Raw genomic sequence first — 72,089 nt, 5'->3', positions numbered from 1 at the left:
ATTGAAGTTACAAAAGCTACACACTGATTCTTCCTCCCCCTGAGAAACATACAGCCATTGGAGGGCTACATCAGCTACATTTCAAGTCTGGGTCTCATTCTGTCTCTCTGTACTGACCTACATCCAAAGCACATCCACAGTTATTGCAGGAAGTTCCATTCCTATCTTTCTGAGTAGCCCTGTACAAGATGGTGACAGTGCTTTATATCACACTAACACAGGCCAGTTAGCAGGATGAGAATGCTAACCAGGCCAGATAATGCTGATGTCTGTGACTCACCTAATGATCACTGCAACATCCATACCTTACAGTGTGAATTGTGCACATATTGTTTAACACTACACTTATAGGTTCATAGGTTCATACTAGGCTATCTGCCCAAGGGCATTTATAAGCCTAGCCCATAGTTATGTGGCTTTCGCCACCCCTTTAGTTTGAATAAAAACTATGCCTATCATTTTGCTGTGCCTCTGTCAAGCAGTGACACTGAAGTAATCCCTGGGGTATATCTGCGATCTCCCATCCATTGGTCAAGATTCCTCTTGAACAAGGCCAGCGAGGTGCTCTGCCTCACATGTACCGGGATTTTGTTCCACAGCACAGGGAGTCTCTGGGTGATGAATCTGTCCCTCCAGCACGTTCTATTTATAACCGTGTCAAGGTTTAAGTCTCCGCCCTTGTGGTTCTGAGGGATCTAGATTTTTGAGGTGAAGCATATTCATCAAATCTGGGTTTGACATGGCCTTATATGTCAGGCACAGGTCACCTCTGAGCAAGCGGTATGAGACTGAATAGAGCTGGAGTTCTTTCAGTCGGGCAGCATAAGACATATTTTTGAGACCCTTTATCCTTTTGGTGAGGAACTTTTGGGGCCTTTCAAGCTGCAGCAGGTGTCTGGTCAGATACATTCGAACGGGCATTGTACTCAATCATAGGTCTAATGAGTGATGAGTACAGGGGGACGATGACCTCCCTTGATCTAGATGTGAATCCCTTCATGATCAGGTGGGCGATATAGAAGGTTTTCCTAACTCCTTTAGCAACATGAGTGTCAAACGAAAGGCTACTGTCAACCTGGGTCCCCAGATCCCTGATGACTTTTTCTGTGCTCAGTGGATTGCCACCTATATGGTAGCTAGGGGTAACCTTGTTTTTCCCGAAGGGTATGACTATGCATTGTTTGGCGTTTAACTTCAGGCCATGGCTCTGGCACCAGTTATCCATTTCTGTGAGGCCCTTCTGGAGGATATCTGTGTCAGATGTGTTTTCGACTATGGCCCAGTTTGCAGTCATCTGCAAACTTTGTCAGCCATAACCCTCCTGTGTTTGCTTGTACTTCAGAAAAGTAGATGCCGAACAAGAGTGGACCCAGGACTGAGCCCTGTGGGACACCACTTGTGACAGGCTTTGAGTCTGACATGGCTCCAGCATCTCTGACCCTGTGGGTTCTGTCACTTAGCCAGTTTGCAACCCATCTTGTGATGTATGGGTTTACATTCAAGCTGATGAGTTTTTCGATGATACCTGAGTGGGGTATTGTGTCGAAGGCCTTTGCCAGGTCGAGGTAGGCTGTATGGACTGCCTTTCCCTCATCAATGGCCTTGGTGACTGTCTCGAAAAAGTCAACCAAGTTTAAGAGGCAGGATCTGCCTTTGACAAAGCCAAACTGGGTTGGATCCAAAGTCTGCAAGTTCCCTATGTCTTTATTTATGAGTTCCATTATGATCCTCTCCATGGCTTTGCAGATAAGGCTTGTCAAGCTAATGGGGCGGTAATTTCCAGGGTCTGTGGAGGCACCGCCCTTATGAAGTGGGACCACAGTCGCTGTGCACCACTCCTTGGGTACGTATCCTGAGGTGAGGCTAAGATTAAACAGCTGTCCTAACTGTGGGTTTAATTCCTCGTTGAGTTCGTGAAGCACACAGCCGGGACACCATCCGGTCCCATGGATGCTGTGTTTTTTGCCTTAGTGAGGGCAGTTCTCACCTGGGCGTTGGAGATGTTTGGGGGGCTACAATCCTCTGGAATAGATATCTCTCCTTTTGGGGGGGGAGGGGAGAAGTTTGCACTGAATCTGTCAGCCAGTATGTTGGCAATGTGTGTAGGTTCAGTAATTTTCACATCATTTTGAACTAATTCTGAGCATATCTGGGAGTTTCCTCCTAGGTTTCTAACATAGCTAAAGAAGGCCTTATGATTGTCTTTAGAGTCCTTGGCGATTTTTCTCTCAAAATTTGCCTTGGATGATTTTATGAGAGCTCTTAGTTTTTTACTTATAATGATCAAAGGTGTCTTACCTTTCAAGGATTTTGCTCTATCTTGTAGTAGCTTCCTCCTTTTGTTGTAGAGCTTGTTTATGGCTGGGGTCCACCAGACTGGATGCTTGCCTTTGGTACAGAGAGTCTTAGTTTTGTTTGGGATTGCCTGATCCATGCAGTCCTGTAGGTGCTGGTAGAAGGCATTTGTAAGTGATTCAGCGGTTTGAGTAATGTTTACCACTGGCTCAGGGGCCTTAAAGGAGACCACACTAGTTTTTAGAAGTGTGAAATCGGCTTTTGAGAAGTTTTTCACTGTGGTCTTTTTGTTTCAGGTGGGGGCAGGATGAGGACCTCCAGCGAGATTAGTTTATGATCTGATCTCACCAGTGAGGGGTATACTTCCGGTGTTAAACATTTTGATCCCATGTTCGTGATGATGAGATCAAGTATGTTTTCTCCTCTTGTGGGGATGGTGACTAGTTGTTCCATGGCATTTGAGTTTATGAACTCCAGGAATCTTTGGGTTAGAGTGTTCGGGCTTGAGTAGTGTTCCCAGTCTATATTAGAGTAGTTGAAGTCACCTAGTATGATGGTGTTTGGAGATACATTTATCCCTCCAATGTTTTCAGGAAGGCCATGTGAGGTTCCTGAGTTTGAGAGGGTGGCCTGTAACATGCTACAAATTGCAGAGCAGTCTTGCCTATGGTTAATTGCACCTGGATGGTCTCCGATGCATCGTCGTTGCCACCAACCTTGAGGTGTGGGTGTCCTTTATGAATATGGACACCCCCTCCTTTCTTGGTGTTGTCCGGATTTTGGGGCGGAGCATGATATGAGGTGAAACCTGTTAGTGCTGGGGTGCTCTCAGAAGCCTTGAACCAGGTTTCTGTCACAGCACAGACATCGATGTTCTCCATATTGAGAAGGGCCTCGAGTGCGTGCATCTTGAGATTGAGACTTCTGGCATTGAGCAGCATTACCCTTAGTTTTTTCCTTTTTGGTGTTCTAGGGTGGTAGGTTTAGAATTTGAGCCTTGCCTAAAAAGGCACTATGGGGGTGGCAAGAGCCTTTGCCAATATCCGAAGCCCAGGGTGACAGGTGCAAGCCATCCCTTGAAGCAGCGTGGCTTGTCCAGCATGTCATCCCAGGCAGACAGACATTGGATCCCCTTTGAATGACACCAGAATTTAAGCCAATTATTAAAGCTGATCATCTTATCACTGTATTGTGGCATCATTCTAGGTGAAGGTAGGATACTGCTCAAGGTCAGGGTCATACCTGCCTGGGCTACATAATCAGAGAGCTCCTCGATGTCCCTTTTCATGTAGTCCAAGGAGGTACGTCTCAGGTCGTTGACACCAGCGTGGACAATGACAGAGTCGTACTTGTACCTGCTGTTGAGAGACCTGATGGCATATATTCAGGTCCATCATCCCAGTGAGTCCATTAACGCTGCACTGCAGTGCAGTGCAGAGCTCCCTGACATGTCATGTGATACAGCAACATGTATTCATGTGCACAGGTCTGACATATTGCTTAAGTACATCTATTAAGTGATCATGACTGCTTCCTTCAGTGACAATCGTGGGGCTACTACAAGATTTGCCTGGGAGAGCAGAATTTTCCTGTTCTTACTGCACATAGATTTTAAGGGGTGCCTGCCAGAGTGGTATGATGGCTCCTTAAAAAAAGATTGATGCCTAGTTTGACCTGGCATGGGTATACCTGATGTCACATGCATAGCCCCTTTAGGGGACCAATGCATGTGGTGCCACCTTGATTTGCTTTGCCAGTGGAAAGCAGATATTCAGGAGTTGCAGTCTAAGCTGTATTATATGCATGCTTTTCATGCTATTTATATTCCATTGTGTTCTGTGTTGACCAACTATGTTGGATGGTGCTTCCATTGTTTTTTCTGCTGCTAAGGAGCATCAGTTGAATATAGCTAGTTATTGCAAAATACAAGAGTTCCACTTCAGGTGGTGAGGCATTTATGTATTGCATAGCCTTCCAGTGTATAACTTCAATGCAGTTCATGTCCTCTCTGTGTTCTATCATCTTCTTCCTATTGTGTCTCCCATGTACAGGTCCAGTTGTAGGGGATGTGGTGTGGTTGCATTTATCTTGGTCTCCATCAGCCACTGTGGCCACTGCTGCATCAACATAAACCTCTGTGTATACCTCTCAAAGGACTGAACATTCCTCTTTGAATGCTGGACAGGAGGCGTGAACATTCCTCTTTGAATGCTGGACAGGAGGCGGCACCTGTGAGGACGATGGCAGGTGCTGCGGCTGGTGACTGCTAGGGTGCACTAACAAAATGGAACACATTCTGCAGCAGCTTGATAAGTCACTCTGCTGGAGGGTACTGGCTATCAAGCCACAGGAAGAAAGGCTGTCTCATGATATAAGCCACCCAGCAGAGTGATGCCTAATATTATTATCCTCCTCTGACAGAGTCTGTCAGGCAACCATATCAACAGCCTCCTATAACCTTTCTGTTTTTACCTCACCCTTAAATGTTATTGCCACACATTGTTTGTTGACTGACACTCCTCTTGGCCACTTGTCTACCCTCTGTCTGTGTCATGTGATTGCCTGTCCACACCCACTACCTGCACTTGTCTCTCTACCCCACCCAAAGCCATCTCATTATCTTTTCCTTCTGCTCTTCTGTTTTCATCATAAAAATGGACAATCCCACAAAAAAAATACCCATTCATTCCCTAACCTCTGTTCCTAATTACTGACTCTGCTGTTTTACCCTCTGCTTGCTCTACTCTTCTTTCCTACTTACATGTCTACCCCCTTTTCCTCCCCCCACTTCAAGACCACAATGAAACATGTCAACTAGAATTTTAAGAACATTATTCGAAACTATAAGACAGAGTATGAGCTTACGGTCACCACAGATACCAAAGCTAACTACAGATCTTTCTTCAGTTATGTTGGGAAATTAAGCAATAATTTTCCAGAATGTGTTGAATTCATCCATAATAATAATGATACCACACTTTCAATCCCAAGGATATAGCCAGTATATTACCACACACATTTGGTGGTAACTTTACCCCACTTACCCACATTGTTGAGCCCACTATCTCTGAAAATGTATTTCCCTTGTGATCACCTTGGTACAAGTCTTATAACAGCTATGGAACCAGATAACATTCTACTCAGTTTGGTTTTGTGAAGGGCAGTTCTTCTTCTGAACTTAACTTCTTTGAAAAGGTTACAGAGGCTGTGGACAGTGGTCTCTCTGTGTACAGTGTTTATATTGACCTCATCAAAGATTTTGTTACTTCCCCCATGCTGGTTTTACTGAAAAATTATGCAAATATAAAGTAAACTTTTACATTGTCCAATGGATTGCAAACTGGCAATCCAACAGATCCCATATTATGAAAAAAACGTTACTGGTACTCTCACTTGAGAATAAAATTGTAACTAGTGGGCTTCTGCAGAGATCAGTGTTGGGCCTTCTCCTGTTTGGAATTCATTTTGCAGACAACCAAGCTAATATACCTGAAATGTGGTTGACCAAGCCTGCAGATGATTGCAAGCTGACCACTGATATCTACTCATCTACTGACAATAAACTGCTCCAAAAAGGGCTGGAATGTGCACATACCTTGTGCACTGAAAACAATCTCAAGCTAAACGCAAAAAAAGTGCAGCACAGTAGCATTTAGCAAAAAAGGTATTCCCACATCATTTGTTATAACTACTACTCCTCGTCAAATAGATACAAGGATTACAGAACTGTGTATATATATATATATATATATATATATATATATATATATATATATATATATATATGGTTCTAGGTTATAACATCGACAGCACATAACATCGACAACGACATCACCGACACCACATCATCGACAGTTCACAAACACGACACCGCACACACTCAACACATCATCACAACAACCAATAAACAAAACAAATTCCCTGACCAAAAACCACACAAACAACACAAGCACACCTAAATCCTAACAAACAAACAAACACTAAACCTTACATACACAACTATCCACAACCCTAACGGAAACCCTAACCCTAAGGTCCATCAGTATCACACACTAACCTAACCCGCGCCCTAACCCTAACTCACTTAAACCGCCCCTAACCCAAAAAAATTCACTACTGCACCCTTACCTAACCCGCGCCCTAACCCTAACTCACTTAACCCGCCCCTAACCCAAAAAAATTCACTACTGCACCCGTACCTAACCCGCGCCCTAACCCTAACTCACTTAACCCACCCCTACCCCTACAGAACGTCAACATCGCACACTTACCTTACTCACACCCTAACGTCCGTTACTACCACATACTTACACATCCTTTCCCCATGTCGGTGTTCTCCGCGTCGGTGTTTTCATCCGTCGATCCTCTGGCGTCTGTGATTTCGCTGTCGGTCTTGTCATCTGTCGATGTTGCAACCCAGACCCATATATATATATATATATATATATATATATATATATATATATATATATATATATATATATATGGGCAACTCTCCCTCTCTTTCAATGTCATTCAATCATCATATTTCCACCATAACCAGGAAATCCTTGTATCTGGCCCAGTTAATATTCAAGAAAATATCTTCAAGTTCCAAATAAGTCATCTTACTCTTTTACTAAGCCCTTATGAGACCCATCATCAAATTCATAGCCTCATATGTTATATAGGAATCCAAGCATATTGCTCAACTGAAAAGGCCCCAACACTTTTTAACAAAACAAATAAATAAAGGTTGTGGCCTGTTCCAACAGTTTCACACAGCTGTCCTCATACTAAGCAGTCTACTTAGGATTTTATTTTTGAGTCAGGGAAGATCCAATCCCATTTTATTTATTTTACATTTATTTTACATGTTTATATTTCTTCACAAAACTTGAAGCTCTACAAACTCTCATACTCGGAACCTAAATTTATTTCAACAAATAAACAAGACTTGCTGGAGGGACAGGTGCCTAACTCAGTGTGTTCTCATCCTATGGAATTGCCACTACAGGTCAAGCAAAATGCAACTCTTGTCTACCTTTAAGGCTAGTCTTGATGACTGGATGGGTAGACATAAAGTTACACCAGGGTTATCATGTATGGCCCTGTTTGATTTGAGATGTTTGCACTCATAAAGAGTCGCAGTAAACTTTTTAGGTGTGTCTGCTTAAATGTGCATATGGCTAGGCCTCTTATGGTCCCATTGATCACTTTTCCTAGTATTGTTCCTATGTTGCCATATTCCTATTTATGTGAACAGCTTCAGCACTTTGCTGTGTACAACAATACTGCTGTTCCTGTAGACTGCCTGTGGCTGTGTGCTAAGGAGTAATGTTTGTGACTCTGGCCTTGCACGTTGCTGCACTTACTGCCTCGGGTTAGAAGGGATGGATTATTTATGACATTGTTTCCAACACTAGTGGTGAATACCTCTAAACTGTTCAGAATTTGGCAGAATGTCCAGATATTTTCCTCATATTTTTGGTCTGTTAGTCATCAAATTTGTGTTTTTCTGGAAAATCATTGAAGACTGAAGTCACTATATAATGACAGACATCTGGGTTTCAGACTTGATATTCTTCAGAAAATGCATGCTTAAGAAACACCTGTTATTCTAGCAACATTCTAAGTTTATAACACTAATATTTAAAATATGTCCATGATTTTGGTCTTTTGTCCCCCATTATTTGTTCCCCATTATTTTTTGGCTTTGCCTAGAATTCTTGCACTAAGAAGTTGAGAGATATGTTCTAGGTGCTCAGAGTTTATTTAGTGGCTTAGACACTTGAAGATGATGACAGTGGAGTATGGAGATGCCAATTCTGGGGTTGGAGGACAGAGCAGGAACACAAGCTGCCTAATCCATCAGTGGAGGGGCAACATTGCAAAGAGCATCCCAGGAGTGGGCTTTTAGCTCACCAAGCTAATTCTTGGTGGTAGCTTTTATTAACAAGTGTGCCATGGCATCCACAAATAAACAGGAAGGAGTAGTGAGTCTACAGTGATGCATGTAGCTCATTCCCTGACCCTGGGGACAATGCTATAACTGTACAAAATGCCTTCAGTTGTTAGGATGCCAGTGTGGGCACAGGGAACCCCTGTGGATACTTACATGACAGCTTCCCTGGATGGCTCTCATCCTACATGTTACTGAGGTATAGTCCCTCATACAGAGAAGAAAAGTGGGATGTCTAATTGGGAATGACTTTATGGCTCACAGGCACAAGGTTAAAAATTACTTAGAAAAAAATGTATGATATCATACACTTTGTCTGTGTGCACTATGATGTTGTTGCTGTTCCAGTACCCTGGTGCAGAGGTGCTCGACACCAGTGGCTTCACACTTGAGCTGATGGTGGTAACCCTTGCCTGTTATATTTAAAAGTATGTTTTGGAAACTTCATGCAGTGAGCCCCTTTGTTTTAGCACTATGTAGGTGTGCTGCACATCTGTATGAATCAGCTTTTTTTTTTGTTCTCTGTAAAAGCAATACAGTATTTTTATGGTCTGGTGCACTCTTTTGTTGCTCTTCTAAGGAAAAAGTAATGTATGCACATTTAGTGAAAACTGAACCAGATGGAAATGTATAGGCCCTGCAGTTCTAAGAATCTATTACTGGCCCCTAACCATAGACAGCTATATTTATATAATGGCTATAAAACAAGTTTAAGAAATGTATAAAATCAAAATTACCATTTTCAAAATTTATTAGCAGAAAATTGGTAACCATTTGAAATGACAGGACCCGATAGAGTGAGTCCGAATATACAGAAACTGAATGACGGAAAGATCGGGCTTACATATACTAAGTGCAAGATGCCATTTCTCAGAAAATTCCCTTTTCTCTGAGGTAAGATGATCTCAGAGTTGGTATATATACATCTGGGGGGGGGGGGCTTGCCCCTTCCAAAAAAAGAAGTTTGAAGAAGAGCGATTTTCAAAATTCGCTGTCCACCCATGTTTTCGGTCTTGTTTTTCGGCTTTTTGGTGCTCAGCATTCCAAATGTTGACATTCCAATAGGGAGACCAGAAACTCTATTCTGATTAAAAAATAAAAAAATGAAAAAATGTACAAGCACAACATACTAAAAAGCAACTAAAAATAATAAAAATTGCAACTGTCACTTCTCACACAAATCCATAATTAAATATTAATATCTACAAGTTTGTACTTTTTTGAAGAAGTGTAACTGTGAGTTAGTTATTGTTTCACCAACGTTTCTGCCATGATCTATTTTACACACCAAATTTTAATATGATACATTTTATAATGTTAACTTTCAAGGATAAGAAACAATTGTGTCCTCAAATGTTAAACTCACCAGAAAGCAGAAGCTGTATTATGAACACACAAGTTAGAGATGTTTCATACTCCTTTAAAAGTGAGATCAGTTTGATATCTTTACACAAATTATATTCATGGAGTTTTGTTGCCCTGCTTGTATGGATACAATAAGGGTTTTCCTACCAGGTATGCATGGGGGTTATCAGTTAAATAGGATTGTATATCGTGAATGAAAACTGAAACTCATCTTTCCTCTTTTGGTGCCATAACTATTTCTGGAGGTACAATATATAATGACTCTGAATTACTGGTCAGACTCATGTTTCAGTTACAAGAAGCGCTGTTTGAAAGTATGACAACCAAGACTGGAACTCTGAGATTTTATAACATATACTCTCAGCACTTATATACAAATTTTCAAGTGTTTATTGTTATAAATGTGAAATGTGCACTGCTGGGCATAAGAAAGAGGTTCTGGATTAGTTGTTACATCAGCACAGTAAACATTGATATACCCAAGATGATATGGTCTAGAAATTGTTTCAATATGGTGACATTAAATATCTAACCATTCATCATTTTTATAATGATCTGAGAGCAGGAGCAGTCGCTAGTATTGACCTATAGTAGGATACAATGAAAAATGATATATTCACCTTTTGTGTCTCGGTGGGCACATTGTTATGCGAGTTGTTGTTTATGTGGGGGTAGTGGTAACTATGAAGTCTGTATGGCAGTTTATGGGCAAAAGAACTAATAAGATCAGACATATTATCAGCATGGAAGAGATACTAGGAGGAAAGATAATACGCCTAGACATGAGAAACAAGGAGAGTTTGACACAAAATAATTGCAGCTATTATAGGACTTTCTGTACCTTTAAATATCAAAGCAGACAATTCACCTTAGAAGAGCACCAGCTTTATGAAAGTTATCAATGGGCTATAAGTACCAGCCATAACTACTAGTTAGCTAATTTACTCTGTGTGGATTTAAGCTCGGACAAGTGACATTTATTACCACTGATCCCAGGTCAAAGGAATTTACCCTGTTTTTGTGTACATTTAAATAGCCACAAATCAACTCCAGTAGGACGATATAATGCAGATGGCCTGTGGTTATATGAAGTGCAGTGGGTTTGCCTGTTGGACAAGAATGGTCTCAGTATGACTTCTGCCTTTCAACCATCCAGATTTTTGTCAAATGTCCAGTTTTTGCCTCATATTTTCATTCAGTTCTTCATAATATTTATGGTTTTCTGGCAAATTTCTGGCAAATCACTGAGTGTTGACGTACATTTGAGTTTCAGACTTCATTTCCTTCAGACAATGCACAATAATACAACATCAACTGTTCTAGCAACTTTCTAGATTTATAAGAGCAATATTTAAAAACTGTCTCTGATTTTGGACCTTTGTCCCCTATTATTTTTAGCTTTGTCCAGATTTATTGTGCTTAGAGGTCTGTCTCATAAGGTAACATAACACACACATTTATTTTTTACATTTGTTGGGTGCTACATGGAACATAGCACACACAATCATATTCAGACCTGTGGTGAAGTATATTTCAGGTTACAGAAAGCTCAGGAGTTACTGTCCATTAAACATAGATAAGTACAGCCCGTTTGATAAAGGAAGAGCTCTGAGCTGACTATTCTGACCCAGGACTAGGTGACAGTCTACATCTAGGCTAACCCATTGCAAGAACAGTGTGATCAGAACTGACCAATACAGCTGACATAATGCACAATGCTGTATTGGTAATATATCATAAAATGATGACATGCATCATCAGGATTATTAACAAATATTGAGATTTTTATCATCACCAACTTCAATTTTTCCATTTTTACATGAGATTGGGGTGTTTTGTCAACTTTTATCACCTCTCTCAATTCAGAGCCACCCTCCTACCTTTATTTCATTTTCAGTTGTGGCCATCTGTCACAGGTCTTCTCTTACATGCTCCAGACATCTCTTCACACATCATCCTCATTTTCTCTCGCCCTCTTCCAGTATCTCTCAAATCTTAAACAAACCATATTTTTCTTTCCTTTACATATGACTTAACCATAATCTTTTCTCCTTGAACTTTTCTGCAATTGGGGCTACTTTGGTTTCCACTCTGATGTTCAAATTTCACTTTCTACACTACAGTGTGCATCCTACTACCAGTTTCTTGCACTTCATCTCAATCTCCTCAGGCTTCTTCAGCTGCTATGCCTTCAGTGCCAGGTTTTTATCCAAGACAGAAGCACAAAACATGCCACTGTTTTGCACACCTTAACTGTCAACTTATTTGGCATTCTTCTGTCGCACATTACTCCTGACACTTTCCACCAGTTAACTGTAGCTCCTCTGCTTCTAACTTTGACATCCTCTTTCAGAATTTTCCTTCTCCTAAAATACACATTTCAGATGTTTCCACTATTTCCCTCCTACCTGAGTTTTCAGCTTCCTCTGATTTTCTCCATTTGATGGCATAGCAACTGCCCTGAGTGTATACAGTTTCACCCTTGTGCTTTTAGATTTGCATTCCAGTCCCCTATCATCTGATGAAGTTCTTGTTCATAATTTTCTGGTAATGCCAAATCATCTGCATACAGCAGCTTTGTTGCTCTGTCCCTTCAGGACTGTTTGCTAATGTAACCCATCACCAGTATAAACAGCAGTGTCATCAGAGCTGAGCCCTGGTGCATACCCACTCCAATCTTAAACCCCTGTATTAGTCCAAACACTGATCATACCTGTGAGACAGGGTCATCGAACATAGCCAGCACTAATGGGACTTTGATCTATCATCAAACATAGCCTGCACTAATCGGACTTTGATCTATCATCGTACATAGCTTGCACTAATGGGACTTTGATCTATCATTGTACATAGCCTGCACTAATGGGACTTTGATCTATCATTGAACATAGCCTGCACTAACGGGACTTTGATCTATCATTGAACATAGCCTGCACTAATAGGGCTTTGATCTATCATCGAACATAGCTTCCATTAATGGGACTTTGATCTATCATCGAACATAAACTGCACTAATGAGACCTTGATCTAACACTCAACATACACTGCACTAATGGGACTTTGATCTAAAATCAAACATAGCCTGCACAAATGGGACTTTGAACTATCATTGAACATAGCCTGCACTAATAGGACTTTGATAAATCATCAAACATAGCCTGCACTAATGGGACTACAAACTATCATGAAGCATACCCTGCACTAATGGGACTTTGAACTGTCATTGAATGTAGCCGGCACTAATGGGACTTCGATCTATCATCAAACATAGCCTGCACTAATCGACTTTGATCTATCATCGAACATAGCCTGCACTAATGGGACTTTAATCTATCATTGAACATAGTCTGCACTAATGGGACTTTGATCTATCATCGAACATACTCTGCATTAATGGGACTTTGATATATCATCGAACATAGCTGGCACTAATGGGAGTTTGATCTATCATCGAACATAGCCTTCACTAATAAGACTTTGATATATCATCAAACATAGCCTGCACTAATGGGACTTTGAACTATCATTGAACATAGCCTGCACTAATTGGACTTCGATCTATCATGAAACATACCCTGCACTAATGGGACATTGATCTATCATCAAACATAGCTTGCACTAATGGGACTTTGATCTATATCGAACATAGCCTGCACTACTGGGACTTGAAACTATCATCGAACATAACCTGCACTAATGGGACAATGATCTATCATCGAACATAGCCTGCACTAATGGGACTTTGAACTATCATTGAACATAGCCTGCAGTAATTGGACTTTGATCTATCATCAAACATGGCCTGCACTAATGGGACATTGATATATCATTGAACATAGCCTGTACTAATGGGACTTTGATTTATCACTGAAAATATTCTGCACTAAAGGCACTTTGTATCTATAATCGAACATAGCCTGCCCTCATTGTATTTAGCTTCATCCCTTGTGCTTTAAGTTTTGCATTCCAGTCCCCTATCATCTGATGAAGTTCTTGTTCAGAATCTTCTGGTAATGCCAAATCATCTGCATACAGCAGCTTTGTTGCTCTGTCCCTACAGGAATGTTTGCTAAGGTAACCCATCACCAGTATGAATGGCAGTGTCATCAGAGCTGAGCCCTGGTGCATACCCACTTCAACATTAAACCACTGTATTAGTCTAAACATTGTTCATACTTGTGAGACTGGGTCATCGAACATAGCCTGCACTAATGGGACTTTGATCTATATCGAACATACCCTACACTAATGGGACGTTGATCTATCATCGAACATAGCTTGCACTAATGGGACTTTGATCTATATCGAACATAGCCTGCACTACTGGGACTTGAAACTATCATCGAACATAACCTGCACTAATGGGACAATGATCTATCATCGAACATAGCCTGCACTAACGGGACTTTGATATAGCATCGAACATAGCCTGCACTAATGGGACTTTGATCAAGCATCAAACATAGCCTGCACTAATGGGAACTGAATCTATACCAAACATAGCCTGCAATAATGAGACCTTGATCTCTCATTGTACATAGCCTGCACTTATGGGACTTTGATCTATCATTGAACATAGCCTGCACAAATGGGACTTTGATCTATAATTGAACATACCCTGCACTAATGGGACTTTGATCTATCATTGAACATAGCCTGCACTAATGGGACTTTGATCTTTTATCGAACATAGCCTTCGCTAATGGGACTTTGATCTATCATTGAACATAGCCTGCACTAATAGGACTTTGATCTGTCATTGAACATAGCCTACACTATTGGGACTTTGATCTGTCACTGAACATAGCCTGCACTAAGGGGACGTTGACCTATAATCGAAGATAGCCTGCAAAAAAGGGACTATGATCAATCATTGAACATTGCCTGCACTAATGGGACGTTGATCTATCATTGAAAATAGCCTGCACTAATGGGACTTTGATATATCATCGAACATAGCCTGCACTATTGCCACTTTGACCAATCACTGAACATAGCCTGCATTAATGGGACTTTGATCTATCATCGGACATAGCTTGCACTAATGTGACTTTGTTCTATCACCGAACATACCCTGCACTAGTGGGACTTTGATCTATCATTGAACATAGCCTGCACTAATGGGACTTTGATCTATCATCGAACACAGCCTGCACTAATGGGACTTTGATCTATCATTGAACATAGCCTGCACTAATAGGACTTGAAACTATCATCGAACATAGCCTGCACTAATGGGACTTTGATCGATCATTGAACATAACCTGCACTAATGGGACTTTGATCTATCACTGAACATAGCCTGCTGTGAGAGGACTTTGCTCTATCACCGAACATAGCCTGCACTAATGGGACATTGATCTATCATCGAACATAGCCTGCACTAACGGCACTTTGATCTATAATCAAACACAGCCTGCCCTCATTGTATTCAGCTTCATGCCTTGTGCTTTAAGTTTTGCATTCCAGTCCCCTATCATCTGATGAAGTTCTTATTCAGAATCTTCTGGTAATGCCAAATCATCTGCATACAGCAGCTTTGTTGCTCTGTCCCTACAGGAATGTTTGCTAAGGTAACCCATCACCAGTATGAACAGCAGTGTCATCAGAGCTGAGCCCTGGTGCATACCCACTCCAATCTTAATCCCCTGTATTAGTCTAAACATTGCTCATACTTGTGAGACTGGGTCATTGAACATACCCTGCACTAATGGGACCTTGATCTATCATTGAACATAGCCTGCACTAATGGGACTTTGATCTATCATCGAACATAGCCTGCACTAATGGGACTTTGCTCTATCATTGAACATAGCCTGCACTAATGGGACTTTGATCTATCATTGAACATAGCCTGCACTAATGGGACTTTGATCTATCATTGAACATAGCCTGCACTAATGGGACTTTGATCTATAATTGAACATACCCTGCACTAATGGGACCTTGATCTATCATTGAACATATCCTGCACTAATGGGACTTTGATCTATATTAAACATAGCCTGGACTGATGGGACTTTGATCGTTCATTGAACATAGCCTGCACTATTGGGACTTTGATCAAACATCAAACATAGCCTGCACTAATGGGACTTTGATATATCATAGAACGTAGCCTGCATTAATGGGACTATGATCTATCATCGAACATAGCCTGCACTAATGGGACTTTGATCTATCATTGAACATAGCCTACAGTAATGGGACTTTGATCTATCATTGAACATAGCCTGCAGTAATGTGACTTTGATCTATCATCGAACATAGCCTGCATCAATGGGACATTGATATATCATTGAACATAGCCTGCACTAACAGGACTTTGATCTATCGCTGAACATAGCCTGCAGTAATGGGACTTTGCTCTATCACCGAACATACACTGCACAAATGGGACTTTGATCTATCATCAAACATAGCCTGCACTAATGGGACTTTAATCTGTCATCGAACATAGCCTGCACTAATGGGACTTTGATCTATTATCGAACATAGCCTGCACTAATGGGACTTTGATCTATCATTGAATATAGTCTGCACTAATGGCACTTTGATCTATCATCGAACATAGCCTTTTCTCTGTGTATTCCGTTTCATCCCTTGTGCTTTAAGTTTTGCATTCCAGTACCCTATCATCTGATGAAGTTCGTGTTCAGAATCTTCTGGTAATGCCAAATCATCTGCATACAGCAGCTTTGTTGCTCTGTCCCTTCAGGGTTGTTTGCTAAGGTAACCCATCACTAGCATGAACAGCAGTGTCATCAGAGCTGAGCCCTGGTGCATACCCACTCCAACTTTAAACCCCTGTATTAGTCTAAACATTGTTCATACTTGTGAGACTGGGTCATCAAACATAGCCTGCACTAATGGGACTTTGATGTATCATTGAACATAGCCTGCTCTAATAGGTCTTTTATCCATCATCGAACATAGCCTGCACTAATAGGACTTTGATCTATCATCAAACATAGCCTGCACTAATGGGACGTTGATCAATCATCGAGCATAGCCTGCAATAATGGGACATTGATCTATCATTGAACATACTCTGCACTAATGGGACTTTGATATATCATCGAACATAGCCTGCACTAATGGGACTTTGATCTATCATTGAACATATCCTGCACTAATGGGACTTTGATCAAGTATGAAACATAGCCTGCACTAATGGGACTTTGATCTATCATCGAACATAGCCTGCACTAATAGGACTTGAAACTATCATCGGACATAGCCTGCACTAATGGGACTTTGATCGATCATTGAACATAACCTGCACTAATGAGACTTTCGTCTATTATTCAACATAGCCTGCACTAATAGGACTTTGATCTATATCAAAGGTAGCCTGCACTAATGGTACTTTGATCTATCATTGAACATAGCTGCACTAATGGGACTTTGATCTATATCGAACATACATTGCACTCATGGGACTTTGAACTGTCATCGAAAATAGCCTGCACTAACGGGACTTTTATCTATCACCGAATATAGCCTGCACTAATGGGACTTTAATTTATCATTGAACATAGCCTGCAGTAATGGGACCTTGATCTATCATTGAGCATAGCCTGCACTAATGGGACATTGATCTGTCATCGAGCATAGCCTGCACTAATGGGACTTTGATCTATCATCGAACATAGCCTGCACTAATGGGACTTTGATCCATCATCGAACATAGCCTGCACTAGTGGGACTTTGATCTATCATCGAACATAGCCTGCACTAATAGGACTTGAAACTATCATCGAACATAGCCTGCACTAATGGGACTTTGATCGATCATTGAACATAACCTGCACTAATGAGACTTTCGTCTATCATTCAGAGACTTTCGTCTATCATTCAACATAGTCTGCACTAATAGGACTTTGATCTATATCAAAGGTAGCCTGCACTAATGGTACTTTGATCTATCATTGAACATAGCTGCACTAATGAGACTTTGATCAAGCATCAAACATAGCCTGCACTAATCGGACTTTGATCTATATCGAACATAGCCTGCACTGACTGGACTTTGATCTATCATTGAACATAGCTTGCACTAATGGGACTTTGATCTATATCGAACATACATTGCACTCATGGGACTTTGAACTGTCATCGAACATAGCCTGCACTATTGGGACTTTGATCAAACATCAAACATAGCCTACACTAATGGGACTTTGATATATCATAGAACGTAGCCTGCATTAATGGGACTTTGATCTATCATCAAACATAGCCTGCACTAATGGGACTTTGATCTATCATTGAACATAGCCTACAGTAATGGGACTTTGATCTATCATTGAACATACCCTGCAGTAATGTGACTTTGATCTATCATCGAACATAGCCTGCACCAATGGGACATTGATATATCATTGAACATAGCCTGCACTAACAGGACTTTGATCTATCGCTGAACATAGCCTGCAGTAATGGGACTTTGCTCTATCACCGAACATACACTGCACTAATGGGACTTTGATCTATCATCAAACATAGACTTCACTAATGGGACTTTGATCTGTCATCGAACATAGCCTGCACTAATGGGCCTTTGATCTATTATCGAACATAGCATGCACTAATGGGACTTTGATCTATCATTGAATATAGTCTGCACTAATAGCACTTTGATCTATCATCGAACATAGCCTTTTCTCTGTGTATTCCGTTTCATCCCTTGTGCTTTAAGTTTTGCATTCCAGTACCCTATCATCTGATGAAGTTCGTGTTCAGAATCTTCTGGTAATGCCAAATCATCTGCATACAGCAGCTTTGTTGCTCTGTCCCTTCAGGGTTGTTTGCTAAGGTAACCCATCACTAGCATGAACAGCAGTGTCATCAGAGCTGAGCCCTGGTGCATACCCACTCCAACTTTAAACCCCTGTATTAGTCTAAACATTGTTCATACTTGTGAGACTGGGTCATCAAACATAGCCTGCAATAATGGGACTTTGATGTATCATTGAACATAGCCTGCTCTAATAGGTCTTTTATCCATCATCAAACATAGCCTGCACTAATAGGACTTTGATCTATCATCAAACATAGCCTGCACTAATGGGACGTTGATCAATCATCGAGCATAGCCTGCAATAATGGGACATTGATCTATCATTGAACATACTCTGCACTAATGGGACTTTGATATATCATCGAACATAGCCTGCACTAATGGGACTTTGATCTATCATTGAACATATCCTGCACTAATGGGACTTTGATCAAGTATGAAACATAGCCTGCACTAATGGGACTTTGATCTATCATCGAACATAGCCTGCACTAATAGGACTTGAAACTATCATCGGACATAGCCTGCACTAATGGGACTTTGATCGATCATTGAACATAACCTGCACTAATGAGACTTTCGTCTATTATTCAACATAGCCTGCACTAATAGGACTTTGATCTATATCAAAGGTAGCCTGCACTAATGGTACTTTGATCTATCATTGAACATAGCTGCACTAATGGGACTTTGATCTATATCGAACATACATTGCACTCATGGGACTTTGAACTGTCATCGAAAATAGCCTGCACTAACGGGACTTTTATCTATCACCGAATATAGCCTGCACTAATGGGACTTTAATTTATCATTGAACATAGCCTGCAGTAATGGGACCTTGATCTATCATTGAGCATAGCCTGCACTAATGGGACATTGATCTGTCATCGAGCATAGCCTGCACTAATGGGACTTTGATCTATCATCGAACATAGCCTGCACTAATGGGACTTTGATCCATCATCGAACATAGCCTGCACTAGTGGGACTTTGATCTATCATTGAACATAGCTAGCACAAATGGGGCTTTGATATACAATTGAACACAGCCCGCACTAATGGGACTTTGATCTATATCGAACATAGCCTGCACTCATGGGACATTGATCTATCATCGAACATAGCCTGTACTAATAGGACTTTGATCTATCCTTGAACATAGCCTGCAGTAATGGGACATTGATCTGTCATCAAGCAAAGCCTGCAGTATTGAGACTTTGATCTATCACCGAACATAGCCTGCACTAATGGGACTTTGATCTATCATTGAACATAGTCTGTACTAATGGGACTTTGATCTATATCGAACATAGCCTGCACTGACTGGACTTTGATCGATCATTGAACATAGCCTGCACTAATGGCACTTTGATCTATATCGAACAAACATTGCACTCATGGGACTTTGAACTGTCATCAAAAATAGCCTGCACTAACGGGACTTTGATCTATCACCGAATATAGCCTGCACTAATGGGACTTTAATTTATCATTTAACATAGCCTGCCGTAATGGGACCTTGATCTGTCATTGAACATAGCCTGCACTACTGGGACGTTGATCTATCATCGAACATAGCCTGTACTAATAGGACTTTGATCTATCCTTGAACATAGCCTGCAGTAATGGGACATTGATCTGTCATCAAGCAAAGCCTGCACTAATGTGACTTTGATCTATCATTGAACATAGCCTGCACTAATGGGACATTGATCTGTCATTGAACATAGCCTGCACTAATGGGGCTTTGATCTATCATTGAACAAAGCCTGCAGTAATGGGACATTGATCTATCATCGAGCATAGCCTGCACTAATGGGACATTGATCTATCATCGAACATAGCCTGCAGTAATGGGACTTTGATCTATCATTGAACATAGCCTGCACTAATGGGACTTCGATCTATCATTGAACATAGCCTGCATTAATGGAACTTTGATCTGTCATCGAGCATAGCCTGCAGTAATGGGACTTTGATCTATTATCGAACATAGCCTGCACTAATGGGACATTGATCTATCATCGAGCATAGCCTGCACTAATGGGACTTTGATCTATCATCGAACATAGTCTGCACTATTGGGCCTTTGGTGTGTCACTGAACATAGCCTGCACTAACGGGATGTTGATCTATCATCGAACATAGCCTGCACTAATGGGACTTTGATCTATAAATTGAATATAGCCTGCAGTAATGGGACTTTGATCTAACATTGAATATAGCTTGCAGTAATGAGACTTTGATCTATCATCGAACATAGCCTGCATTAATGGGACACTGATATATCATTGAACATATCCTGCACTATTGGGACTTTGATCTGTCACTGAACATAGCCTGCACTAACTGGACGTTGATCTATTATCAAACATAGCCTGCACTAAAGGGACTCTGATCAATCATCGAACATTGCCTGCACTAATGGGACTTGAAACTATCATCGAACATAGCCTGCACTAATGGGACGTTAATCTATCATCGAACATAGCCTGCACTAATGGGACTTTGATCAAGCATCAAACATATCCTGCACTAACTGCACTTTGATCTATCATTGAACATAGCCTTCTCTCTGTGTATTCAGTTTCATCCCTTGTGCTTTAAGTTTTGCATTCCAGTCCCTTATCATCTGATGAAGTTCATGTTCAGAATCTTCTGGTAATGCCAAATCATCTGCATACAGCAGCTTTGTTGCTCTGTCCCTTCAAGGCTGTTTGCTAAGGTAATCCATCACTAGCATGAACAGCACTGTCATCAGAGCTGAGCCCTGGTGCATACCCACTCCATCTTTAAACCCCTGTATTAGTCCAAACATTGTTCATACTTGTGAGACTGGGTCATCGAACATAGCCTGCACTAATGGGACTTTGATGTATCATTGAACATAGCCTGCTCTAATAGGTCTTTTATCCATCATCGAACATAGCCTGCACTATTAGGACTTTGATCTATCATCAAATATAGCCTGCACTAATGGGACTTTGATCTATCATCGAACATAGCCTGCACTGATGGGACTTTGATCTATCATCGTAAATAGCCTGCACTAACGGGACTTTGATCTATCACCGAATATAGCCTGCACTAATGGGACTTTGATCTATCATTGAGAATATCCTGCACTAATGAGACTTTGATCAAGCAACAAACATAGCCTGCACTAATCGGACTTTGATCTATCATTGAACATAGCCTGCACTAATGGGACCTTGATCTATCATTGAACATAGCCTGCACTAATGGGACGTTGATCTGTCATTGAGCATAGCCTGCACTAATGGGACTTTGATCTATCATTGAAAATATCCTGCACTAATGAGACTTTGATCAAGCAACAAACATAGCCTGCACTAATGGGACTTAGATCTGTCATCAAACTTAGCCTGCACTAATAGGACTTGAAACAATCATCGAACATAGCCTGCACTAATGGGACTTTGATCGATCATTGAACATAACCTGCACTAATGGGACTTTGATCTATCCCTGAACATAGCCTGCAGTGATAGGACTTTGCTCTATCACCGAACATAGCCAGCACTAATGGGACGTTGATCTATCATCAAACATAGCCTGCACTAACGGCACTTTGATATATAATCGAACATAGCCTGCCCTCATTGTATTCAGCTTCATCCCTTGTGCTTTAGGTTTTGCATTCCAGTCCCCTATCATCTGATGAAGTTCTTATACAGAATCCTATGGTAATGCCAAATCATCTGCATACAGCAGCTTTGTTGCTCTGTCCCTTCAGGACTATTTGCTAAGGTAACCCATCACCAGTATGAATGGCAGTGTCATCAGAGCTGAGCCCTGGTGCATACCCACACTAACTTTAATCCCCTGTATTAGTCTAAACATTGTTCATACTTGTGAGACTGGGTCATTGAACATTCCCTGCACTAATGGGACTTTGATCTATCACTGAACATAGCCTGCACTAATAGGACTTTGATCTATCATCGAACATAGCCTGCACTAATTGGACTTTGATCTATCATCGAACATAGCCTGCTCTAATGGGACTTTCATCTATCATCAAACATAGCCTGCACTAATAGGACTTTGACCTATATCAAAAATAGCTTGCACTGACGGGACTTTGATCTATCATCGAACATAGCCTGCACTAATGAGACCTTGATCTATCATTGAACATAGCCTGCACTAATGGAACTTTGATCTATCATCGAACATAGCCTGCACTAATGGGACTTTGATCTATCATTGAACATAGCCTGCCGTAATGGGACCTTGATCTGTCATTGAACATAGCCTGCACTAGTGGGACGTTGATCTATCATCGAACATAGCCTGTACTAATAGGACTTTGATCTATCCTTGAACATAGCCTGCAGTAATGGGACATTGATCTGTCATCAAGCAAAGCCTGCACTAATGGGACTTTGATCTATCATTGAACATAGCCTGCACTAATGGGACATTGATCTGTCATTGAACATAGCCTGCACTAATGGGGCTTTGATCTATCATTGAACAAAGCCTGCAGTAATGGGACATTGATCTATCATCGAGCATAGCCTGCACTAATGGGACATTGATCTATCATCGAACATAGCCTGCACTAATGGGACTTTGATCTATCATTGAACATAGCCTGCACTAATGGGACTTCGATCTATCATTGAACATAGCCTGCACTAATGGAACTTTGATCTGTCATTGAGCATAGCCTGCAGTAATGGGACTTTGATCTATTATCGAACATAGCCTGCACTAATGGGACATTGATCTATCATCGAGCATAGCCTGCACTAATGGGACTTTGATCTATCATCGAACATAGTCTGCACTATTGGGCCTTTGGTGTGTCACTGAACATAGCCTGCACTAACGGGATGTTGATCTATCATCGAACATAGCCTGCACTAATGGGACTTTGATCTATAAATTGAATATAGCCTGCAGTAATGGGACTTTGATCTAACATTGAATATAGCTTGCAGTAATGAGACTTTGATCTATCATCGAACATAGCCTGCATTAATGGGACACTGATATATCATTGAACATAGTCTGCACTAATGGGACTTAGATCTGTCATTGAACATATCCTGCACTATTGGGACTTTGATCTGTCACTGAACATAGCCTGCACTAACTGGACGTTGATCTATTATCGAACATAGCCTGCACTAAAGGGACTCTGATCAATCATCGAACATTGCCTCCACTAATGGGACTTGAAACTATCATCGAACATAGCCTGCACTAATGGGACGTTAATCTATCATCGAACATAGCCTGCACTAATGGGACTTTGATCAAGCATCAAACATATCCTGCACTAACGGCACTTTGATCTATCATCGAACATAGCCTTCTCTCTGTGTATTCAGTTTCATCCCTTGTGCTTTAAGTTTTGCATTCCCGTCCCCTATCTTCTGATGAAGTTCATGTTCAGAATCTTCTGGTAATGCCAAATCATCTGCATACAGCAGCTTTGTTGCTCTGTCCCTTCAAGGCTGTTTGCTAAGGTAACCCATCACTAGCATGAACAGCACTGTCATCAGAGCTGAGCCCTGGTGCATACCCACTCCATCTTTAAACCCCTGTATTAGTCTAAACATTGTTCATACTTGTGAGACTGGGTCATCAAACATAGCCTGCACTAATGGGACTTTGATGTATCATTGAACATAGCCTGCTCTAATAGGTCTTTTATCCATCATCGAACATAGCCTGCACTATTAGGACTTTGATCTATCATCAAATATAGCCTGCACTAATGGGACTTTGATCTATCATCGAACATAGCCTGCACTGATGGGACTTTGATCTATCATCGTAAATAGCCTGCACTAACGGGACTTTGATCTATCACCGAATATAGCCTGCACTAATGGGACTTTAATCTATCATTGAACATAGCCTGCAGTAATGGGACCTTGATCTATCATTGAACATAGCCTGCACTAATGGGACGTTGATCCATCGAGCATAGCCTGCACTAATGGGACTTTGATCTATCATTGAAAATATCCTGCACTAATGAGACTTTGATCAAGCAACAAACATAGCCTGCACTAATGGGACTTAGATCTGTCATTGAACTTAGCCTGCACTAATAGGAATAGGACTTGAAACAATCATCGAACATAGCCTGCACTAATGGGACTTTGATCGATCATTGAACATAACCTGCACTAATGGGACTTTGATCTATCCCTGAACATAGCCTGCAGTGATAGGACTTTGCTCTATCACCGAACATAGCCAGCACTAATGGGACGTTGATCTATCATCAAACATAGCCTGCACTAACGGCACTTTGATAAATAATCGAACATAGCCTGCCCTCATTGTATTCAGCTTCATCCCTTGTGCTTTAGGTTTTGCATTCCAGTCCCCTATCATCTGATGACGTTCTTATACAGAATCCTATGGTAATGCCAAATCATCTGCATACAGCAGCTTTGTTGCTCTGTCCCTTCAGGACTATTTGCTAAGGTAACCCATCACCAGTATGAATGGCAGTGTTATCGGAGATGAGCCCTGGTGCATACCCACACCAACTTTAATCCCCTGTATTAGTCTAAACATTGTTCATACTTGTGAGACTGGGTCATTGAACATACCCTGCACTAATGGGACTTTGATCTATCACTGAACATAGCCTGCACTAATAGGACTTTGATCTATCATCGAACATAGCCTGCACTGATTGGACTTTGATCTATCATCAAACATAGCCTGCTCTAATGGGACTTTCATCTATCATCGAACATAGCCTGCACTAATAGGACTTTGACCTATATCAAAAATAGCTTGCACTGACGGGACTTTGATCTATCATCGAACATAGCCTGCACTAATGAGACCTTGATCTATCATTGAACATAGCCTGCAGTAATGGAACTTTGATCTATCATTGAACATAGTCTGCACTAATGGGACTTTGATCTATCATTGAACATAGCCTGCACTAATGGGACTTTGATCTATCATTGAACATAGCCTGCACTAATGGGACTTTGATCTAAAATTGAACATACCCTGCACTAATGGGACTTTGATCTATCATTGAACATATCCAGCACTAATGGGACTTTGATCTATATCAAACATACCCTGGACTGATGGGACTTTGATCTTTCATTGAACATAGCCTGCACTAATGGGACTTTGATATATCATAGAACATAGCCTGCATTAATGGGACTTTGATCTATCATCGAACATAGCCTGCACTAATGGGACTTTGATCTATCATTGAACATAGCCTACAGTAATGGGACTATGATCTATCATTGAACATAGCCTGCAGTAATGGGACTTTTATTGATCATCGACCATAGCCTGCATCAATGGGACATTGATATATCATCGAACATAGCCTGCACTAACAGGACTTTGATCTATCACTGAACATAGCCTGCAGTAATGGGACTTTGCTCTATCACCGAACATACACTGCACAAATGGGACTTTGATCTATCATCAAACATAGCCTGCACTAATGGGACTTGGATCTGTCATCAAACATAGCCTGCACTAATGGGACTTTGATCTATTATCGAACATAGCATGCACTAATGGCACTTTGATCTATCATTGAACATAGCCTTCTCTTTGTGTATTTAGTTTCATCCCTTGTGCTTTAAGTTTTGCATTCTAGTCCCCTATCATCTGATGAAGTTCGTGTTCAGAATCTTCTGGTAATGCCAAATCATCTGCATACAGCAGCTTTGTTGCTCTGTCCCTTCAGGGCTGTTTGCTAAAGTAATCCATCACTAGCGTGAACAGCAGTGTCATCAGAGCTGAGCCCTGGTGCATACCCACTCCAACTTTAAACCCCTGTATTAGTCTAAACATTGTTCATACTTGTGAGACTGGGTCATCGAACATAGCCTGCACTAATGGGACTTTGATGTATCATTGAACATAGCCTGCTCTAATAGGTCTTTTATCCATCATCGAACATAGCCTGCACTAATAGGACTTTGATCTATCATCAAACATAGCCAGCACTAATGGGACTTCATTCTATCATCGAACATAGCCTGCACTAATTGGACGTTGTTCAATCATCGAGCATAGACTACAATAATGGGACTTTGATATATCATCGAACATATACTGCACTAATGGGACTTTGATCTATCATTGAACATATCCTGCACTAACAGGACTTTGATCAAGCATGAAACATAGCCTGCACTAATGGGACTTTGAGCTATCATCGAACATAGCCTACACTAATAGGACTTGAAACTATCATCGAACATAGCCTGCACTAATGGGACTTTGATCGATCATTGAACATAACCTGCACTAATGAGACTTTCGTCTATCATTCAACATAGCCTGCACTAATAGGACTTTGATCTATATCAAATGTAGCCTGCACTAATGGTACTTTGATCGATCATTGAACATAGCTGCATTAATGGGACTTTGATCAAGCATCAAACATAGCCTGCACTAATCGGACTTTGATCTATATCGAACATAGTCTGCACTGACTGGACTTTGATCTATCATTGAACATAGCTTGCACTCATGGGACATTGATCTATCATCGAACATAGCCTGTACTAATAGGACTTTGATCTATCCTTGAACATAGCCTGCAGTAATGGGACAATGATCTGTCATCAAGCAAAGCCTGCACTATTGGGACTTTGATCTATCACCGAACATAGCCTGCACTAATGGGACTTTGATCTGTCATTGAACATAGTCTGCACTAATGGGACTTTGATCTATATCAAACATAGCCTGCGCGGACTGGACTTTGATCTATCATTGAACATAGCCTGCACTAATTGGACTTTGATCTATATCGAACATACATTGCACTCACGGGACTTTGAACTGTCATCGAAAATAGCCTGCACTAACGGGACTTTGATCTATCACCGAATATAGACTGTACTAATGGGACTTTAATTTATCACTGAACATAGTCTGCAGTAATGGGACCTTGATCTGTCATTGAACATAGCCTGCACTAGTGGGACGTTGATCTATCATCGAACATAACCTGTACTAATAGGACTTTGATCTATCCTTGAACATAGCCTGCAGTAATGGGACATTGATCTGTCATCAAGCAAAGCCTGCACTAATGGGACTTTGATCTATCATTGAACATAGTCTGCACTAATGGGACTTAGATCTGTCATTGAAAATATCCTGCACTATTGGGACTTTGATCTGTCACTGAACATAGCCTGCACTAACTGGACGTTGATCTATTATCGAACATAGCCTGCACTAATGGGACTCTGATCAATCATCGAACATTGCCTGCACTAATGGAACTTGAAACTATCATCGAACATAGCCTGCACTAATGGGACATTGATCTATCATCGAACATAGCCTACAGTAATGGGACTTTAATCTATCATTGAACATAGCCTGCAGTAATGGGACTTTGATCTATCATTGAACATAGTCTGCACTAATGGGACTTAGATCTGTCATTGAACCTATCCTGCACTATTGGGACTTTGATCTGTCACTGAACATAGCCTGCACTAACTGGACGTTGATCTATTATCGAACATAGCCTGCACTAATGGGACTCTGATCAATCATCGAACATTGCCTGCACTAATGGGACTTGAAACTATCATCGAACATAGCCTGCACTAATGGGACGTTGATCTATCATCGAACATAGCCTACAGTAATGGGACTTTAATCTATCATTGAACATAGCCTGCAGTAATGGGACTTTGATCTATCATCGAACATAGCCTGCACTAATGGGACTTTGATCTATCATTGAACATAGCTAGCACAAATGGGGCTTTGATATACAATTGAACATAGCATGCACTAATGGGACTTTGATCTATATCGAACATAGCCTGCACTCATGGGACTTTGATCTATCATTGAACAAAGCCTGCAGTAATGGGACATTGATCTATCATCGAGCATAGCCTGCACTAATGGGACTTTGATCTATCATCGAACATAACCTGTACTAATAGGACTTTGATCCATCCTTGAACATAGCCTGCAGTAATGGGACATTGATCTGTCATCAAGCAAAGCCTGCACTAATGGGACTTTGATCTATCATCGAACATAGCCTGCACTGATGGGACTTTGATCTATCATTGAACATAGTCTGCACTAATGGGACTTCGATCTATCATTGAACATAGCCTGCACTAATGGGACTTTGATCTATCATTAAACATAGCCTGCACTAATGGGACTTTGATCTATCATTGAACATAGCCTGCACTAATGGGAATTTGATCCATCATTGAACATAGCCTGCAGTAATGGGACTTTTATCTACCATCGAACATAGCCTGCACTAATGGGACTTTGATCAAGCATCAGACATAGCCTACACTAATGGGACTTTGGTCTATCATCAAACATAGCCTTCACCAATGGGAGTTTGATTTGTCATGGAACATAGACTGCATTAATAGGACTTTGATCTATCATTGAACATAGCCTGCACTAAAGGGACTTTGATCTATCATTGAAGATAGCCTGCACTAATGGGACTTTGATCAAGCATCAAACATAGCCTGCACTAATGGGACTTTGATTTATCATCGAACATAGCCTGCATTAATAGGACTTTGATCTGTCATTGAACACAGTCTGTAGTAATGGAACTTTGATTCATCACAGCACTGCCTAAATCATCTTTCTTGAGATCTTTACATATTCTTTCTCCAAGTCTAGGAATGCCCAGTTGGAGTCTTTCCTACTCTCCAGCTTTTTCTCGTGATTTGTCTCATTGTAAACATTGGATCAGTTATACTGCATCTTGATCTGAATCCAAACTACAAATCTCCCAACTTATTTTCTAGCTCTCTGCGTATTCATTTATCAATCATCCCTCCGGCACTTTCATGCAGTGTGACGGGAACTTAGTACTTCTGTATTGCCCACAGTTTTGAGTATTTCCTTTGTTCTTGTCTTCTGACACTATAATGCATATTCTCCAGTCATCTGCAGTCATCCAGAGAGATGTTGTCTGTCTCCAAGCCATGATGAGTCCCCTCAGGAGCCACTTCTTCCCTAACACACCCAACCTTTCCATCACATCTGCTGTGACTTCATTTGACCCTGCCACTTTTCCCTGGCCACATTCCACTTAGTGCATTTCATACTTCTACTGTGGCTTTATAGGTTCAAAAGTAGTTATTCGACATGAGGAGACAATTAGGTCTGCATAATGATTAAGGTGTTCACCTTATAGACAAAATGTGCAGAGTTTGATACTCACATTGGGTAATTGGCTATGCTTAAAATGACCCACAAGGGCAGTTATCCTAGTATGAACACATGAGCCCATGAACCAGGAACCCAAATTCCCAATTGCCCCAAGACACTGTCTAGTTAAGTGACTTGCTCAAGGTTACACAGTAGGCAATGAAGGCTGAGGGAACCAAACACTGCACTACAGAAAGTAGCTTGCTAACAGCTCATAGCCTTGGTCCTCTGTACCATTTTCCTGATGCTAGATGCCAGCAGCTAAACTTCATCGTTCATTGTAGGCTATGTACTCGGCAATACAGTTTCTGCACAGTTCTTTTCATTCAGAAGCTTCCTGAAGTACTCCTTTCATTTGCCCTTGTTGTCCTGTGCATGGGTTAGCAGAAAATGTTTTGTGCCCTTATGAATGCTATCCAATAATGATTATTATATTTAATATACTATATATATATATATATATATATATATATATATACACACACACACATATATATATATATATATATATATATATATATACACACACATATATATATATATATATATATATATATATATATATACATAGATATACACACATATAAAATAATGATAATTATTTTTTGTCATTACTTTGCAGCCTGATAGAGTTTCTTTCTACCATCTGTTGAGTCACTTTCCAGAAGATGGTAGAGTTACTGTAATGGTTTACTGACTGTAACTGTAACTTCTCTCTTAGCGTCTTTGTTAGCTAACCAACATTCCTTCGTAGCCTGATCCATGTTTTCTACCTCCCATGTCTTCCTTCACTCTTTTCTTTTCATTTACTAACTTCCTGGACTCCACAACCAGCTTTCCTTATGCACCTTATATCCACATCTGCTTCAACCACATACCGTATCTGTTCTATCATCTTCACACATGCTTTGAGACGATGCCATTCTTCCTCAGCTCTACCTATATCTTCATTTCACCTAAGTGCCAGAACCCTGAATATTTTATTGAATTCCTGTGCTTTTGCACCAACAAACTCTTCAGCCTAGTTGCTGTCAATCTTAGAGCCTTCTCTGACCACTACTTGCAGCTGACTGCAGGAACCTGTGGTTTATGCCAGTGGCTGACCATTTCACTGGGAATGACTTTGCAGTCTTTGATTTGACCCCAGTGTCCTTCCCTAACTAGGAAGAAGTCTACCAGAGTTGCATGCTGACCACTCTTACATGTGATTTTGTGTGTCTGTGTTGGTAAGCCATGTGTTTGCAGAAGTCTAGAATGGTCAGTTCTTCATTCCTGGTACCCCATTTTGATACAGACAGTCATCATATCCTGTTCAGTCTGTACCTCTATGAATTTTCTGGTCTCCATTATAAAGACCAACTCATTTTGTCCCACTTTATCAAGAAGGTCCTACAACTGCTGTCTGAATACCATCCTTTGTTTACCACCATAACCATGCTGTGCATTATAAGCTGCAGTTATGAAAAATGCCCTATCTTTACACTGAATTCTGATTGCCTTGAATCTATCACTGATTTGAATGATATCTCTCTCTCTCACTATATTAAAATGCTGCCCCCACACACACACTATTCTCGCAAGTAATAGATCCTGGTTCCCAGGCCAAAGACTTTGCTGCACTGACTTTCCACTTTATCTCCTGGATACACGGAATATCCATTGACTGCCTTACCATCATGTCATCCACTTGTTTCCCATCAATGAATATATATTTGATGTTGCAACCCTTAATTCATTTTTGGCAGGTTGATTTGGCACCTATGTCTCTAATGCAAACAGGTAACCTGTACATGGTTCATCTCCCAGGCCCATGCTTACACTTATCAAGGGTATCAGAACTTGTCAAAGATTTGAGATGCATGGCTAGGCTTAAAAAGGCCCCTATGTTTTTTAGCCTAGTAAACACCTATGAACCTATGACTGGTTTGACTTCTGGATTTTACTTTAGAGAGCTATCCCAAGTATCCCAGGCTTGGCAAATGGACATCTGCTGGATAACAGCTTACTGAACCAGGGTTTCTAGGCTCTATGGTGGACACACTCTTGAAAATAGTGGCCAATAGCTCCTTCACCCCATTAGTATGGCTCTCTGGCATATGGCAGAGTAGCCCTGGACTTCAACCTACTTAGAATCAACAATCTTTTTTTCTTGTTTTTTGTCCGATGTGACCATGTCATCTTGGGCCAGTTTTTACACTGCCAACTGACTAGCCCATACTTATGGGAGGTAGGAGGTAAGAGGAACCCTGCATAAACATGGAGACAACATGCAAGCTTCACACATTATGCTAACAAATGAATTAGCAGTCAGGATAGCAAATGCATATTTACATCTCTGTAATGTTAACAATATGAATGACAATATGTGTGAAAGGTTAAATCAGACTGCGTTTCAAAATAAAACAAATATCTAATCTTACCATTTATAAGCTGTTGCACTTCTCTTAACACTAAAAATATTAGTAACAGGCCCTGAGAGATGATCATATACGCATAGTGTTAGTACCAATAAACAACACATATCTTACCCTGTGGCAAGAGCAGACGTGGACCAGATAAGGGTTACTCCTATAACACAAGTCAGGTGTGCCGCAGCTTTTGGTGCAGGGCAGGAGATATAACTTGAAAGTCAATGACAAGTATGAGATGGTCCCTAGCAAGAAAAACAAGTCAGGTGTGTAGATATAAGGTACAAGAGGTATGACCAAAAGCATATTCACATAACAAATGTAACACAACTAGATTTTCAAGCAAATCACTGAGGCTATCACATGTATTACTGAGGATGAATATGATTTTTTTCTGTTATGACACTGCTGTCCATATCCTGAAATGTACGTCTTACTTCTTCTCACCTAAATAAATGGCAGTAAAAGGGGAACTGTAAGAAGGGTGTGTCAGTGTTCAGTCACAACCTGGAAAATTATAGCATGATCTTAATCAGACTAGAAATTTATGTTCCAGCTACAAATTCAAATGAAGAGGAAGTTGACCTGTTTTATGAGAATTTGTAGTGCCTTCTGTAAATAACATCAAAAAAAGATATTAGATACATCACAAATGATTGGAATGCTAAAATTAGTAGACAAAGTACAAATGGAATCACAGGCAAGTTTGGCATTGTAGTACAAAATTAAGCAGAAGAACACACGCACTACTAGAGTCCTGCCATGACAATTCACTGATCATAAAAGTGAGGGTGCAGGCTGGCGTAATGGTTAAGGTCTTAACCTCACAGATGCAAGGTACAGGGGTTATTGGCTAGGCTTGTTAATCGTCTGTGGACTGATAGCCCAGCACTTACTTATGAGGACACTTTCTTACGACTGCTTAAGAGATGGCAGTATCACCAAATGGAATTCCAGAAAAATATTTATTCCTGCTTTAAAGACTACTTTAAAGCCTTTGAATGTTTGGATCATAACAAACTGCGGCAAAGTCCTACAAAAATGGGGACACCCAGTCACCTTATTTGCTTCCTGAAGAATCTGTATGCAGAACAAGGAGCAATTGTTACATCAGAATAAGGAATAAACTGACTGGTACAAGAACGGGATAGCAGTGTGACAGGACTCAATATTGCCATCCTACGTAATTTATATGCTGAATAAATCATGTGGAATGCTGAATTAGACGAATCAGATGCTGGAATCAAAATTGCCAGGATGAATATTAATAATCTAGACATGCAGCTGACACCACTCCAATGGCTGAAAGTAAGGAAGTGATTAAGGTGAAAGTAGAAAATGCAAAGTCGGACTTGCTGCTCAACATCTGAAAAAAATATGCCATCTATTCTTATCAGTTTCTTTGCAAACAGATGGATAACACAAAGGAATTGAAAGTTTTTTTTATTTTCTTGGGCTCAAAGATCTTTGCAATTGGTGAGTGCAGCCACGAAATTAAAATATGTTTCTTCAATGGAAAGCTATGGAAAATATGGATAAGATTTTAAAGAGCAAAACATAAACAAAGGTCCATAACCTTAAAGTTACTGTTTTCCCAGCAATAACATATGGCTGTGAGAGCTGGTCCATAAGCATGCTTGCAAACTGAGTTGTTGGAGAATTCATTTGAGAATTCCTGGACTGCAGCACATCAATATTTAAGGAAGTAAACCCAGACTGTTCACTGGAAGTTCTAATAGTAAAACTGAAACTCACATACTTTGGCCACATAAGTTATGTAAAGACAAAGTTCATTAGAAGAGACACCGATGCTGGGAAAGAGCAATGGCAAAAGAAGGAGGCATTAGTAGCTAAGATGGATGCACAGCATTGCTGAAGCAATGTATATAAATTTCTGAGATCTTTAATAAGCAGTTGATGGCAGACAGACCTGGTATGCTTAAGTCCATGAGGTCACAAAGAATCATACTGAAATAAATAACTAAACAACAATGACCATCGTTGTTGTTGTTTAGTTATTTAGTTGAGTATGACTCTTGTCCATCTGGCTCTGGCAGTGGTTCAGAGTTCTAAGTGAAGAAATGGGGCTCAGGGCCAAATTGAGCACCCCGAACTAAGCAGCTTGTGGAATAAAGTTCATGTTGATCATGTGGCCTAGGAAGATGACAAATATGTCAACAAAGGCCAGAGCAACATAGAACATATGTCTCTGTGCATAGGTGTGAACATCTCTGGACACAGGATAAGGTAACATTTTTACTTCTGATTGTTGTATACATTCAAATTATAAGTTTCAGTGATACTAATGAATAGATCCATTCCTTACTTAATAGATATTTTTTCCATCTGATGGATGTAGCCCAAGGGAAATGCAGGCAACTAAGGTTACTGAAGGATGTAGCCCAAGGGAGACGCAGGACACAGAGATCAGCAAAACTGTTGTGTTTGGCGGCAAGGAGAAATACAAGGCGTGCATGGAGACTAGATTAGATGAGGATCTCTCCAGTGACAAATAATCCAACCACCTTTGTGATCTATTAGTGTTTATGCTAGCAACATTTTGAGCAATAAATAAGGTACAATATATTAATAAAATGAGAGAAAATAAAAGTGTTCTCAGAAAGGTGAATATCACAGCTCAATTGTTTAGATGAATAAAAGATCTGAACTCACTGTACAATTTAACTGTTTAGTCAAACTGCAGAACATTCAGTCATTCATTCTACAATGATCTATTTAACTACTTCAAGGTTACAGTGGAGTCTGAGACTATCGCGGCACTCAGTGGGAACAAGGCACACAAATCAATCCGTGATGTAGTACCTGCTCACCAAAATACTAAAACAATTTGGAGAATGTCAGTTCACCTAAATCACATCTGTGGGAGGTGAAAGGAAATACAAGCCCCCAGCAAAAACCAATGCAGACATGATGAGGATGTACAACTCCACTCAGAAGGCACACCAAGTTAAGAAAAAAAACTGAAGAACAAAGTACTGTGAGGCAGCAATATTAACCATTACACCAGTGTTCTGCCTGACTGCAGATTATGGGTATAAAAATAAGGGAGCAATATATTCTGTCTTCAAAGCTGCAGAAACAGCAGAAAGAACAGGTACAGAACTATCTAGCTTCTCAATCGTTGGGATAAAGAACTAAGTCATTTTGTCTAAGCAGACACCTTACAGCAGAAAACATATAATTAATTAAATTGTATGTTGCAATCATATATATGTTTGTGTGTGTATACATTATTGTGCATTATCTGATGATACATATAAAACATGGTTTAAGAATTTCAAAAGGGGTACATGGAATGGAATATTCAACAGTAAACTAAACAAGCCAGCACTTCCAATGCCAATAGCTCAAGATTCAGCTTTAATGAAGTGCATATTCCACATACAGTCATGTACTAAGCAGCTCCCTCAAAAACAACCAATTTCACCATGAAGGCATCATCAGTGTCACCATCTTACACATGCACACACACATACACACACACACACATTCATATATATATATATATATATATATATATATATATATATATATATATAGGATTATTTAGGTTATCAGTGGCCATTTTTTGAAGCTTAATTTGTAATGCTTTATTATCAGAATGTGTTACTGTTTACATTCAAAACATATAACCAGGGATCAGGACATTTCTTCTTATCCCCGCTTATTCCTAGTATTGTGTGATCTCAGAAGTAATATATTTAGCGATATGAAGGGTATCAGGAGTTACATTTCTCCCATATGAGTTTGCAAAAACAACTAGCTTGTGCATCATTTACATCATTTAATGCTGGTGATCATATCTCCCTCTCTCTTATATAAACATACATATATAAATATATATATTTGTGTGCGTGTGTATATACATATACATACACACATACATGATTGCTAAAGCCTGTGTTTTTGTTTCAGTGTGTGTTTATATATAAATATATATATATATATATATATATAGAGAGAGAGAGAGAGAAAGAGAGAGAGAGTTGGATGCAGTACATTTGGTCAAACAAGCTCTTAAATCAAACTGTGAATCATTAATATGTTGGTCAATTCACTCTTGCAGAGTAAGTTTTAGTATAAAATGGTCAGACAATGGGATTTAGGGATTCTTCCCTTTTCTATACTGTTGAGCAATCTCAGAGCTGGTATCTGTAAGTAGTAGGATGTGTACGAGGGAAAGGGAGCTTCCCCCCTGCAAAAAAAAAAACAAAAAAAAAACTTTTTTTCTATTATTTGTCTGTCAGTGATAGAGACATTGAACTTTTAATAATACTCATATCAATAAATCTATGTATCTATATAGCTATCTAGCAATATACATAGTGTGTGTGTGTGTGTGTGTGTGTGTGTGTGTGTGTGTGTGTGTGTGTGCACACACATGCATGCATATAAATATTGTGATTATGTGAGGTATGACAGGAGAAGTAGGATAGTGGCTGTTTATCATATGCCAGCATAGCTAGCTGGAGTTTGTCATTTGTATATCAAACTGATTTGTACAGATGCTTGTGTTGAAAATGTACCAACAGTGGGTCCACTGGACAGAAAAGAAATACACATGCATGTCAGACAGTACTGTAACAGTTGAAATGAATATATCATAACAGAGGATACAGGAAGAGAATAGGTTAAATCTCAGTCTAGCTAACTGTGAAAAATAGTCTAAAATGACATTACCTGGTTTAAGCCATAAAGATTGTATCTTACAGTTCTGATTGCAGCCAGAGATGAAATGTCTGTGAAAAACAGGTCTAGGAATCTTACTGTATTGTCCTTAATGGTGAACTAATTGCTACACCAGCCGTGTGGAAGTTTTGAAATGGTTTTATACCTTCCAGATGCTATAACACATCTTAGCAAAGCTCAGTGTGTGTGTATTATTATACATTGCTGCTAGATTCTGGTTCAGTTAATATTATAGGAGGTAGTGTTGGAAACAGAGTCAGATGTCCAGATGTATGTGGTGTCATTCTGTAATTAAACACTGAAATGATGTTTTAATACTAAATGAGACAGAAGTCTCAGGGCAGTCTGTTTTTGAAACCTGACAAAGAAAGAAGACCATTTACCAACTTTATCTTACTTTGCTTTAGTAAGTAACCAGGAAATAGTAAATCTTTAGCTCAATCAGGAAAATATAGTGAGATTAATTAAGTACTGTTTTTCTGTATTTGTGTGAATCTATCCATCTGTGTTATATTAATATTTCCTATGACTGAAACTCTGGTGTTTATTGTAAAAAGATGTTTAGTTTTTCATGTTCTTTTATTATTTATTATTAAATACATTCAAACTTTTCATTGTGGATGGTCTTTTAGGGAATATTTTAACCTTTCAGAGTACTATATTTATTTGGTGACACTGTGGCCACTCCTAAAAGACTTGCTGCATTGGTCAAACACTACCAGTTGTATTAGTATTAATTTTTCTCAGTATAATTGGGTAGTCTTGTAACAGCCTTAGAGTAGCTGGCTTTGCAGTGTCCTGATGGCAGTGGAACTACCTTATAGTATGGACTTAACTGGTAAATCTGTTCCAGCCTTTCCCAGGTGTGAGTGTGTGTGTGTGTGTGTGTGTGTGTGTGTGTGTGTGTGTGTGTGTGTGTGTGTGTGTGTGTGTGTGTGTGTGAAAATCAAATCTCAAAGAGTGTGTGTGACAGCTACTTGGAGCAAGGACACAGAGCACTGGTTTCACAGACAGGGTGGTGGAGGACTTGGCTTGGAACACTCGGCTGAGGACTCAACTCTAAAGCTGTGTCAGTGGGGAGTCTTACTGGAGGCCTGGAAAGAGAGAGAAACCCAGCTTCTGGCCTGAGTGTTTTCCCTGTATGCTCTTAAGGGAAACTGTGCTTTGTGCAGAGAGCTACATCTGGAAATACTGAGGGTATCTATTTCTGTTTCAAGTGAACGTCCCTCACTAGTGTCCATGGTGAGGATTGGGACTCCTTGATCACTGCCCCAGAGGAGGGACATCACAAATATATATAGATAGATAGGCAGATAGATAGATAGGTAGGTAGATAGGTAGGTAATCTATGAACCTAAAAGATTAAGGGTGGGAGGTTAGCATAATGGTTAAGGTGTTTACCTTGCAAACACAAGGTGCAGTGTTTAATTCTCACATGGGGTAGTTGGCTAGGTGTAAAATGACCCACAAGGACAGTTAGCCTAGTAATAATCTATGAATCTATGATAGATAATTGTAGATATAGATTGATAAAAATAGATATACATATATTTCCATTTTTACTGTAATACAAGAGTGCTACAATTTAAACTACACTTTTCCATCCTGGAGTAATGCTTAGTATTCATCTTTATACAGATCATACCACACAGCTCAGAGTAGAATTCTGCATGTAATTTAATTTGTTTAATGACTGAGTAGCCAATATTAGGCCCAGCTTTAATTCTGAGCTTAGTAAAAGTTCAGTATCACCTTTGGAAAATCTAGCTAAGCATAAATGAAGGGCATGATGGGATCCATGTTTCTGTCACTTATTGTTTTTTAATTTGATGTACCACGTATGAAAGAATCACATCATACATCAAAGTAAGTGATTATGTGATGAAAATTTGCTATTTGATATAATGGGATGGTTGATTACATCAGCTACTTCCGGGGATAACACACCTCAGTCAGGTAGCACTTCCCTTCTGCTCAATGAGTTTCAGAGATGCCTGCTCTTTCACAGAATGGTTTTGTTTATATAATGTTAGATGACTACAACTAAGTTGCCATCTGTTTGCTATAATAGTTGGTTTGTTTTGACAATATATATATATATAACAGAGTGAATGGAAATGTTGTCTTACATATCAGTCAGTTAAAAAATACCCTAAGGGTTCTTCTGCTGCACAACAGATATCAGTGTTGTAAAATTAAATATATACTGATTATTTAACAACTATGCTGAAATGAACCACTAAGGAAAATTAAAACAAAACATATAAATGTGCTCAGTTGTTGAAGTAGGCATGAGATGTCACAGAAAGCTAATGTATGCCCACCTATTAAAATATTTATTGTAGCATACACATTACACATTTTGTTTACCCAAGTGAAATATAACATCAGCCTTCTTCACATATTCTTACAAAGTTAAATTATACAATATTCTATAAGTCATGCACAGATTTTTTTCAAGAATTGCATTACTGCAAGGTGAATGTAGGGTAGGTAATAAAGAATGGGACAGGTTTTATATAAAACTGCAAACATTTCTCATATTTTGCATTGGTAAAACACAAGACATATTGTGGGAATCACTGCAAATGCTTATTTTTAGGTAAAGTGGATGTCTGACTCTTTTTTTCACCTTAGGAATGAAATGTATTTTTACTTTATGAGTAGTTGATCAGAGAGGTCATCAAAATGCGTAATTGGAATACAGGGTAAAGGAATTTAGATGAACTGCTAAGAGAATGGTACATTTGTAATGCCCTGGGAAAGGGATTTGTTTTCCCTTGTGTTGCTGGTAATAGTGTTATATGAATAATCACTTGTGAGGATTTCAGAACAGCATAGCAGTTAAGCATGGTTATATTTAATGTGTCCATAAAACCATAGAGAGAGACAGTTTGAAGCTTATATACATAGTTTCACTTGTCAAAATGTTTTGCACATTATAAAGATATGATCTTTTCCACTTAAAATACTTATGCTGTGAGCATTTTAAGTAAAAAAAATAAATATATGTAATAAAACAAATTCATGCTTGTTTTTACAAATAGAACTCGCAACCTTACTTGAAACAAAATATTGGTACAAAGTCCCCAGCAATAGTTCAACAACCCAGGAGTTAAAAAAAAGAAAAGAAAAAAAGAACAGGGCATATATCAATATGTCCTTCTTTTCGTAGTTTAAAGTATCATTTGTTATATGTATATTTGTGTGTGTGTATATATATATATATATATATATATATATATATATATATATATATATATATATATATATATATTGTTGTTGTTGTGTCTTTCGGCTTATCCCGGTTAGGGGTCGCCACAGCGGAACTCCGGTCCGCTAATGTTTGGTAGTGGATTTTTATGTGCCAAGTTACCAGCCCTGACGCACAACCTTCAACGAAGGCACACCCATTCATGCATGCCTCCACACAGAAGACGCTCTAGCTGAGAATCGAACGCGACAACGTCTTGCTGTGAGGCGACAATGCTAACGGAGCACCACTACCATGGGTCGGTATATATATATATATATATATATGCTCAGGTCCCAAGAGCTTGAAAACCACTATCTCAAAGTCAGGGACTCAAGCATTTTGTAACTTGGGTAGGTTGTTGTTCACATTAAAACTTGAATACAAGTTCAGGCAAGTAGCAGCCACAGCTTCACTGAACACGTTACTCGAGTTAAAGTGAGGTAAGTACAACAGCCATGGTAAGGGAAAGGAAGGGGATGGGAGTGTGGATCAGGCACTGGTGGGGAAGGGAGTTTTAGGGTTAGGGAGTGGGAGGGTGATTTTAGGCTTAGTGAATGTGAAGGAAGTCTTAGCATTGAGGGGCGTGAAGGGGTCTTTCGGTTAAGGAGCAGGACGGGGAGTTTAGTTTTGGGAGCAGGACGGGAGTCTTCGGTTTAGGAAATGAGAAGGGAGTTTTAGGGTTAGAGTAAGGGTTCTGGTAGGGCAATGGGTGCTACGTAGTTATGACAGATTGAGTTAGTGGGAAGTTTGAGAACTTGCCTATATAAGTAAGTAGCAAATATATTGTAAGCATATAACACATAAGCACTTGCTGTAGACCCTATATATATATATATATATATACATACACAGAGCCAGATCCAGCACTAGGTGACCTAAGCAATCATCTAGAGCTCACTGTCCAAAAAACTATATTTCTCAATTAAGAACAAACTTGGCGTGTGTTACATTTCTTCTTTAAGGACACACACAGTGTGCGTCCTCAGTAGTATTTGTACATGCCTCTTTAGTATGACACACACACATTTAAACTGAAACCGAGTGAGAAAAACATGTATGTATTTGAATTTCGGATGAATATAGAGGGGATTTGGAACCCATTTGTGAAATATTCGTGTGTGTGTGTGTGTGTGTGTGTGTGTGTGTGTGTGTGTGTGTGTGTGTGTGTGTGTGTGTGTGTGTGTGTGTGTTTGTGAAATGCCCCAGTTAAGGATGGCAGGTTGGTTAACTCATTCAGGCTGAAACCCTGTACCATCAATACAGGGCCCTAGGGCGTGGAACCTTCTACACCAACTGCCAAACTGTCATCAGCAAATGCACTTCAAGGAATGTTGACTTTCTGTGCATTTTCAAAGAATGTAGAGTTTCAAGAGAACAGAAGCTTACTGTTGCTCATGCTAAGTCTGTTTTCAATGTTTAACTGCTTTGTTTAGCAAATGGCCATCAACAGTGTTTGTGCTATAAACTTTAAACACAGTGTTAGTAGCACAACAGGTAGCATATTTGCCTTTGGTGCAGAATTCTGTGGGTTCTACTCCCACACCATGTATATGGAGTGCTGATATTGCAGTGCCTCCTTTAAGGGGGGAATGGAGGTGCTGTACACTTGAGTGTGTTCTCCTTTAAATGAGATGCCTAGTAACTATGACCCTTTTGCTGGTTTGACAGCCATTCTCTATTGCAATATTACCAGTTTACCATTTTGTTAATGTAATGTGAGCAGTTTATTCTTCAAAGGCAGCAGGCCCTGAAATTGCACTTGAAACACTGAAATGTAGAGTTGCTTGCTAGCAGCAACCTCTTCATTATTTATAGATCTCTTTAATGTGGAATTATTCACATGACTTTTATTTCTGAATAACTTGTGTATATTGACTGATTTTGGTGGATTGTAATGGCAATGTACTCCCTGTCAGACTTGGAGTATCCCAAGGCTCAATTCTCAGTCCCTTCCTCTTTAACATCTTTACTAACCAAATCCCACCTAGCAAACACAAAAGCAGAAATAGTCCAATATGCTGATGGCACAAGCCTGATCCGCTCAGCATCCAAACTACAACTCCTCCAACAAAAAGCACAGGAAGCCGTCACAGACATAGAAAATTGTCTGAATAATGCACAACTAATACTAAACCCAAAGAAAACACAACTTATGCTATTCCTGCCAACAAACTCTAATGACCTTACCTTCTCCATAGTCTCAACCAACAAAACCCTCATCTCTCCAGTCCCAGAGGCCAAATAATTACTAGGGCTTACTGTAGACTAGCAACTAAAATTTAACAAACATACAGCTGATTCCCCTTCATATGATCGAATTTCTCTAAACTCGAAAGTCAAACTCGAAACCAGAATCTCGAATTTAGAGAAACTCGAACATATGAAAGGGACAAAAAAAAAATGAACACCTTTCAAATGTTTTTGCAGGGGGGCAACCCCCCCTACTTAAATATACCTACTCCGAGATCGCACTATAGTGAAGGAAAGGGAAATTTCCCATTCCGCGCTATACGCGTAAGCGCAAAACGGAAGATTTTCCATTCCTCCGCTATAGTGCGGTCATGGAACATTCACATTTAAACTGCTAGGGTAGAGTGGGACCTGGCCCCCTGCAATAAGGTAAGTTAACTTTTTATTTTTTTAAACCTAAGGCTCCCATTCACAATTTCGAGTGAATGGAAGTTCGAGATTCTGGTCTCGAGATTATGAATTTCGAGCTTCCATCCATTCGATCTTGTGAAGGGGAACCCTCTAGCTACATTTAAGGGACATAAAAAACTAGGGACCCTCTATCGCAGCAAAAGGTACCTAACCTGGGACTGCCATAGCCAGAACCCATCTCCTATCTACGCTATTCTATGCATCCCCTGTACTAACAAACCAAAATAAAACTGACCTAAACAAACTGTCCACCTGCTACAACAAAATTGCCAAATTTGCAACCAGTGCAAAATCCCGGTCTCACCACTGCCTGTCCCTACATACTTTACACTGGCTTGAATTTTCCAACTTATTACAATACCACCAACTCAGACTAGCACACCAGATTCTATACTATCCTGAGAAAACCCCTGCCCTATCTGGCCTTCTAAATTTCTACAGTTCAAACAGTCAATTGTGATCCAGTAACAAAGCTCTGATTACAAATATGCCTTGTAAAAACAGCCATGGGGAATCCCTTTTCCCACAGTGAAGTTGCAAAGACATGGAATACCCTACCTCCCGACCTCAGACTACAGAACTGTTCCACTACTTTCAAAAACCTCCTTAAATCTTACCTCTTTTCCAAGCCTCTATGCAACTGCAATACACCCTCCTGCAGGCTAACCCAACACAAGAGCCTACCTCCCTAAGCCTCTGTTGCACATTTGTTTACTGCTCTACAGTTGCCTTGTGTGCAAATTGTATATAGTGTCAATATGTTCTACTATGAAAATCCCTGGCACATATATTGTACCTATGCTGTACCATGAAACTGTTATGCTTATTGCACTCCAGCTTTGTATCCTTAATAATTATTAGCTATCCTATAGCATATTACTCAACTGTCTCTTCCATGTTATTTCCATGTTACTGTGTAACCTATTAATACTATGTAAAACCAGTGTAGTTTCTTACTATATGGAGCTTTTCTCTCCAGGACTCTACTGAAAATGGACACTATCAATCCAGCTGGACTATCCTGGTAAACAAATCTTAAATAAAAATAAAATAAATAGAAGTCTGAGTGGCCTTTTGTGGTTGAAATATTCTGTAATGGATAGCTTTGTCTTTATTGCTTCATATATTTTGATTAATTCTTTACTGAAAAATGTTCAAACCTACAAATTTAAAACACGCTGTAACAATGGTGCCATATTATGCAAGGAATATAATTTAATACAATTGGAATACGGCATCAAAGAACATATGCATGAATGCATGAAACAAAATTGTGTGCAAGCGGCCCATGGTTTGAAAACAGTCCGAGGGTAAACTTTATCTGCCACTGGCCAGATGCATTTTCTTTGAATGTGGGATTCAGTGCCGTTTCAATGAATGTGAGTTTCAAGAGCAGAGAAGCTTACTGTTCATGTTAAGTCTGTTTTCATTGTGAGACTGCATTGTTTTGTTTAGCAAATGGCATTCAGTGTTTGTGCTACAAAATTAGAAATACATGTTTTAAATCTTTCTAATCATCGTAGAAGTAAAGACGAAAATAGTATGTATACTGACAGGTTTGAGCAGTGTTTAGGGTAACTGGAGATAAATAACAAGTAATGGGACACTGGAATGGCTGGGGGGGTGCTGCTGGGGAGGGGTTGTTGGGGGATGATGCTGGGGGGGACCTGTTGGATGGCTTGATCTATTACCCTGCCTAGGGCCCCTCATATATATAGAGAGAGAGAGAGACAGAAAGACAGACATACCAGAAACGTGCGCGCACACACGCACACACATACGCACACACACACAACAAACACACACACCACAAGCACACATGTATAGCTAATGTGTGTCTATCTGTCCATTTTATCCCATCTCAGATTTGCATTTCACATTTCAAAATATAATTAGACATTGCAAACACAATTGATTTTTGTAAGACGTTAACAAGCTAAAGTGATATTACATGTGGAAAATATTTAACACATCCTTATTAGATCCATCTATTAGCTGCTAAGTTTGCGCAGGTTATTCTTAATATGGGGTCAGTGTTGACCCTTTATATGTTCACTCTCCATACTATACTTGGTGTTTACACTTAATCAATGTGCTGGGTTCTGTGATTTTCTTTTCTCCTAACTGCTGCCAAATTAAGAATGTTTTTCTTTTATTTTTTGTATCAGTTCCCACCAATAAATTAATATTTCCTGCACCGTATCAAGTATTTCTCAAAGCTACACATAATATACTAGCTAGACTTTCATTGCTATAAAATAGTTTTAGTATATAAATTCAGCTGCAGAAATCTGTCACTGTAACTAACTTTTCCCATGACATTTATTATATTATTAACTATCACTGGTACCCTTTCTTATTTCTTCATCTATTACACTTCATATAGATGTAATAATGGTATACATAAAGATAACACAATGCCCATATGCCAGGATGAACTTGTAAGAAAAAAAAAAAAAAAAAAAATATATATATATATATATATATATATATATATATATATGTTCATAGGTTCACAGGTATGTACTAGGCTATCGGCCCTAGGGCCATGACTTTGAAACCAAGCATCAGTCTCAATGACGCCTCTTTGTAGAATATCCACATCCTTAGGTGAATCTATTATGGCTCCTAGTTTGCAGTCATCTGTGAATTTCGTTAGCCAGAGACCAGCTGTATTAGCCTGGACTTCAGAGAAGTACATACCGAACAGGAGAGGACCCAGGACCAAACCCTGTGGTACTCCGCTTGTCACTGGTCTGAAGTCAGATTTGTAGTCGGCTACTTTCACTGTGTGGGTTCTGTCAGTGAGCCAGTTGGCCACCCATCTTGTGACATAGGGAGTTATGCCTAGTCCAGTGAGTTTATCTATAATACCAGAGTGGGGGATGGTGTCAAAAGCCTTGGTGAGGTCAAAACAGGCTGTGTGCATCACCTTACCCTCATCTAAGGCTCTGGTGACTGCTTCAAAGAAGTCAATCAGGTTTAGGAGGCATGGTATACCTTTTACAAACCCAAACTGAGTGGGGTCCAGAGTTTGGAGGTTACCTATGTCTTTGTTTATAAGCTCCAGTTTGATGTATTCCATGGCCTTGCAGACGAGGCTCATCAGGCTAATAGGGCGGTAATTCCCGGGATAAGTAGTGACACCCCCTTTGTGGAGTGGAATAACCATTGCTGTGCACCACTGGTTGAACATGGTACTTAGGTGGGGAGCCAGTTCGTTCTGTAGTTCATTCAGAACGCAGCCTGGGATGTTGTCCGGTCCCATGGATGCTGTGTTCTTAGCTTTGGAGAGTGTGGTCTTTACCTGTGCATCTGTGATTACAGGGGCTTTGCAATCTTCCAGTATGGAGATGGGCCCTTTGGTGGGTGAGGGGGGGTAATGTTTGCACTGAACCTGTCTGCCAAGATGTTAGCAATATCAATTGGTTCGGTAAATGTAGTACAAAATCAGTAAATGCAGTGCCATTGTGCTGTAGTTCACAGCAGATCTGAGTGTTGCCATTGAGATTCTTGACATAACTGTAGAATGCTTTGTGGTTGTCTTTAGAATCCATGGCAATTTTATTTTCGTAACTAGCTTTGGAGTATTTTATGAGGGATCTCAGCTTCTTGCTGAGGCTGTCCAGGGAGTTCCTGCAATCATGGGATTTTACTCTTTTTTGCAACAGTTTTTTCCTTCTGTTGTAGAGTTTGTTTATGGCAGGGGACCACCAGATTGGCTTCCTTTTTTGGGGGGATAGCATCTTGGTTCTGTTGGGGATGCCAGGGTCCATGCACTCGTGTATGTGCTTATACAGTGCATTTGTGTATGATTCAGCAGTCGTGCCTCTATTTTCCATCTGTATGGGTGCCATGAAGTTAGCCACTTCTGTCTTAAGAAGCATGAAGTTGGCTTTGGAGAAATTCTTTATGGTGGTTTCCTTAATGGGGGGGGGAGAATATGGATATCTAGGGTGATTAGCTTGTTGTTGGATCTGACCAGCAAGGAGCTGATCACAAGCATGGAGCATCTGTCACCCATATTGGTAATGACCAGGTCCAGGATGTTGTTGCCCCTGGTGGGGGTATGGACAAGCTGATCCAGGGTGTTGGAATTAATGAATTCCAGAAAATGTTGGGCAATTGATTTAGTGCTTGAGTAGTTTTCCCATTTGATGGTAGGGTAGTTGAAATCTCCCAATATTAGGGCATTGAGCTGTACCTCAATATTATCCAGTATCTCAAGAAACATGGAGTGGGCATCCTGGGGCATGGCAGGGTACCTGTAACAAGCTACAACCTGAACTGCAGTCTTGCCCAGTGTTCATTGTACTTAGATAATTTTGGATGCATTATGTTGAAAAACTAGCCTGGAGGTGTGGATATCCTTTATGAATATGGACATGCCCCCTCCTTTAGTTGTTCGGTCCAAGTTAGGTGGCCAAAAGGTGTGGTAAGAATTGTAGCCTGGTAATGCAAGGGTGCTCTCTGGAGTCTTAAACCAGGTCACTGTTACTGCACAGATGTCGATGTTCTCCATCTAAAGGAGTGCCTCGACTGAGTGCATTTTGAGGTTTAGATTTCTAGCATTGAGTAGCATTACCCTTAGATTTTCACTTGTTTGCATCTACTATGGTGGTGCATTTGACATTTGAGCCTTGACTAAAAAAAAGGCACTATAGGGGCGGCAAGAGCCTTAGCAAGTATCCGGAATCCCAGATGCGACAGGTGCAGGCCATCTCTGGCAAAGCATTGTGGCCTGTCGACGATGTTCTGCCAAGCAGACAGATACTGGATCCCCTTGGAATGACACCAGATGCTTAGCCAATTGTTGAAGTCAATCATTTTGTCCTTGCACTGTGGTATCATTCTGGGGGATGGCAGGATGCTACTCAGGGCTAGTGTCATACCTGCCTGGGCCACATGGTCAGAGACCTCCTCTATGTCTCTTTTCATATAGTCCAGGGAGGTACGTCTCAGGTCATTCACTCCAACATGGGCAATGACAGAGTCATATTTGTACTTGTGGCGTGACCTGAGTGTGTGCATTATATGGTGGATCCTGGCACCCAACAAGCAGCTGACAGTAACTTTCTCCTTGTTTAGCCTGGTGAGAGGGACGTCAGTGTACCTGACTATGGAGTCACCTATAACTAGTGTGTTGGGTACATTGTTTTGCCTTATGGAGTGAGGTTGAGTGGCACACTGATTTTGTGGGCTATGTGTTGTTTGGGAAGTTTTGGGGGGTGGTGTTTGCTTGCGTTTCTGCTTTGGAGGTCTCTGTTGTTTGGGCAGATTTTTATTGAGAGTCTCCGCAAATGTAGGTATGTGTTTTGTGTTGCTATATGTGGGTTTGGGTGGTACAGGTTTTGGTGGACTATGTGAGTGTGGTGTGGGATTTACCTTCTCCTATTTACTGGCTAGTCCAGTCTTGGCTGGAGAGAGCCTTAGAATACAGTTTGGCTATATATGTGCATCTTTCATAGGTTGTAGTGTTGGGTGATAGGAGGAGAGGGTTGTCAGTGTGCATGAGGCAATTGCTACATTGCCCCAAAATGCCCAGATTTATTAGGTGGACAGGAGAAAACACTTGGAGCTGACCCTTAGACATGCCTGGTTAGTGCTTATTAATTTAAGTACTAAGAAGTGATTTCCTCTTGATAAGTGAGGAAAGTTGAGTGCTGCAGTAATTTGTAGATTATTTAATGATTGCAACGAGATTTGGACAAGTGCTGAGCACAAAGAAACAGTTTTAAGTGCTAAAACTAGAAAACTGGCTAGTTCTAAGGGAAATTCTGAAGAGCAGACTTTTTGGCACCGGGAATAGTTTAACAGTAGTTAAACGGTGCTGCGCGATGCACAAAACTGCACAAACACCGGTTTTTAAACAGAAAGATGAAAGGGATAGAAATAGCCCAAAATGGCCAATAAAATTACAGATTCTGAGCTGAAACCACTCCTCCAGCGACAGATAGGCTGCTCAAAGCTCACCACTCTCACTGATGAACAGAGAAGCTTCCCTCTATCTTAGAAAGGTCTGGGCAACACAGAAACTTAACACACAGCCCAGAATTCAACAAAATCTGAAAACCAGACACTGCTGGTTCTACAAAAGCGGGAAACAAATAGAGAGATAGGATTTTTTGTTTTTTAGTTTTTTTTCAAAAGTTAAAGCAGATACAGGAATACAAACACTTTTAAAGCAGAAAAATGGCTAACGCAATTGGGTGTGTAGCCCTTAACAGTTAAACAGTTGAAAAACACTTAAAAACAATCAGTTAAAGTGCAAACAGTATCAGAATTTAAATAAACACTTCAAAATAAGTATTAAAGTTCATAAAAAAACGGTCAGAATAATGCTGCTAGCATAAATAAGCAATAAAAAGCAAAACAGAGGTACTTAATCTTAATAAATATATATATATATATATATATATATATATGTGTGTGTGTGTTTATCACTGCCCACCCTTACTCATGTGCACTAATTTTAAACCTAAACCTACCCCTGCCCCTAACCCCAATCCTACACACATACCACGCAACCTCCTAGTGCAAAAAATTTGTTCAAAGCCAAAAATAATGGATGGGCGGGTACTAGGGCCCCAAAATAGAGACAGCTTTTAAATATTGCTCTTATGAACTCAGAATGTTGCTACAATAACCGGTTTTGTGTTGCCATCTATTTTTCTGAAGGATATGAAATCAGGAACTTTAATGTCTGTCATTATTTAGTGAGTTCAGTCTTCACTAATTTACCAGAAAAACAAGTTTTATGAGGATCAGACCAAGAATATGAGGCACAAATCTAGACATTCTGCAAAAAGCTGCACAGTTGAGAGGTATGTCTTCTCATTATGTAACTAAAAAATGTTTCACCTAACATTACATCTATTCAAATGACACTTGATCTGGGTTTTTATCTGGGGATTATTGATACAGGGCATTTTAAGATGTAGAGACGTATTCATTGTGTTGTGATTCAGTCTTACTGGTATGTATTTATTTATTTATTTATTTATTTATTTATTTATTTATTTATTTGCAGTTGGTTAACCAGGATAGTCCATTGGGCCAATGAGAACCCGTTTTCAATGGAGTCCTGGGAAGAAAAGCTCCATGACAAAACAAAGATTACAGCAGTTTATAAATTAAATTTTTGTTTATAAGACACAACAAAGTTGCAGCAGTTACAATTAAATTTCTAGGTTACATTTAGTAGAAGACAAAACATTGCATTAGTAAATATACAGTTTCTTGAAATGGAGTAGTACAATTTGAGAATTTAAGAAGTTATTTAAATTGGCTTAGTATTTGCTAGATGCAAATATGAAGTTAGTGTCTGGGATATATGAGATAGTTGCCTGTAGGAAGTGGAGAATAGGCTATGTGGGGTGGGAGCAGGAGCATTCCCACTTCAATGTTTTGTGATTCTCTCTTAGTGGTATTCAATGTTTTGTGCATTTTATCATACTAGTATTCAGAGTGTTGTCCATTCTGTCTTACTGGTATTCACTGTTTTATGATTACCTCTTACTGGTATTCAGTGTTTTGTGCATTCTCTCTCTTTTGTTTTCAACCATTTGAGGTCTTTAGGTTTGTCTATACAACATTTCATGATACAATCGTGTGTGTGTGTGTGTGTGTGTGTGTGTGTGTGTGTGTGTGTGTGTGTGTGTGTGTGTGTGTGTGTGTGTGTGCAATTGATCAAATGCATGTTTGTTTGACAAATGAAGGAACAGTCAAACTGCCAAACATTTGAAGTGTCAAATGCTTGGATATTCCAATGTAATTTAAATGAAAAGGGGTAAGCAGGGTTTTAAAGAGATGGGAGTATCTGTACAATGGGATTGCGGCTGAAGGTTAAGGTAAGTGATAGTTAAGGGCATAATTTTAGAGAGAGTGTGTGTGTGTGTGTGTGTGTGTGTGTGTGTGTGTGTGTGTGTGTGTGTGTGTGTGTGTGTGTGTGTGTGCGTGCGCACACGCGCGCGCGTGTGTGTCTATGTGTATCTGTCTGTCTATCTGGGCCTGTCTTGTTTAGTGTCAGTGTTATGGAAAGGCATTTTTTAAGGTAAGGTGTTGAGTTAGGGTTATGGGCAGGGACAGGGTTAGCATACATTGCTAAGGAGGTGCAGGGGGTGAAAAACAGTCAATATGCTTTATTAAACTGTTGTTTTAAAAAATAACTTTGTCTTACTACAAAATTGTTGCAGTTAGACAAAGCAAGATAAATTGCATGCTCTGACTGGTAGTTAATAAACTGGTGTATCCCTTAATCAGGACAGAAATCACAATCTAAGCATAACAATGTGTGGGTAAATCATGTTTTAGTATGTGACAGAGTAAAATCACAATCTTAATAAAACAGAAAAAATACTTTATTGAGGGATGTTTTGCATATATAATCAAAATAGTGCATCAAAATATGTTAGACAAGTGACTATGTTAGACCCCCAAATTAGTTACAGGGAATGAAAGCAATGTTAGAAAATGCAAACACAATTATGCTTTATAGCCTAAAGCTGTCTTTAAAGAAAACAGGCAAGAACATCTGTTATTTGGGTATACAAAGTGTATGCAGCAATACAAGAGACTTGCTACTGATCTGAGAGTAGAAGAGAACTTTTGGATATTTGCATTAAAAACTCATTTAAATGATACCTTTCAGTTGAAACTTAAAAATATAACAAGTTATAAAAAGTTCTCTATAATTATACTAATAAGTTATTGCCCTCTTGTGGCCATTTGCAACATTACAGTGACAACAGGGCTTACATTTAAGAAAATGCTATTGAACTAGGCACATATAAGCTTCGTGAAATATGGTAGACACATGAATATGTTAGACCCCAAAAACAGTTATGGAAATATAAGCAATGTTAGAAAATACAGACAGAATTATGGTTTAGATAAGTAGCTATCATTATAGGAAACCAGGCTAAAACTTAACTTATTTGGGAACACAAAATTTATACAGCAACAGAGGAGGCTTGCTATTGAACTGTGAGTGCAACACAACTTTACGAGGTCTGCATTTAAAAAAAAAACTCTTGCTATATCATATTTCTTGACTCCCAGTATAAGTTATACCTTTCAGATGAACTTTCTCCGTTACGGAAGTAATAATTTATTGCCCCCTTGTGATCATTAGCAACATTATATATACTAGCCTTACTTTTTACGTGTGTGTGTGTGTGTGTGTGTGTGTGTGTGTGTGTGTGTGTGTGTGTGTGTGTGTGTTTGTGTGTAGTATACATTCACGCACACACACACACACACACACACACACACACACACACACATACACACACAGCTCCCAACTGTCCAGATTTTCACAGAATGTCCAGATTTTTGCCTCATAGTTTTGATTTGTGCCACATAAAATTTGTGTGTGTGGGGGGGGGGGGTTTGGGGCAAAGCATTAAGATCTGAAAATCACTAAATAAAGATAGACATTTGAGTTACAGACTTGGCATCCATTAGAAAATGCTTGCTAACACAATACATTTTATTCTATCAACTTTCTAAGTTTATAAGAGCAATATTTAAAATTTGTCCCAATTTTTGGGCCTTTGTACCCCCATAATTTTTGCCTTTGTCCAGATTTCTTGTGCTAAGAACACGCACACACACACACACACACACACATATATATATATATATATATATATATATATATATATATATATATATATATATATATAAAATAAATTGTTCATTTTAATGAACTCACATGAAATGATACTGAAGTAGTCATATACACTCTTCGACTGTACCTATTTTGGAAGAATGCTCTCATTTTCAGACCTGATTTACAATGTCCCACTTTTTGAAGGTATGTCCAATTTTCAGGCTTGATTTACCCCTTCCCATAATTATATGAATTCTGCTCATCACAAGTGATTTTTGAAGCTGTCTAATACACAGATAACCATATCACATGGCCAGCATACTAGTGGCACCAATGATTTAAAGAAAGAGGACACACATCCCATATCACCCTTTTTCAGAGACAAAAATAAATGACCATATGTGGTAAAATTTTGCAATACAGTTTATTAAACTCTATGGATTTTATAGCGTCTCTTTGATAATGTGCTTATATATTTCCATAATTTTTCTTCCTCTTAGTTTTTTATGCATGTGTTTCTGAGGAGTATCCCACATTCTTACCATAAATAGGAACAATTATTTGCTATTTGGTATTCATCTTTTAAGCTAATTGTAACTGTAACCCCCATAGTGCCTTTTTTAGGCAAGGCTCAAATTCTAAACCTACCACCCTAGAAAACAAAAATGGGAAGAAATTGAGGGTAATGCTGCTCAATGCCAGAAGTCTAAATCTCAAAATGCACTTTCGAGGCCCTTCTCAGTATGGAGAACATCGATGTCTGTGCTGTAACTGAAACCTGGTTCAAGGCTCCTGAGAGCACCCCGGCACTATTAGGTTTTACCTCATATCATGCGTTCCGGCCCCAAAACCCGGACCACTCCACAAAAGGAGGGGGTGTATCCATATTCATAAAGGATACTCACACCTCCAGGTTGGTGGCAACGCATGAAGCTTTGGAAACCATCCAGGTGCAACTAACAATAGGCAAAACTGCTCTACAAATTGTAGCATGCTACAGGCCACCCTCTCAAACTCAGGAACCCCACACAGCCTTCCTGAAGACACTGGAGGGTATAAATGTATCTCCAAACACCATCATATTGGGTGACTTCAACTACCCGAATATAGACTGGGAACATTACTCAAGCCCTAACTTTCTAGCCCAACGGTTCCTGGAGTTCATAAATTCAAATGCCATGGAACAGCTAGTCACTGTTCCCACGAGAGGAGAAAATATACTAGATCTCATTGTCACAAACATGGGGACAAAATGCTCCACACCGGAAGTATATCCCTCATTGGTGAGATCTGATCATAAACTAATCTCACTGGAAATCCACATCCCGCCCCCACCCCAAACAAAAGACCATAGTGAAGAACTTCTCTAAAGCAAACTTCACACTACTCAAGACTGGTGTGGTATCCTTCAAGGCCCCTGAGTCAGAGGAAACCACAACCCAAGCTGCGGAAGCCCTTACAAATGCCTTCTATGAACACCTCCAGGACTGCATGGATCAGGCAATCCCAAATAAAACCAAGACTCTTTCCACAAAGGGCAAACGTCCAGTCTGGTGGACCCCAGCCATTAACAAACTTTACAATAAGAGGAGAAAGCTATTACATGATAGAACAAAATCCATAAAAGGGAAGTCACCCCTGATCATTATTAGTAAAAATTACGAGCACTCATAAAATCAACTAAGGCCAATTTTGAGAGAAAAATTGCCATGGATTCAAAGGACAATCATAAGGCCTTTTTCAGCTATGTTAGGAACCTGGGTGGAAACTCACAGATATGCTCAGAATTAGTCCAAAATGATACAAAATCACTGAACCCACAGACATTGCCAACATACTGGCAGACAGGTTCAGTGCAAACTTCACCCCTCTCCCCTAAAGGAGAGATAACTATCCCAGCCGAGTGTAGCCTCCCGGACATCTCAAATGCGCAGGTGAAAGCTGCTCTCTCTAAAGCTAAAAACACAGCATCAATGGGACCGGATGGTGTCCCCGGCTGTGTGCTACGAGCTAAATGAGGAATTAAACCCGCACATAAGGCAGCTGTTTAATCTCAGCCTTACCACAGGATACGTGCCCAAGGAGTGGCGTACGGCAACTGTGGTCCCACTCCACAAAGGTGGCGCCTCTACGGACCCTGGTAATTACCGCCCCATAAGCTTAACAAGTCTAGTCTGCAAAGCTATGGAGAGGATCATAATGGAGCTCATAAACAAAGATATAGGGGACTTGCAGACATTGGACCCGACCCAGTTTGGCTTTGTCAAGGGAAGATCATGCCTTTTGAACTTGGTCGACTTCGAAATAGTCACCAAGGCCATTGATGAGGGAAAGGCAGTCCATACAGCCTACCTTGACCTTGCAAAGGCTTTCGACACAATACCCCACTCGGGTATTGTAGAAAAACTTACCAGCTTAAATGTAAACCCATATGTCACAAGATGGGTTGCAAACTGGCTTAAGGACAGAACCCACAGGGTTAGAGTTGCTGGCGCTGTGTCAGACTCCAAGCCGGTCACAAGTGGTGTCCCACAGGGCTCGGTCCTTGGCCCCTATTGTTTGGCATCTACTTCTCAGAAGTACAGGCCAACATGGGAGGACTTTGGCTGACAAAGTTTGCAGATGACTGCAAACTGGGCGCCATAGTGGAAAGTGCATCGGACACTGATATCCTTCAGAAGGGACTCACGGAAACAGATAGCTGGTGCCAGAGCCATGGCCTGAAGTTAAACGCCAAAAATGTATAGTCATACCCTTCGGGAAAAACAAGGTAACCCCAAGCTACCATATAGGTGGCAATCCACTAAGCACAGAAGAGGTTATCAGGGACCTGGGGACCCAGGTTGACAGTGGCCTTTCTTTTGACACTCACATTGCTAAAGTGGTTAGAAAGACCTTCTACATTGCCCACCTGATCATGAAGGGATTCACATCCAGATCTAGTGAGGTCATTGTTCCCCTGTACTCTTCACTTATCAGACCAATGATCGAGTACAATGCCCCATTCGGGATGTATCTCACCCGACATCTGCAGCAATTGGAGAGGCCCCAAAGTTCCTCACCAAAAGGATAAAGGGACTCCAAAATCTGTCATATGCTGCCAGATTGAAGAAACTCCAGCTCTATTCAGTCGCATACCGTCTGCTCAGAGGTGACATGTGCCTGACATACAAGGCCATGTCCAACCCGGAATTAATGGACATGCTCCACCTCAAAAATCCAAATCCACCAAAACCACTAGAGCAAGCGACTTAAACCTTAGCACGGATATAAATAGGACGTGCTGGAGGGATAGATTTATCACTCAGAGACTCCCTATGCTGTGGAATAAAATCCCGGTCCATGTGAGGCAGAGCACCTCGCTGACTCTGTTCAAGAGAAATCTAGACCTGTGGATGGGAGATCGTAGGTTTACCCCGGGAATCATCTCTGGGTCACTGCTGGACAGAGGCACAACAAACTAATGGGCACAGTATTTTTTCATATAAGGGGTGGCGTAAGCCACAATAATTTGGGCTAGGCTTATAAATGCCTTAGGGCAGATAGCCTAGTATAAACCTATGAACCTATGAACCTATGAACCTAAATGTTCGCACTTTTCAAGGGCCATTATTCCTGTTTTAAATGTGTGCAGGTTGAGGAGTGTGGTCACATACAAGCTTTGTGAAAGCATATGTTTTGATTACTGTGCCTTAAATATGGTTTTAAGATGACAACTGCTGTGAATATAATTATGTGGAGGGTCAGTTCTTTTCATTAATTATGATGTCATGAATGTGGAGTATAATAAAAGCAGGATGAGTAACTTAAATTCATTCCTTATAAAAGCTGTAACAAGTAAAACCAGTTGGAATATAGCTGTGTGAAATAAATTGTTAAATTTCAGAATTAGAGTTAATGGACACACACACACACACACACACTCTGCATCACTAGAAAACCACATGCCCAAGACTCAGATTTGTTCATAGGTTCATAGGTGTGTACTAGGCTAATGGCCCTGGAGCCTTTACAAGCCTAGCCCATAGGATTACCCTGGCATCATGCCACCTGACCTTAGTTCCCAGTGCCTCTGTCGAGTAGAGCCATTGGAGTGATCCCCAGGGTGAATTTTCTATTTCCCATCCACTCATCAAGATTTCTTTTGTAGAGGGCCAGTGAGGTGCTCTGTTTAACATGTATGGGAAGTCTATTCCATAGAATGGGCAGTCTCTGCAAATCCCCACCCAGTTACTAAAACACCAGGGTCAACCAAGTCTCAGGCTGCCAAGTCACACACAGAGCAGCCAGTCTCTCCAAGTTGCCACATAGTTGCTGACAGAATAGACAATTTTCCACCCATACCTGCAAAAGACCACACTGCACAGCTGAGTTCAAGTGGGTAATTTTATCCTTTTTTTTTTGTTTTGTTTTTAGATGCCCCCTCACAAGCAAAGCATCCTAAGCAGCTGTGTATGTGACCTTGTGCTGGATCTGGCCCGGCCTAGCACTCTGAAGGTAACTCATAGTAGACCCTAGCAGCGCAACATTGCACAACTTATCCCACATCCACTACAAATATCTATTTATTTGTTTATATTAGTTTACCAGGGTAATGCACTATTCAATATTGACTAATTTTAGCCTCAAGACAAAAAAACTGCAAAGCTGGAACAGCTAGAACTAGATCCACCAGAGACCACGCAAGTGTGTAAAATACAAAATATTTAATGGTGCTTCCTGGTACCTCGGCTAGGTGCCTTCAAGGGAATAATTATTACACCATCCCAAGCATCTTATATAACAAGCACAATTAAACTTCAATTAATTATTGCATTAAACAATGAAAAGTATTCAACCCTCTGCATGTCATTTTAAACAGTACTGCTTGGAAATCATACCAAACAAATGCATTCTATTCATGATACTGTAATTTAGCCTCAGCCCAGGGGAAACACAAACAGTTCACAAATGAAAAATACAGAACTGTAAGCAATAACAGAGTAGTTCAGACTAATGACACTAGTGAGCAAACACAGTGCAATGTACAATATATGCATTAGTTTCTAAAGTAGGTCAATCTTCAGTAAATCATGAGAGAGAGAAGAAGAGACCTGGAAAATAAATAGGTTAGGTGATATGTCTTATGTTGAAGCAGGCTCATTTGGCTTGGATGAAGAAGTGCTTTTTGAGATGAATTCTTAAGTTGGAATAAGTGATTTATTTTACGTCAGTGAGAGTGTCCCAAAGAGTAGGTGGCTGAGAGGTGAAAGCATGTGCAGTGCTGTGGAGTTTGGTTCTAGAAGTAGTCAGAGTTTGGTTCTAGGAGTAGTCAGAGTTTGGTTCTAGAAGTAGTCAGAGTTTGGTTCTAGGAGTAGTCAGAGTTTGGTTCTAGAAGTAGTCAGAGTTTGGTTCAAGGAGTAGTCGGAGTTTGGTTCTAGGGGTAATGAGAGTTGGTGCGGCTTGTGAGTGGTGTCTCAGGTTGTATGAGCAGGTTTTTTTCATGAAGTCTATCTGCAAAGGGAGTAAATGTGTGGAGCTAGAGTTGTTTGTAGAGTTTGGATACTAAAAGTATGTTAGATCTTTGTTTTATGTGTAGCCATTTGTTTTTTTACAGGACGACAAAGTAATGCCCACAGAGAGGTGAGTTTATAATGAATTGGCAGATGTTGTTAAAGATGATCTGGAGTGTGGTAATGTTTTTCTTGGAGACAGAAGCAAAAATTGGGAGCCCATATTCAAGTTGAGAAATGAGAACTCCTTTACCAGTGGTTGCTCTGGCTGGTTGGGCAGAAAAGGGGAGATCATTTTGGCATAAAAGAGTATGGAGCTTATTTTGGCTATAACATTGTTTATGTGGAAATGGAAGTTTAGTAACTGATCAAGCAATAGTCCTAGATATTTGAAGTTGGAGGTTGTTTCTATGGAATGGTCATGTAGATCAAAGATAGTTAATGAATCAGGTGCTGCATACATTTTCTGTGAAGTTCCAAAAAGCATAGCTTTGGTCTTGGTGAGGGTGAAGCATAGTTTATGGTTTATAAGCCACTGGTGCAGCTCCTGTGATTCTGATTAGAGTTGGCAGTGAATGATGGTGAGTGTGACCTGATTGGTAAATGACAATTTCACCCACATAGAGGATAAGTGAGAGTTGGAGGAGGTCACAAGGACGTTTGTTAATGAATTGGAGAAGAGAAGAGGGCAAGAATGAATACTAGTGGTACACCTTTGGTAATAGGTACAGAGTCTGATTGGGAGGATCCCATTTTAACTCTAAAGTGTCTGTCATAACCAGGGAGTAGCATTTGGACTGAATATCAATTTCACTTTGTTTTGAAGAAAACAGTAGTCAATGAGGTCAAATGGCTTTGTCAAGTTTATAACTAGGGGACCTGTAAAGAGGGCACTATCAAAGTTTTACTGGATGTCATCAGTTAGGGACCAAAGTGCTGCCATAGTATTTTGTCCAGGTCAGAATCCATGTTTGGAGGAAAGCAGGTGGTACTGCTGTCTATAGAGAGAGTTGGGGTTTAAGTTCAGCACTATTGTTAAGCAAGGCTCCAGAGGTTTGCTAATCTCAGTTGCATTTAAACTCAAGCTACTTATTTTCCTTAAAAAGAATTTCATATCCAACTACACTACCCACCTTTAGCTGATAAATATTTCAATAGACTGTAGGCCTTTATTTTTTAAGCTCTGCAGCTCTCTATAAATCAAATCAAGATTTATTTCACACTGGGCAAAATGAAAGCTTAGACTATTTGTTTCCCCTCTGTTGCAGTCTCACATCATTATCCTAAACTAGTGTAGCAATTGCCTTATGCTCACAAATAATAAGCTCATACTAAATACAAGTAACTCTGTGAGAGGTGCAAATATGTAAGACCTATGGAAGCCTCAGTGTAACAAAAATACATAGTTTAAACATAGTTTAAATGCCCAGAAAGCACTCCCTTATACCTGGGTTTAGCATCTGCCATATCTTCCAACCCAACTGTGGTGGCTTGTCCATATTTGTCGGAGACCACATCACCTGTAGACAGATTCCGAGAGATCCACAAATGGAACTTATCAAACTCCAAATCACACTAAACAAAATCAATTATTAGTTTATTGCCTGTTACAAGACACTTTCCATGACCTTGGAAGCTCATGTCAAGTTCCTAAACATCATGGATGGAGTCCCCATGAATAAAAACTCCATCATTCTGTGAGACTTTAGCTACACATCAATTGACTGGAATAACTACACCTCCAATGTAGGATATACACAGTAAAACCCTCAGTGGACCAGATTGTTAATAGCCTAATTATAGTGCAACATTTCTTGACCTGTTACTAACAAATGTAGTGCCATTATGCACAACTCTACTAATAACTCCCTATCTGATTAAGTCAGACCATAAGCAAGTAACCTTTTCCTTCATACTGTTCTAACATCCTGAAACTCCTATAACAGAATTCAAAGACTTCATGCATAGAGGCCTCCTCAAATTATATGCTGAAATCTCAGAATTCACTTATAACCGCTTGATTCACCCAACCCAACAGATAGATTCACAAAAGAGTTTTATACCCACAAAAATAAATGCATAGAATTTGCAATTCCATCTAAATTAAAAAAACAATGAGAAATGTAAAAGCAAACCACCCTGATGGTCCACCAACATAAATAAAATATGCAATAAAAGAAAAAACTCATTAAAGTATAGATCAAGGAAAATATTAGGAATGTAACTAAGAATTTAAAATATACTATAAAGCTTCTAAGGTAGCCCATGAACCTAGGTTACCATCCAAAGTCTGGGACAATTACAAATCCTTCTTTCTTTCTTTATTTATTCATTCATTTACATTTGTTTACCGGGAAATTCCAACTGGACGCAGGTCCTTTTTCATTGAAGGCCCGGGGAGAAAAGCTCCACAGAACAATAAATGAGTAGCAGAGTACATGAAGAACAGCTGAATATACATACAATAGACACATAACACATACTGCAGCAAACATTAGCTATACATACAATATAAAATATAGTAATGAACAGATATACCAATATCTAGCTAGAGGCTAGGAATAAAGGTAGGATGTATATACAGATAGTACTAAGCACAAACGGATACTGTTCTAAACTCATATACCTAAATCTTATATACAAATATTGCACTAAACTCAAGCAGATATAAAGCAGAAGCTGCACATGAAGGTAGAACAAGCTAGAAGGGCTAATGGGATGGAAGGGGAAGATAGATGAGTAAGAGAGGAGACTGAGTGAGTAGTATACATGGTAGTGAGAGGAAACTAGGTATAAGTCAGTTGGATATGTATTTGGAGTTGAGATGAAGTGAGGTAGTTAAGCATGTTCTAACAGGTCTGAGAGACTGAGTGAAGAGGGAAGGGGAGGGTAAAGGGTGAGCCAGAGCCTGCAGAGGAAGGAATGCAATGATCAGATGGTGTGAGGCAGGGTGGCTAGGGAAGGGGAGAGGAAGGAGAGGTAAAAGAAGGGTTACTAGTCAGTATTGATGCATGGGCATAACCAGAGACTTTTTAAGTGAGTTTTTAGTGAAATCTTGAAGTGATTGAATGAAGGTAGTGTGGTTATAGAGGGGGGGGGGAGATTTTTCCATAATTTGGATATGTTCTTGAGTTTGGTCACTAGAAGTAGAATTTTTCTGCTGGAGCTTAGTGGTCTAGTGGAACAGTAGGGCTGGAGAAGGTTTTGAAGGGATGGAACTTTGAGGATGGTTTACTAACTTGTGGGAGAGAGAGAGTTGATTCAGGTGAAGAAGTTGAGGGAGTTCAAGCCAGTCAAGGTATCTAAGTGAGATACAGTGGTGGCTGTGATAAGATGCACAAGTGACAAACTTACAATTTTATTCTACCAAGCCTTGAGCTTGTTCAGGTCTGTTTGTCTAAGGTAGGTAAGTATAGGAGAGGCGTAGAGTAACGTGGATATTAGGTGGGAATTGGCAGCAGAAATTCTGGCTGTCTTGGTGAGGAATTGTTTGTTTCTGTACAATGCACCTAGTTTTTTGTGAACCTTTTTATGGTAAGAGAAATGTGAGTGCCAAATCTGAGATTGTTATCAATCGCAACACCAAGTAGTTTGGTGTGTTCTGTTGGGGAGATGACTGTATTTAAGTTACAGAAACTATGAAACAACACTCAGCAATGTACAGAACTCATAATAAATTGCAAAACCTACTCAGACCTAATGGACGTTGCCAATGTACTAACAAATAAATTTGTTATTTCATCCCTGAAATAACTAAAGTCCTACAGTCCCTGTAGCTCTCAAACAACCCCATCATTACTAAAGATCAGGCACTTTAAGTGCTGTTCAAGACAAAGAGCCCTTCCTCCATGAGAACAGATAATATAACTGACTGTTTTATAAATAGTAAAAAAAATGCCCTGGCAGAACCTCTGTATACGTTAGCTAATCTGAGCCTGGCTATAGGCTCAGTCCCAGATGTATGGTGTACAACAATGTTGATGCCATTTCATAAAGGTGGCCCTACAACTAGCCCTGGAAACCATTGGCCAATCATCCTGGATAGTCTTATTTATAAGGCCATGATACACATTATAACAAGCTTGATTAACACAGACAATAGGCTGGATCTGCAGATCTGCAGCAATTTGGTTTTGTAAAAGGCAGATCATGGGAAATTAACCTGGCAAACTTCTTTGAAAAGGCAACACAAGCTGTTCACAGTAGTTACATTGTATATACATCCTACATTGATTTCACCAAGGCATTTGACACCATTCCCTATGCTAACATAATCAATAAGGTAAATGCATTAGAAATAGACCTCTATATGGTAAGATGGGTACTTAACTAGCTAAAACACAGAATACACACACTGCAGGGGCAGGGCCAGCATCTGAGGACATGAAGGTGACCAGCACTGCCCAACAGGGCTTAGTGCTGTAACTGCATTTGTTAAATATTTACTTCTGTTACTTACAGACAACAAACCACAGCCTATGGTGAACCAATTCTGTGGATGACTGCAAACTGGGAGTCACTGACAAATCCTCCCAGAAGCCCTCCGGTAGAAAGTTACACTTATAAATCTCTGCTGTTGCGAAAATGAGCTTAAATTAAATGCAAAAAAATGCAACATTGTTATATTTGGTAGACAAACCATCTCCCCAGCATTAAGCATTGACAATGAACTTATTACAATGTATCCTGTACAGTATGTATTTACACAGACTGTTTGCCATTCATGCATTTCAATCTAGCAGCTATCCTGGACCCAATTTTTGTTTAAACATGGTTTTTCACACATATTTGTTACTAGACATTAATTTCATTTGTACTGAATTATTTTGTATTTGTACATAGTCCAATCTATAAATTTTGTAACATTAACATCAAGCAAAATCTTGGAAAATTCTTATGTCTCTTTTGAAGTATCTAGTAGAATTGCCACCAGAGGCAACTATGCTTTTTGCATGCTAACATTGTCTTGCCAGAAACATATTAAAAAATAGTGACCATTCTTGCTCAATTTTTACATATCTTTACTTTCTCTTGTATAGCTTTAATAAAGCAAGTTTAAGCCATCTCTTGTATAGCTTTACAGTTTAACAGGTTGTAAATACAATTTAATACTAAACAATACAATAATGACTAGAATGATAGCTATTAGCAACTTGCAAAATATCTTATCCTGTCAGGTTTAATCTGTTTACCAATATTTCTAATGCACTAATACCCGTTTTCCCTCCCCCCCCTGAAAGAGTATTGTCAGGAAAGAATGAGATATTTCTTCCTGTAGCTTTATTTTATACCCTTTTGCAATACTGCTCACCCAGTCAGTGTAAAACTGAGAAAGTACACCTCCCTCTGTAGTACTGCAGTATTGTTTATTTACTTTATAATGTATGTCAGCCCAACACTTTGGTTATACATTTGCTTTATTAGGTTATTAAACTATAGACCTTTGCCTGATTTGATCATTTTTGGCTGTTTTCTGTTCTGTTGCCTTTGCTGTCTCCTTCTACTAGTAGTAGTTATTTGTACCCTCCTGTATACTTTATTTGAACTGTATGTATACTATAATCTATCTGTTGGCTATACTTGATGTAACTGAGTTTTTTTTTTACTTTTAACATTTATGCACAATTGTGATATTTTATTACAATTACCAAATAATGTTGCATGTGAACATTTTAACAATTATGTTTTAATAACAATAAGTTTTAGAAAAACTCAAGCCACTTGTCTGGCAGTCTTGTTTCTTATCTTATCTTTCCAACATTTCCTGTAACTATTCATCCAGTCTAGGAAGGTCTGAGCTCACATTTCAGTTAACCTTTTTAGCATTTTTCCTTTAGTCATCTGTTAGTAAAATGCAGTTATAAAACACTTTGTATTATATTTGTGATATGCATAACTATGCAAACTAAACATTATTTTACAATTAGCTTACATATTGTTTAACTTTTGATTTCAGTATTTTTTTTTATTTAACTGTTCTGACATTCATTTTACAAAGACTGTTTGACTAATACCATCTGTGATTTTATTTCTTTTTAAAATTCAGAACTGTTTGGTGTGGTGTTACTATACAATTATAAAAAAATGTAAAAAATAAATAGATATTAGCTTAACAAACACGTTTATATTTACATTATTTATATTTGCTGTTGTCTGCTGTTATTCTTGTGCATTGTATAAAAAGAAAATACATGCATGTCAGTCTTGTCACTTTAAATATTTATACAAGCATGTCAGTGTTGTGACTTTAAATCTTTACTCTTATTAACTATTTTTATTTAATTGTTATACACTAGAACTGTTTTGTTTACCTTTTGACTATGCTATGAGAATGGCAGTCATACGCACTACTTTACTGTAGTACTGATAAATATCTTGCTTTAATTGAATGGAAATTTTAAACATTTGTGTATTTTACCATCCTACCATGTATGCTTAACCATTTTCAAAACACAAACATATTATAAAATATATCTCTTTTGTACAGATCAGCTGTAGTTTCCTGCTCTTTCCCAATGTATGTAGGAAGTCAGTCTCTGTCAGTTCAGCTAATCTATTTTCTTTATCCTGTAACTGCTGTTCAAGAGTTTCCTCATGGTCTGCCTGATATGTCTCAGGAATCTGTTCTGCTGAATCTGAAACTCCTATGCACTTTTGGAAAAATGTTTTTATAACTTGTCTAAACTCATTGTGTCTGTCTCTTAGAAGTTTATTACATTCTTTTGTAACAAAATGTACTAGAGGTCCTGTCAGTAACTGATTTGACTCCTGTTGTAACTCTGAGATAAACCTTTTACATGTGGTGACAGGACATAACTGTGCAACATCTGAATATAATGGAAACTCTTTAGCCTTAGTTAATTCTGTATCATGAACAGATCTGTCTTCACAGTCTATTGTTTTAGCAATATCATGCAATACTTTTTTATGGCATAATACACAAAATCCAGTTTTTGTTGATTGACATAATAAACATTTGTCATACTCCACATGGTTTTCTTTGAGATACCAGTCAAATATTGTAATACATTTGCATAATGCCTTACTATCAACCTGCCCTAATAAGGTTTTACATTACTAATGTGCTGTGTATACCAACATTGCAATTTACTAAAGCTTGGTTTACATTTGCTTGAATTATGTCTGAAAATATCCATACTGTCTAATAACATCCAAACTGTCTAATAATATGCAAACTGTCTAATAGCATCCATATTAAAAAATGTGACACAGAAAAAAGTCTTACCAGTTAGCAAGAAAACAGGTGATCAGGCTGTTGTTGCTGATGGTTGAAAATTTTTCAAAGTCACTTGAGAAGCTGGTGAAACACAACAAGCAGCGGACTGCTGTGAAAGTAGATATCCACCTTTTCTTGGAGAATTTATGGCACTGCACTTTCCTGAACTAGTCTCACTGGATTCAGACGTCTGAAAAACTTTACTGCTGCAAGCTTTATATACTGGAATATTTCTGTTTAAGATTCAGACATATGTACAAATGTTAGTTACTGCAATTTGACTGAAGTAACCCTCTGCAGGGCTTACACTTCCGTCTGTGTTCGAATGCAGGTAGGCTCACCATTGAAAAATTAATTTTAAGGTGCCAAAAGCACCGTGCTGTTACTCTGATGCTTACTGGATTTGAAGTCTTCTTAAGACACTCAGTCTTGCTGGCTGGATTCTGCTGAAATCAAAGTCTGGTTATAGTTGCATTCACAGTCTGTTGCATACAGAAACTTGCAGAATATACACTGATGAGAGAATATACTTTGCATCACCTGTCTTTAAGAGCAGTAACCAATAACTTTTATAATAAACCAAACATACTTCTGTTACAGCTTCAGAAAATGTTCTACTTTACTTCTCATATAGTACAGATGATGTGAGAGATATAACATTTACCTCAGGACAACTGTGTCCCTACCATTACCCGTAACATAACTGGATTTAATACAGACTTTATATATTTTTTTTGTTAAACACACACCCTCTTGGTTTTGGAAAGATACTGCCTTGATGACGCAAATGCTGACACATCTGTTCTTGTGCAAATGCTGATAAGTAAACTGTCTTCAAGGAAATGCCTTGTGGATTAGAAAAGCGTATTTTTAAACTTTCTTAGAAAAACATGTCCTGTTGTCAGTTCTTTAAAGAAATCAAATTACATTCTTGTCATGTCTGTATGAAGTCAGCTTTCTTGATGTGTGTAATACACTGATAAGCAAGTCCCTTATTTTTTTAAGCCACAGTCATTTAGTATGGATGCTAATCACATATTACTAAACTCTGTTTCTGCATTTAAGCAAGCTTTATCTTATTCCTTATTTATGTTGCATATTTGTAGCAAAGTTACTTTCAACCTTAATATATTGTTGAGCATAATCTTACATTACTCATAAGTTGAATGGAAAATGCTGATATACCATGATGTCACCTCCAATGCGTACATATACCAGCTAGGATCCAACTGCATTTCAATCATCAGCTGCAGAGATGGTGTGGTATCTTGAAGCCTAAGCCTAACCATAGGCAATAAAGGCTTTAGCACATATTCCAAATGACCAGACAATGTTTCTATTATTTAAATAGACATAATCAGATAATCCAGGAGGTGGACTTTAGGAAGTATACAGAAACACTGCAATATAGGCCCTTGTACTAAAAAATATTGTTTTAACTTCTCAGAGATCTGTCCTAGTGATGGCCACCTCTAAGTAGTCAATGGCTTGCTTAAATTGTTAAGATAATATCACGTAGTAAACAGACAAAAAAAATAGGATTATACTACTGGCTAATGACCCCCTTCATATACCATAATGATCCACAACCACTACCCCACCCCTTTAAATGCCAAGGTAACCTAAAATGTTTAACATCTCATCCAAAGGACGGCACATTCAAGAGTGCGGAACCAAAAGAAATCAACCCACCCTTTTTTCTACTATCAGGGATTGAACCCAGTAAACTGTATGCATAAAACCACATCCCCAACCAGAAGGCCACAAGAGTAGCAGAAAAGATCCCTTCCATAAATGTGGTAATGAAAGGAATAGAGATTTAATTATTGTAATCTTGATTCATAGCTCAACACCTATGTTTTCCAATTCTCAATACTTCTGCACTTTTTCCAGAATGAAGATATAATTTCTGGAATATATTTGAATACCCATGCTATATTACAGCATCAGCATGTAATATGTAAATTGACAGGTAATAATATTTCCAAGTTTTTTGATGCTATTGATCTATCAACCTTATAGTTCTATAACATTTATTGGTTATTTTGTAACCTGATTTACAAAGTGAAAGTCCAAACTAATAGTACTCTTAGGTCCTCATGTAGATCAGAAGTAAAGATTATAGCTGCATTCAATCCAGTAGATACCTTTTATTATTATTATTTCCCATGCACATAGATCCACATTTTTTAATATTGAAAATTACTTTGTAGTGCACAGTCCAAGAGGATTATCCATAAATATATATATATATATATATATATATATTTTTGCAATTCTGCATGATTATTACATACATACATACATACATATTATTAGGTACATAGTACCTAGTATCTGGAAGATGTCCCACATTATTCCTTTACACAAAGGAGGCAATTCCACAGAATTTACTAATTATCGACCAATTGCCATCCTGTCACCATTATCCAAAATCCTTGAGAGGGTCATTCATACCCAAATTATGGACTTCCTTCACACACACAAACTGTTATCTAATACACAACATGGTTTTCGCCCATTTCACAGCACCACCACAGCTCTAATGGCCTTTACTAATACAGTGCACCACCTCAGAAACCAAGGACAATATGTATCTGCTATATTTCTGGACCTGTCCAAGGTCTTTGATATGGTGAATCACACTAAATTAATCAATGTGTTCTCTTTCCTTAACCTTAGTAACTCCTTTATCACCTGCTTCCAGAGCTACTTATCAGGACCTCAACAGGCTGTGCAGTGGCAACATCACCTTTCTACTCTCCTCCCTGTGACCTTAGGAGTCCCACAAGGCTCCATCCTTGGATCTTTACTCTTCTCTCTTTTCACCAATCACCTTCACTCTTCCACTCCTCATGCATCTGTTATACAATATGCAGATGATGCTACATTAGTATGCTCTGGTCACACACTGCAACATCTCAATTCCATTACCCAGGAATCTTTCCTATCTACAGAAACATGGTTCACCAATTCCCAACTCATCCTAAACCCCAACAAAATAAAACTCCTTGTCTTCCATCCCACTAGATCTCCCCCATCCTTACCAACTTTTACTAGTGAATCCAAAAATAAAACCATCATCATCCCAATAACTCATACTAAACTGCTTGACATAGAAATTGACAACTTGAAATTCGACACTCACATTGCTCAAACCATTAAAAAGGTATATAAGAAATTAGATCTTCTTTATAGGCATAAACAATTTCTAACTAGAGCCACAAAAGTTACTACTGCCCATATATGCCACTTCTAGAGTCCTCCACTCCACTAACAGACTACTCCTGGACACCACAAAAGCTAACTCAGCTGGGGAATCACTCTTTCCAAACGTCATCCCTAAAATCTGGAATAAATTGTCAGCCTCCATTACCTCCAGCTACTCCATAGCACAGTTTAAAAAGCTACTTATGACACACTTGGCCAACTCCTGGCTCAGTACCTGTAATTCTCCAGGCTAAAACTACCTTTATATAGGTAAACAGACACTCCTTGCTGACTTCTAACCTATTCTTATCCTTGAAATTACTTGTATTTTAACTCACTCAAATCATGTTTACTGTAACACCATTTGCTATGATAAAGCTTCCACATGAGGTCTTTATATAATATTATTGTGTAAATACTATTTGTATGCTCATGTTATGACCATGTAAGTTGCTAACTTCTATAATGTTTATATCTATTCTATTTTGTAATGGAGCTTTTCTCCCTGGACTTCCTCTGAAAAAGGACCTGTGTCCAGTCAGACTTCTCCAATAAACAAATGTAAAATAAATATTTATTTATTATTTTTTTTATTTTATTTTACATTTGATGACCGGGAAAGTCTGACTGGACACAGGTCCATTTTCAGCGGAGGCCCGGGGAGAAAAGCTCCACATAAAAAAAAACAAACAAACAAAAGTGACAATACATTTACATACTATTACACATATAGGAACATATTTAACTTTTTTACATAGGTGAATAGAACAAATATCTTCAGAATAAGCATTGTTTAGAAGAATAAGTGATTTAAAAACCTTGTTTGGCAAGAAATAAGTAGTTAATAGATAAGATAAGAAGGTTCTGCAGAATCATTGCAGTACTGAAAGGAAAGTGAGTTAATCTGGGGGGGGTCACATGGGCACAGCCAATTGGTAGAGTAGTGGGTGTTGTGTAGTTTCTTGAATAGTGAAACAGAGCTGGTAGAAGTTATGTTCTTTGGGAGTGAGTTCCAGATTTTAGCTATTGTTCAACCAAGGAGAGCTTTGCCTGCTTCATTCTTTTGTTTAATGACAGTTATGAGAGTTTGGTCTGTAGATCATAAGGTATGGGTGGTAGTGTAGGGCTGTATTAGATTTTGTAATGCTAGAGTTTTGTCAGGGTGGTAGTACAGTTTGCGGGCTGCGAAGAGTTGTGTAGTAAGTAGTAGTTGGGGCAACTCAAGCCAGTTGAGCTGTTTAAGGGAGAGACAGTGATGGGATCTATTTGAGGTGCCAGTGGCAAATTTAGCAATCTTGTTATAGCAAGCTGCCATTTTGTTTTGTTCGCTCTGGCGAAGGTTAGTCAGGACTGGGGAGGCATACAGTAAAGTGGATAACAAGTGGGTTCTTGCGACAGCGACTTTGGTATAGTTGGTCATCAATTGCCTGTTCCTATACAGGAGACCCAGTTTTTTGTTTACTTTTTTGATTGTTTGTGCTATGTGTATGTCAAATTTGAGATTGTTGTCAATTACTACTCCTAGGAGTTTAGTGTGTGTTGTTGGGGTGATAGTGGTGTTATCCCTAGAGTTTATGGTGAAGTCAGTATTTGGTGCAGAGGCTCTACCAGGACTGAAGAGAAGAAGTTTTGTTTTTTTAGGGTTGAGTAGAAGTTTAATGCTGGAAAACCATGCTTCAGCCAGAGTAAAGTTATTCTGTGTTATTGTTTGAAGTTTGCTTAAGGTTGGGGTGGCATATATGATGGTAGTGTTGTCTGCATATTGTACTATAGAAGCAGATGGACAGGAGACTGCTATCTGATTTATATGTATAGAGAATAGTAGAGGCCCAAGTATTGATCCTTGTGGAACTCCTATAGTTACAGGTAGAAGGGGGGATAGTTGGTCCTGCCAAAGTACTGCTTGTTGACGGCCAGACAGATAGTTAATGAACCATGATATGGTGATGGATTTTATGTTAAGGGTAGATAAAGTGTTGAGTAGTATGCTGTGGTTGACCATATCAAAGGCTTTAGATAAATCTAAGAATACAGAAGATACAAAAAGACCGTTGTTTCTGTGGGTATTAACTTTATTGGTAAAAGAGAGTAGGGCTGTTGTGGTACTATGGGAAGACCGAAAACCTTGTCGGGATGTTGATATAAGGCTATTTTTTAGGAGTTATTGCATTAGCTATGAATGTACTACTCTTTCCAAAATTTTTGATAAAGGTGATAAGATTGCAATTGGCCAGCAGTTGGTCAGTTCAAGGAAGTTGCCGCCTTTGTGGAGTGGAATAATATGAGATATTTTCCACAGGTTAGGTATTTTACATTCAGATATGGATCTGTTTATGAGGATAGACACAGGGTAGGATATGGTTTCAGCTGTTAGTTGAAGGAAGTCAGCTGGAAGTTTGTCAGCAGATAGTGTGGTAGGTTTTAATTTTTTGAGGAGTTTAGTAATAAGTTGAGTGGGTGCTGCAGATAAGGAGACGCTAGAGGGAGACTATTTTGTAGTAGGGGTAGTGGGGGTTGGAGAAAGGATGGTTCTGGTGGAGTTATTTAGGGTGCTAGAAAGGGCTTGTACTGTTTCAGTAAAGAATTTGTTGAATTGTGTGGGGGTGTCCTCATTGTTGGTTGGTAATATAGGTGTGGGAGTGCCGGTTTTACCTGGGTGCAGTAATTTATTTATTGAGTCCCAGAATTTCTGAGGGTTATTAGTGTGTCTTTCTTGTAAGGTTTTGTAGTATTTGGCTTTATCAAGTTTAATGAGTTGTTTGGTCTTATTACGGAGTGCAGAGTAGTTTTGTTTTGTGGTAGTGGTTCTAAGTTTATGATATTAAGCCCAGGCTCTGTCTCTATCTTTCATTATGGCTTTACTCTCTTTTGTTAACCGGGGGCATAGTTTGTTTTAAGTCTGACAGTTTTGGTTGGTGCATGATGGCTCAGGACATTGAGAAAGGTGGAGTTAAAGTAATCAACTGCTTCATCAAGGAGTAGTTGTTTTATGGGGGCCCAATTACAGTTTTTTAGTTCGTTGTTTAGGTCCTTAGCTTTGAAGTTCTTTTTGTTATGAACTATTCTAAGGGTGGATTGGTTGCAATGGTGGTATTTATTCCTAATAAGATATGTTGGTTGGAGGTCACTCAAGCTCTTTGGTAGGCAGTCTGATTGGTGTGCGAAGGAGGGGTCAGACAGAAGTATCCAGTCTAAGATGGAATGACAATTAGATTTTTTTGTCTATTCTAGTGGGGGTGTCTATGATTTGTGTAAACCCATGAAGATTAATATGGGTAGAGGGGTTGTATTTGGTACAGTTGGACCAGTCAATGTTAAAATCTCATAGGATTATGGTCTCATGTGGGTGGGAGATAGCCATCCAGGATAAAAGGTTCTCCATAGTGGCAATGTTGTTTCCTGGTGGAATGTAGACACCTGCTACAACTATATGTTTTGTGACAATTGGGGACAAATGGGCGAAGGCTGCCAGCCTAGTCAAATAGAATTTGATACATAATTCTATCAACTGTATAAATAAATGTAAAATACAGGCATGTTTTCTTGATAATAAATGTAATATACAGGCATGTTTCTTGAGTGTAAAGAATACTGTGAAATGTGGAACTGCAAAATATGTGACAACATTGCACTCTACTGGCCCAGTGAAGCATGTTGTACCCTTTCATGTTAGAATTCGGCTCCAGGGTGGCTGGATGAAGATTTCATGCCCATTGTTATAAGGCTAAAGTTTATGACTAGAATTTAGATGTGGAAGGTGCTTTATTGCTCTGGGTTCTGCTAGCATATACATGTGAAATATCTTGTGTTGTTGTAAGTTTCTGAGGAGGTGTTAGATTGCTAAATAATGCAGTTTGTGGCCTGAGAACTCA

The sequence above is a fragment of the Protopterus annectens genome, chromosome 2.part2, assembly GCF_019279795.1.
Source record: "Protopterus annectens isolate FY-2018-M chromosome 2.part2, PAN1.0, whole genome shotgun sequence".
NCBI lineage: Eukaryota > Metazoa > Chordata > Ceratodontiformes > Protopteridae > Protopterus > Protopterus annectens.
Note: the sequence above shows the minus strand (reverse complement) of the source record.